Raw genomic sequence first — 72089 nt, 5'->3', positions numbered from 1 at the left:
TTTTTTTCCACTATAGATATGTTTAAACCAAATGTTCATGAACTCGGTTGTGTATAAGAGTTCTTGGACGATCTCAAAAATCAATATCAACGATCAATCTGGTCGTATTCAACAAGAACAAGTATTGTTTTTGATCTCAAATAACAAAGACTTAAATTACCCAAATTGATTACGTACTACTTGTGTTATTCATATTATAAAGATAAAAAAATATAATGCGGAAAAGGAAAAACAAAAGACACCAGAAGTTTTGTTAAGGAGAAAAAATGCTCCACAAGAAAAACTCTGGGACCTCGTCCATCTTTGAAAACCAAACAGTATTAAGCAGGTACAAACATTGGCATACATCAGACTTCGGATTAAATTATTATTGAAACCGAATTAACCCTCTAAGCAATGCAGCTATAGTCGTGCTCCTTACGTCTCTTAAACCTCGCAAGTTTTTGCACTTGATTCCCTTAGGTGACATCCTTTACAGCCTAAGATTTTCTTTAACGTCAGTGAAGACTTTTGACGCCAATCTACCTCAAACAGACAAGCCTATTTGATTTCCCTTTTTATTTTTTGATCTAGGTTTGGAAATCTGTTTGCAGTAGAAAAAATCCATCAAACCACATGAATCTGAAATACTTACACTTAGTTAGATGAGAAGCCTGGATCACAAAGGACCTCTAAATAACAATTTAACCAAATCAAAGAAGAGTTTAGATATATGTCTTGAGGAATCACAAAGTCTGAGACAAAGAGAATCTTGTGATTTCTATATATCCCATTCTTGATATGAGATTACAGAAACCTCAAAGATCAATAAAAACAAGATTTGGATACACGAACTATCAGGTAAAATATAGTTTTTCCAGGCTTCACGAATCCCTAAGTGGAATCTTCAAATTCATAACCTAGGTTATAGAGGACGACTCTAGTTTAGAAAATAGGACATAAGAGTGCTAGAGATTGAGAAATCATGTAACAAGAGTCTCTTTATTTATATATTTTTAATACTACATGTAGATTTCAATTCAAAGTAGTGTTGCTTGGAATTCAAGGTAGTGTTGCTTGGAATTCAAGCAAACACTTTCTCAGCTTAGATGAAATTCTTATTAGGAATCCATGTAAGCATGTGAGAAGTTTACCTTGAAATTACACGGAAGAATATGAGTCGTGGTCCAGGGTTCTGAAATCGTGCACAATGATGGTTTATTGCAAATCAATATCCCTTGAACTTAACTAATCAATGATCCACAAGCACAAAGTTATTTTGTGATTTCAATTGTCTTAAAAGTGTCTATGAGAATTGTAGAAAAATCGAACATAGTCATATGGAGTAGTTACCTTCTGCTAATACTAGAACTTGGCAGGTTTGCAAACCTATGAAAATTCACGAAGTTAGGGAAAAAGGGTTTGCAAACAGGGACAGTTCGCGAAAGTCAGGCCACGAGGGTTTGCAAACCTTTGCAGTTCGTGAAAGTCAGTTGGTAGTGGTTTACAAACTGGGTTTGCGAACCTATATAGTCTGTAGAATTCATACTGACTTTTGGAAAACATACATGTTCGTTTACCTATAGCTAAGCAGTTTTTCTTCTCACAAAATTAATTTAAAATATTCCCAATAGTCGTATACAGTGTGTGTTGTTGCTTGGGCAATTTCCAAATGATGAACTTGAAAAAAAAATTGTGAACAATAAATTTTTCAAACTAAGATTGATAAGGATATAGAACATTCATAGCTTGAATCATATTTCGAAAGTTTAACCAAGACAATCTTGAACCCGAAAAATATTCTTTGCATCATAAAGTCCACTAAAACCATACCACATAGTCTCATAAGATAAAATGGTAAATATCGTGAGTAAATAGGATAGGCCAGTCTTCACATACCTCTTCGTTGATGAAGTTCTCGCAAATGTCTTCGTTTGTTCTTCAGTCTTCAATCTTCGAGGGTTATTTTATGATGTCTAACACTCAACTACCACACTTTAATCCTAGTCTGAGACTTGAATTTCATAGACTGGAAATCAAGATATAGTTTTGTACAATTAACATTGACAACAAGCTTGAGATGGCAAAACTTATGAGTTCGGCCAGCGATGCTCTAACAAAATTTATTATTGAGAGATGTACAACTCTAAGCTTAGGTAAATATTTGGATGCGAGGAGTATGTGAATTATTTTTCTCAAAAGGACGAAGCACATACCATTGTTGACAAAGAAAAACAATTCTGAAAGAGGTTTCCCATGATATGCCACAGTTCAATGGTGAGTCATCAAATCCTGCTAAACTTATTGATGCGGTAATTCCTGATATTGATGAGCTGTCTTTTCCGGAGAGTAATATAGTCATTGTTTAACTTGATACGAAAATGTCCTCCAGTATGTGCCCTGACAGGGGAAATCTTGTTGAATCAACTTGTGAATACCAATATTTTGTGGAGCACGTATCACGATCTTAGTGGCCGCATACAAGATAACTGTGTAGCCCTCGCTATACAGAGCAATCCAAGCGACAAAGGATACCTTTGTAGATCTCTTTATCTTGTCCCAAGAAGGGATACCTCGACGGATAAGATGAAAATAGTAAAAGCCTAGTCTATGAAGAGGCAGCTGGCGAAGGGACAGAGGTAGATGATATATCTAATCAGCATTAAATGCACAAATCTCTTATCTACACGCATAATCAAAGCACATGGAGAGAGATGATGTGGCGGTACCAGATTGGCAGAGGCTGGCGGTGAACGAAGGTACAATCTGTACTAGGGTTGGGAAGTTCCCAATGGAACGTGGGTCAGCTGAGGTAGCAAAGTTCGACTGGAGAAAGCCCGCGGCGAACGAAGATACCATTGGTACGGAAGGTATATCGGGAAACAATGGATCCAAAGACATCAAAGATATACCCGGAGCAGAAGGGGCTATAAATACCAAGCCTCACCAACAAACTAAGGGCATTCAATACCTAGGAGAAGAGATCTATTCTTAAGCTTATACCTCTTTAATGTTTAGAACTTAAGTATTTACTTCAACTTGAGTTCTCTCTATTACTTTGGAAGCATTTAAGATCTTTGTAACCATCATAACATAATACAAAACAATCACTCATTACCCCGTGGACGTAGACTAAAGTCGAACCACGTAATCTCTTGTGTCTCATGATAACTTAGTTCCTTTTACATTATATTTGTGTTCTTTGTTATTATTGCGATCTTGAGTATATTATACTACTGAGCATTATCAATTCAACAGAGGCATCAATACTACGTAGTATCCGATTCTCTGAGTTGTATAAGTTACGTAGACTATGGGAAAACGAGTAGTCACAGTTTGGCGCTAGAAGGTTTTGCTCAACATCTTGAGTTTTTATATTCCATCATTAATTTTACTTACGCATCTTCTTTAACGAAGAGATCTGAGTTCAACAATGATGGATCTCACTTTCTAGTGATTGGTTCGTCCATTGTTTTCGCAAGTTCTTTGAGTTCATAGCCTCTAAAGACTAGCACTCTCACAGATCTATAAAATTTTTCACAAAAACCCACACACAAAACGTTAAAACTTTGGTTTTGTACTAAAACGCCTTTTCCGACAAAGCATCCATTAGATCTGAGTACCTCTGAATGCAGAGGAATCTCAGTGAGATTTTAAGGAAAAAAGATCTTCTAAAGCATTTAATAGCCTTGTTTTTTTTGGGGAGATCTGACATCCCTTTTTAATTGGTTTTCAACGTTTAAGGTTGTTTCTTCCAGGGGTGTCATAAAAATTTAATACCCGTCTTTCAAAACGTCATTTCATTCCTTTTTCTGAAAAAATCTGTTTAGCCGTCTTCTGTGTCAGAGCATTAATTGCTACTTTTGACGAAGGCACCCAAGTAGCAAATTTCTGTCGTTTTTTCTGTGACCGCAGGATAAAAAGAGCCGAAGGCATGCAAAAACCAAGTGATGTACCAACAAGCTCACGACCAGCAATCACGAGAGGAAGATCTCAAATGCAGTCTCAAGCAAACCAAAGAACCGAAGCAGAGGACGGACAAAGTGAAATAGCAAGAAGAACGACTGCTAACAAATCACATATTCCTGCTGAAGGGATGGGGAAAATATCGGGAGATCAACCACTTTACGGCATGCCGTTGCCGGAGCATCCCACCATTACGAAGCCACCTGCGGCCAACGCAGGGTTACCTAGAACCCTAGTTCCTACGGGACGAGGGTTGGGAAACCTAACTCCGATCCAGATAGATCCAGACGCACCGGTTATAGAATAAGGAGTGGATAAATTTGAGGATCCGGCCGACAACACTCCTCAGGGTGGTGGAATCCACAACGAATAACAAATGGCAGCACAAGTAGCAGCTTTGCTACTCCGTAACAAGGAGCATGAGGATGCAATGCATGATATGGCCCAGGAGAACCATAATCTCAAAGACATGCTGGACATACAGATCGAAGGTTCCCAAACTCACCCACCGTTAAAAAGGCGTGAGAACGGAGCTATCTCAGAAAGACGAAGGGTGGATCTTAACCCACCGAAGGATAACCCACCTAAGGGAGCCAGGAGAATGCACCACGATCCAGACGATACAGACTCAACCTACAAGCCCTCTCGATCCTACCATGATGAGGCATTTTCCATAGATGCTCACAATGTGAACATGGTTATGGAGCAAATGGAGAAGATGCAGAAAGAAATACAAGGGCTGAAAACCGGCCATGCAGGCGCAAGACTAGAAGAAGTGCTCCATGAGGCGACAACATTTCCGTTGTCTCTACGCATTTTGAGGGAGCCTATCCCTGCGAAATGCCCAGTACCTGCGTTTCATACCTACAATGGTACCTCTGACCCCGCATCCCACCTACGATACTACACTCGTGTTCTTGCCCATTGGAAAACAAATGAGGTAGTACTTTGTAAGTATTTTCCTGCAAGCTTGACAGGTTCGGCATTAGCGTGGTATGACAATTTACCTGCAAACTCAGTTGACTCCTTTGAGCAATTGTCTACGGTATTCTTGGAGACATACATGTACAACAAATCAACAAAAACAGGGTTAGATAGACAATTTGTTTTAGCTATCGGACCCCAGGAAACATTAATGCAGTACATAGACAGGTGGCAGAAGACGTTCAAAGCAATCGGAAAAGTCAATCCAGAAATTAGCATTAATTGCTAGTACGGACTTGATAGAACCTCAGCTATCTTCGTGGAGCTTCACAACAGAGCCCTTGATTCCAAAGGAGAGCTCAGGGTTGTCCAAGACCGCTACATCATACTTGAAGAAATCCAGAAGGACAACCCTAGGGCATAAGCAAAGACAACAACATCTCCGCAACTAACCAACTCTCAGAAACCAATTCCGGAGATACCTAAGAGGCAAAAAGAGACTGGGGGCAGAACCAGCTCTCGAGACAAAAAATCAAAATACGGAGATGGCAAAGGTAGAGGAAAAGGAAGATACAAGTTCGTAGATAAGACCTACACAAAGCTAAATACCACATTCTCCCACATCCTAAGCAAGGAAGGAGCAAAGTCGGGTTTTCCTTACCCTAACACTAGGGGAAAGCAACCAGATAAAATGAAGGATGCTAAGGAGTACTGCGAGTACCATCAGTACTATGGACATACAACTGATACTTGTTATCACCTAAGGAACACAATTCAGAGATTCATAGATGAAGGCAAATTCATGGAGTACGTACAGATACAACCAGCTGAAACTGAGGTGTCCCCAAAGAAAAGGGTAGAATTACCTCAGGACGGCAAGTACATCAACATGATCACCTTCTCTAGCGAAGGTCAAGAAGAACTGCTCGAAGACATCCTCGAGTTAGCTCGAAACAGAAGAAAGCTGGAAACCCATGAGGTGTTCAAGCTAAGCGGACCATCTACTAGCACTTGGGAAGAATGGATGACCACGCTATTAACATTCTCAACAAAAGACGTCAATCAGGAGGTCGAAATGCACAATGATCCACTTGTGATCACTCTTCCAATCCATGGATGGAACGTTACGAAGGTCCTCATTGACGGGGGAAGTTCATTAAATGTATTGTTTTACGAACCTTACCTACGCATGGGTTTGACAGTGGAGCAAATGGATTCTTCCACTTGCACAATATACGGTTTCAATTGAGCATCCTCTAGACCAAAAAGAGAAATTGTCTTGCAGGTACGTGCAGGACCCTTAGTAACCAGTACAAGGTTCTGCGTGGTGGAAGCTCCTTCGCCCTACAATGTAATCATGGGAAGACTATGGGTCCATAGATTACGAGGAACAACCTCGACATATCATCAGTAGCTTCGATTTTCTACACCCATGGGTGAAATGGAAATCAAAGGTGATCAGAAAGATGCGAGGCTATGCAATCTAGCAGAGGTCGGACTCAACTAAGAAAGAGCTGCTGCTCTACAACACGAAAGAAAAAGATGAAAGGCAAACACCAAAGAAGTTAAGGACATAGCCTTCTTAGTACCCGAAGCTATCTCAGTTCCAGAGACAAGCACATCCGCCACCCCAGAGGCGAATGTCTCTGCCAAATGACAATTACAGAAAAGCACTCCTCAACGTCCTCAGAAACAAACCTTCTCACCAGTGGAACCAACAAAGAAAATCAGCATCGGAACGAAAGCAGAGCCAAAAATGATCAACATCGGAACTTTACTTGAAGAGGAAGAGGAGATGCAACTAAAAAGGCTACTAAGAGACTACGCAGATGTCTTTGCGGGGTCAATGGAAGACATGCTTGGAATTGACCCAAATTTGGTCTCCCACCACCTTCGGCTCAAACCAGAAATACCACCATTCAAGCAACGCATCCGTAAGGTGGCAGACATCTACCAAGAAGCGGTAGAAAAGGAGTTACAAAAGCTACTAACCGCATGGTTCATACGAGAAGTCAAGTATCCCACGTGTATATCTAACATGGTGATTGTTCCAAGAAGAACGGAGGCGTACGCGTTTGCATCGACTTTATCAATCTCAACAAAGCATGCCCCAAAGACAGCTACCCGCTGCCAAACATTGACCAACTAGTCAATGCAACCGAAGGTCACCAGAGGCTATCCTTCATGGATGGATACTCAGGTTACAACCAAATCTCCCTTTCATGATAAGACCAGGAGCATACTGCGTTCTTTACCCCACGAGGCTTGTATTTCTACACAGGGATGCCTTTTGGACTAAAGAACGCGGGGGCAACATACCAGCGATTGTAGACAAAATATTTAAGCCGTGGATAGGCAAGATACTGGAGGTCTACGTGGACGATATTTTCAAAAGCAAAGAGGCGAAAAACCACCTGTCAGACCTAAGGGAAATATTCGAAGCCATGAGAAGATTTCACATGAAGGTAAACCCGGAAAAATGCACGTTCGGAGTAACCTCAGGAAAATTCCTAGGATACTTGGTTACTAAGCGAGGAATAAAAGTAGACCCCGAAAGGGTCAGAGCAGTAATGGAAATGCCATCTCCACAAACACTAAAAGGAGTACAAAAGATAAATGGAATCTTAGCTTCCATGAGAATATTCATAGCAAGATCATCAGATAAATGCAAAGCATTTTTCGATATACTAAGAAAATGAAGCAGGTTCATGTGGACCATGGAGTGCGAGCAAGATTTCAAAAAAATCAAGGAATATCTGACTTCACTACCCATCCTACAAAAGCCGGAGCCAGGTGAAATTCTCACCTTGTACTTAGCAGCAACAAGCTACGCTGTGAGCGCAGTACTGGTACAAGACCAAAGACAAGGAGAAAAGCCCATATACTACATCAGCAAGACACTCAGTTCGGCGGAGCGTAACTACAATAAGGTGGAGCAGCTTATATATGCCTTAGTAGTGGCAACACAAAAAATAAGGATATATTTCGATGCACATACCATCCGAGTCTTTACAAAGGCTCAGATAGGACAAATCGTCGACAACACGGAGAAAATTGGAAGGGTGGAAAAATGGAATGCCATGATCAACCAATTCCACATAATCTTTGAAACAAGGAAGGCTGAGAAATCACAAATCTTAACAGACTTTCTGGCGGACCTACCTTTCAACGACGAAGCGGAGATAGATGACATCCCATGAATGGAGGAAGATAAGCAAGAACCAGAAGATCTCTTGGAACCTCAGACTTCACGGAGGTGGGAGATATTCGTAGATGGATCCTCCAATGGAGAGGGCGAAGGCATATGGATTGTAATAATAACCCCTAACAGAGACCGAATCATCTATGCGTTCAGGTTAGAATTCGAACAATACACTAATAACATCACGGAATACGAGGCGGTCATACATGGTCTACGCTTGGCACAGGAGCTAGGCTTATCAGATGTTCGTTTGACTAGTGACTCACAGTTAGTCATTAAACAAATTGATCTAAAATATAAAACTTTAGATCCAGTACTATCTTCGTACCTAAAGTTATCACAGGAGCATGCGTCAAAGATCAACAATGTTACATTCAGACATGTCTGTCGAAAAGATAACAGACATGCAGATGCCTTAGCATTCATATCATCGATGCTAAGGGACAGAAATACCACCTCCGTGTAAATTGGAAGGATATACGAGCTTTCGGTAGAGGGACCAATCTCAGAAGTTGAGGAGGCTTTGGCCGTTCAGACTCAATCCATGAGAGAAGCTGAGAAAGGAAAAGAAGACAAATAAGAACCAGATGACGAAGTCGAAGAATCTGACAAAGACCAATCTATGCCGGACGAAGACAATGAAGACGAAGCGGAGGATGATTGGAGGATTCCAATTTACCAATACCTTGACAAAGGTACCTTACCAGCAGATGTCAAGGAGGCTCGGAAACTTGAATCAAAAGCAGCAATTTATAACTTGCGTGATGGAATACTGTATAGAAGGTCATTTCTTGGACCTCTGATGCGGTGCCTCTCATGAACCGAAGGCATAAGAATACTCCATGATATACACAGCGGAGATGCCGGAAACCATAGCGGAAGAAGGTCCTTGGCATTCAAATCCAAAATGCAAGGATACTACTGGCTAAGCATGGACGAGGATTCAAATAACGTGGCTAAGCGCTGTGAGAGATGCCAACACTTTTCCAGGAAGATTAAAGCACCAGCAACGGAGCTTAACTCAGTCATCAGCCCTTGGTCATTTGTCAAGTGGGGGGTTGATATTTGTGGGACTTTTGATAGAGGAACCTCGAAGAGAAAATACCTTATTTTGGCTACGGATTACTTCACCAAGTGGGTGGAAGAAAAGGCTTTGGCGAGAATTAGGGACACAAATGTCTTTAAGTTCTTGTTTGAGCAAATCATATGCAGGTTTAGAATACCAGCCGCCATAGTCTCTGACAATGGCAAACAGTTGCAAGGTAAAAACATAGATATGTTGTTCGACACTTTCAACATTCAGAAAAACAAGTCCACTACTATATACCCTAAGAGAAATGGACAAGCGGAGGCGACTAACAAAACAATAGCGATGAACTTGAAGAAAAAGCTATGAGCATACAAGAAGAGATGGCGCGAACAACTGAACAATGTCCTATGGGCCTACCGAACTACAAGAAGGGAAGCTACGGGAGAAACTTCATTATTGCTAACCTACGAAGCCTAAGCAGTCATCCCAACGGAGATAATACTTCCAACAACAAAAACAGAGGCATGGGAGAAGAACCTAACAACGGATTTAATGCTAGAGAATCTCGATGATCTTGAAGAAAGGCGGGAAGTGGCTTTGCAAGAGATGGTAAACTATCAACGAAGGCTAGATCGCGAATACAACAAACGGGTCATCCCTGGAAACTTTGTGGTCGAAGAATACGTGTTGCCTCAGATACTACCATATCAAAGAGATAAGGAGTGGGGAAAGCTATCTCCAACATGGGACGGGCCCTACATCATATACGACATCGCTACAAAAGGGTCATACTACCTAAAGACCCTCAAAGGTGAAGTATTGCAACACCCTTGGAATGCAATGTACCTAAAAAAGTATTACCCGTAAGAGAATGGTGATTACTCAGGAGAAGAAGGGAACGAGAAATATCCCACCATGTTTTATCCCTGATCAAAGGTATTATGAACCTTACTAATCAATGAAAGAAACTTTTTGCTAAGAGAAAGTCAATTTTTGATTAGGTACAAAATTGGGTTAGAATAGACACCCTCCGTCAGGACTGACGATGAGACAAGGCAAGACATAACTGCGCATATGTCAATACTCGGAGTGATGGCTCCATCCATGAGGCAATAAGAAAAAGTAAGATATCCCCTATAGAGATACCTTGTCGAAGTAAAGCAGCCTTCGCGCTGAACGCGTAGGGTTACAGGAAAACTATTTCCCACGTAGGAGCCTTCGCCACCACGGTACCTTCTAGCCAGAGGATACTTAGGTAGGACGATGAATGTTCCACCCAAGGTTAAACATACCTTAGCACCTTGTGATGACCTGAATGTGCAATCATCTAGACACAATACGTCTACAAACAAAATATTCATGCAATAATAAAGGTACGATAATAATGTTACCAAAATATGACTAACACGTCTTAAAAGTTGCAGATAACAAAGGATCAAACCACCACGAAACATTGTTTCAAGGAAATGAGACGATACAAAGGCCCCTCAGCTGGGGGCATAATACAACAAAGAGTTCAGTTAAGACAGACTGGACACGACACGATCACGAGTAAGGAAAACGAGGAAAAACAACTCCTTCAGCCTGACGTTCAGCTTTCGCAAAGGTGTCATTGATATAATCAATAGCAGACTTCTAGAACTGAACCTTCATCTGGGAGGCCCGAGTCACCAAATCAGAGGCCATTTTTGATTAAGTTCACTCACCTGAGCGCTAAGATGATTATTATCTTGCTGGAGCACATCGGCCTTGAACTTAGCAGCACCATCAGATTGGCGGGATATCTCAACGAAGATATTTGACCCTCAAGACGGTTAATCTTGGCATTTGCACCCACTAGCTGTTCCTAGAGACCTGCGAGTACAAAGGGCATAAGCAATAAGAAGAAGCAGTAAAAGACATAAAGGATGTTGCTAGAAAATAAGGACCCTAAGCTACCTCCTGCATCGCTAAGGGATTCTTTTAAACTATGCTGGGCCTCCGAAAGGTCCACCTCAGCTGCTTCGAGATCTTTCACATGGGTATCATGTTCAGTCCGGAGGTCATCCACATCTATCCGGAGCGAAGTATTCTCAGAGGATAGAACTTGGTAAAAATTCTCTAACTCTTCCAACTTCTTAACTAAGGACGCATGGGACATGGAAGATGATGCGGAGCTTGCCTCAACAAGTCTTCTCTTAAGAGAACAGACCTCAGAAGATAAAACATTATGCTCCGCAATAACTTTGGATAATGAAGCACGAGCATCTTCGAAATCTACATGATATTTATTGCGGATGATTTCTTGGGCGGATAAGCGCCTCTCAACTAGGGAAATATCCTCCTTTTGATTTAAAATAAGAAACTCTTTCCATTTAAGGGCTTCATCATGCTCTTTACGGAGCAAGGCCGTCTTCTTTACAAGATCCGCGTTATGAGGAGATTCAAGGGAAAGCTGTGCCTCGTTATGAACAGTCACGTTCATTAACCTATTGGATTTTTTCTGATAATACCAAACATCGGATGTCAACTTGCTTATCTGCTCCCGGAGGTGTCTAAGCTCACTAAAGCCACCAGCTGGCAGACGTAGGTTGTCTCAGGACTATGCAACCAAGCAAAAACAAAAACAAAGTTAAAGGAAAGAAGAAACGAACCTATGGTTTTAGATGACTCAGCAGCCTTACGTACATCCTCAGCAACTTTGGCAGCATTTTTAGCTCTCTCAAGAGTCAACAAACAAGCTTCCAAGGATCTCTGAATCTTCCTCAGGTCGTCCTCCAACAAAGATATCTTAGAAGCAGAAGCAGCATCAATAGGCGAAGGTTGATGTATGCTAACAAGGGCATATTCTTGACGAGCACGCTCCAACAGAGCGCTCAAGTGAGTACACTTAGCCCTATAGAACTTGAACAAGGTACAGCCAACATCTATCTGTTTGCAAAGCTACAAACAAAAGAGTATAAAAACAGATGAAGAATCAAAACAAAAGGCAAAACGGTAAAGTATTAATCACTTACTGAGAACGCGGAGAGACGGGGAAGGAAATCAGCATAGGTGTCAATGAAAGCCTTCATCTCTTGGATACTACCCCTGCGGACTTCACCAAAGATCTGGCTGGAGCGAAGGAAATATGGGTCAAAAAATAGATCCTTAGCCGCACGATATTGAGCAGACAACACATCCAACTGCGAAGCTACTTCAAAATAGCTATCTAGATGATGAAGATCAACCCCAGCAGAAAAATGACCCTTCGAGTCCCGCAGAATATCTTCAAGGGTGGCATCATCAGAACTATCAAGGCTCAAGTTCTCAGGAAGCTTACCCTTGTTAGACTCAGTAACAACTCTAACGATCGCTTGAGAGCGAATATGGGGCACGATTACTGAGCCCTCACCACGACGAAGAGACGACATGGTGGACGAGTTGGGAACCGAAGAAAAAGCTTGAGAACCACCCACGGCGAAGGAATATTGCCAAGTACGGTACAATCTGGTGACGAAGGCGGAGGTCCAACATCTTTGCTAACAGGGGCAGCAAAAACAGACTGAGCGCTCCGTAACGAGGTCGGCGTAGCATTGAAGGAGAAGCTGGCAAGTGAAATCACAACCTTCTTCTTCGGCTGAGAGTCTGAACTGCTAAACCTCACCACTGGGGTAACAAACTTAGAAAACGAACCACTTGATTTAAGCGAAGTAGCAGGGGACGAAGGAAGACTCTTGGAAGCTACAACAGCAGCCTCAGTAGCAGCCGAGACAACATGCAATGCTCCGCCAGGGGCAGAAAACGAAGGCACCTTTGGAAACAAAGTAGGAGCAGGATCTTGGACACTAACAGGGTTGATCAACGGAACATCACTACCTGCTAGGAGATTCTCACCCTCCACTCAGCCAACACGGATAGGACTGGGGTTATCCTTGAAGAATCTTCCTCAATATCATCCAAATGACGGCTGAAGCCAGTATCCTCAACGTCCTCCATATCTTAATCATCCGGAACCCCCTCACCAACCTTGGGGTCCTCATCCAATGCCTCAATATCAATAACAGTCTTCAACTTTCCCTTTCTCTTGGAGGACTGTGGAAAAACACATGTGTCAGCTAAGGATCAGGAGCAAGATACTAAGGAACCTACAAACACAAAGGTATGGCAATGATCCTTACCTCCGCAGGTGTTGGCGCAACTACTTAAGACGAAGCCTTTCTCTTCCTAGTCCTAGTAGCGACGAAATTACCAGCAGAACCCTGAGCAGTCCTAACAGCAGAACCTGGAGCAGTTCCAGCAGAAGAAGCAGGGGCAGACTACAGACCAAAGATATCAGAATATAAAACAAAGATATAAAATCAAAATCCTTCAAGGAAAAACGAAGGTTACCTCATGAGAAGCATCAAGGTTGCAAACCCAAGGCTGATATCCATCATACTTCTCATGCAAATAAAAAGTTGTACGGGGAACATGGGGATCAGTGGTAGTAAAACCGTAGGCCCAAGGACCCACCACACGAAGAGGAGTACGAAACCAACGATCATCATGATCAAGGCGGAGGCGGTCAGACTTAGGAAAAGATAGCCTAGCAGAATAAGGGATAACAGTCAAACCAGTCTTGTCAATATCCTCCAGCAGACAAAGGTTGTTAACCTCCCTGATTTGCTTGGCAGTAACATGGATACGACGAGGTCCAACACTCCAAGGAAAAATATTACTCTTCTGAATAGCATCAGCGTACGTAGCATTGAAGTTGGCAGGGGTATAATCCTCTTGCTTATACCTCCCCTCAGCAAAGGGGTCATAAGACTCCAGAGTTGTCTTACCCTTGCTACGATATCAACACTCGCGAAGGACGCGCCAGAAATTACCAGTATACTGCATGAATCCTCGGACCTGAGTCTTATTCACCGGGTCATCCCTGGTAGACAAAGCGTCACAGTAGAAAGGATCCTTTCTACTAAATAAAGGGAGGAGCATGCATGCGGCCAACTGACCAACACTAATCAAGAGGGTATTCTCATCATAAGGAAAACCCCGGATCATGGATTCAATGAGAAGATCAGGACCATCGACAAAAGAGATATCAAACTTATGGAGGCGAAAAGACTAGGCAATCTCAGCCAAGAAAAAGTGAGCGTAGCTATCCTTGTTGCGAAGTTGAATCCTTTGAATTTCAAAGTGAGGATGAGGAGGTGGAAGATCCTCAACAACAACTTCCTCTACCTCAGGGCCCGCAGCAGCCTCAGAGATCACAACCATCTCAGTACTGGAAGGTACCTCAGGAGGCGGAGATGGCGTAGCATCAGGATGATCCATCCGCGGAGGTGGATCAGTAGACGAATAGTGCCTTCGTTCCTTCTTTGTAGGCTTCTTCGGGAGCCTCATTATCCCTAACACCATCAAGAAGAACATTCCATCAACAATGGCGGAAGGAAATCATAGTCAACGCCAAAATCAAATTAGGGAAAGAAAAAATAAGCATACTATGGGAATGGGTTTAACTAAACCAACAAAGGAAGGCGAATTAAACACATCATAATAAGAAATCAGAGATTATCCACCACCATGTATAAAGTTGCAGACAAAGAATGAGCATGGCAGAATCAACATCAAAATACGAAATGATGACAAGCCCAAACGCTCATACAACATGGGGAACACAATGAAAGCTTTAAATAACGCATGCAGTCATCCAACAAAATCAATAGCGAACAAAGGTATTTAAACCAAATCCGAAGAAAGAACGATCCCAAAAACAAAAATCAAAAAGAGAAGAGAAAAAGCAGAGTGACACGTACTTGTATATGATAATCGAATGATTGAACCAGAGCGTTGGCGAACCAAAAAGAAGAGTAACAGTTGACAGCAGGAGAAAATCTCTGAAAGAGAAAGAGAGCGACAGTTCGAGAGGAAGAAAAAGGAGTTAACGAAAATTTCTCTTCTTTATTCTCTTCTTATAGGCGGCTGGAGAATCCAAAAATTTGGATGTCCCGAAATTCAAGGGGAAGTTGTTACATGAAAAGGAATGTAGGGGCCACCGAATCGGTACGTACAAAAATGGCGGTGTGACGGAAGTTTTCTTTAAATCCTACCAAGCGGTAGAATATGAAAGAAAAGGGGAAAACTGCGGATACCAATATTATGTGGATCACGTGTCACGATCTTAGTGGCAGCATACAAGATAACTGTGTAGCCCTCACTATAAAGAGTAATCCAAGCGACAGAGGATACCTTCATAGATTTGCTTTATCTAGTCCCAAGAAGGGGTACCTCGACGACTAAGATGAAAATAGTAAAAGCCTAGTCTATGAGGAGGCATCTGGCGAAGGGACAGAGGTAGATGACATATCTAATCAACATTAAATGCACAAATCTCTTATCTACACGCATAATCAAATCACATGGAGAGAGATAATGTGGCGGCACCAGATTGGCAGAGGCTGGCTGTGAACGAAGATACAATCTGTACTAAGGTTGGGAAGTTCCCAAAGGAACGTGGGTCATCTAAGGTGGCAAAGTTCGACTGGAGAAAGCATGCGGCGATCGAAGGTACCATTGGTACGAAAGGTATATCAGGAAACGATGGATCCAAAGACAGCAAATATATACCTGGAGCAGAAGGGACTATAAATACCAAGCCTCACCAACAAACTAAGGGCATTCAATACCTAGGAGAGAAGATCTAGTCTTAAGCTTATACCTCTTTAATGTTTAGAACTTAAGTATTTACTTCAACTTGAGTTCTCTCTATTACTTTGGGAAGCATTTAAGATCTTTGTAACCATCATAACATAATACAAAACATTCACTCATTACCCCGTGGACGTAGACTAAAGTCGAACCACGTAATCTCTTGTGTCTCATGGTAACTTAGTTCCTTTTACATTATATTTGTGTTCTTTGTTATTATTGCGATCTTGAGTATATTATACTACTGAGCATTATCAGTTTAATAGAGGCATCAATACTACTTAGTATTCGATTCTCTGAGCTGTATACATTATTTAGACTATGGGAAAACGAGTAGTCACACAACTTATGATCCTTTTCCGGGGTTTCCATCATACCTCATGCTTTTATACGACATATATGTTATTTTTTATGTCATCAATTCATGTGTATGAAGATTATCCTCAACGAGTTACACGTGCAGAACATGATATACCGGCAAGATTCAAGGACGAGTCTTCTCCAACATCGGTAGAACGATGGAGGAACATTTATGGAAAATAAACATATTTAGTTATTATTATTATTTGTATTTTATTGGAAATATTTTAGTATAAATATATTAATTTTTGAATTTATTTATTAAGGTAAATTTAGGATAGCCTATAAGTTTATTTTAAGAGTTTTAATAAGTTAAGAAAGCTGAAATAAGTTCTTTATATTTTTGTGAAGTTTAGGGTTTTTTTAAGAGGAGTTATCTAAGAGCTCCATAAACAAAAATTGGGACATGTTTTGATTAGTAAAATTTATTTTATTTAACTTGTTCAATTTTAATCATGGTATTAATCTATAGTCAGGAAACCGAAGTCTAAATGATTATCACTGTTCGCAATAGTTATTCGTAAGAATAATATGAGGTCTGAACAAGTTATCTCTTTTATCTATTACAATTTTATTATCATTTCAACGTTTTCTTCTTGCATCTTATGTAAAAGAAGATTAATTGTAGTTAACTATTGTAACAAAGAAGAACTTGGAAGACCCATATATGAAGAGTCTCAAAAAAAAAATCAATGAAGTATACGAAAATGGGGCTAAGGCATGTGAAAGAAGGTTTATCGCCTTAACAAAAACACAACCTATGTTTTAAAAAAGATAAATAAGGTTCAGAGGGTACCAAATCTTCACATTTATAGTTAGTGTTGCGGTTCTGCAAGAATAAGGATTGTGTTAATACTTTATAAGTCTATTAGTTTTTACAGGTGTCTCGCATAAACGTCTTAAGAAACTTACTTATATGAGTATGCAAATCAGGTCGTTTCCAAAATGAATAAAAACTGCTCTCTAAAGAAAACTCATGAATCCAGGATATGAGCACATGGAAATTAACGTGCTAAGTTGTAGAACACATTATTTTCTAAAATCAATATATGTGGAGATTACGGCTTTATCACGAAGGATATTTGGTTCAAGACTGGTTTCAACGTAGAATCTAGATAAGGCCTTGGATTTCTAACACTAAGTGAAGGTTCAAATCTAAAAGATATCTATCATTTATGTATTGGTTTCTTCATGAACATAAGAAGTTAGAATTGCAGGGTAGCAACATTTATCAATTAATTACGAATATTAGCACGGATAACTTCTAATGGTCTTAAATCGAAAATACCGTCAGTATTAATCTCGATTATCAGTCTCACATTAGAGGCAATCAAATTCCTAAGAGGGTCAAGTTTGGGATAAACCGATAGGAAAGTCCGGGAGTTAAGGTTTAGAATCTTTGGAAGATATTATGCAAATATCTCAATCCAAGGAATAACTGAACAAGAGGTTATTGTTTTAAGAGTTTTCTGGTTTTTGATATCCCTATAAAACTTTTCCCCGTTACGACTTACTTACCGCTGCAAGTTACAACTATGTTGTGGTTAGTTGTTCATTCTTTTGTTAAAAAAATAAAGAAAATAAAACATATTTTACATTGTAGCAGTCTACGAGTAACTAACCTCTGTGTTTTTTATGCATGGGTGAGGTGGAAACTTTGACGCTTCCTCTGGTGATCTATTGTGTTATTCACATAATCTTATTTTTTTGCGCTCTTATATTTAATTGGTTAACCTTTTGGTTGAGTACTGGTTCTTTTAGCAATAACTATACTCATCCTTCTCTCAACTACATTGTTGCTCTAGTGTGGTTCATTTAGTAATATAAATACCAAATTATTTTTGTTAAGAAACGAGAATTGCTAAGAATTGTCTTTTGTTTTCATTAAACGTGTTATCTCCATGTATATATTTGTTAAAATATAGCCCTATTATCTTTGTGTACGATACTTGGGTGCCTTTATCTTTTCTCTTTTTATCTCAGTTACTAGTAGTTGTCTGGTAGATTTCTCTATGTTAGGTTTTTGTTAATCTTAACCTTGGTATGTGTTATAAATGCTCAGGGGTTTTTCTTGTAAGGGGTGCGCAATCATAACCATTTAATGAGATAAACTCTTTCATGGTATCAGATTTTTAGGTTTTGATTCTATCAACAGCCGCCACCCTCACTATAACAGCCAAAAACAATGGCGTCTTCATTTGATGATGAAACCATACAACAACTAGAGTTGTTCATGGTCGGTTTTGGTTCGGTTTCTAGCCAAACCAAAACCGAAACCAATACTATTGGTTTCTAAAAATCTAAACCAAACCAATCCATTAACCATTGGTTCGGTTTCCAAATGGTTCCCGTTGGTTTCGGTTTGTCCCAGTGGTTTTTGGTTAACCAATAATTTTGTAAAACCAAAAAAAAACACAAATTTACAGATATAAAAATCATAGTTGCCGATAGTACTGGTTTACACAAATTTACAGATAAAAAAAAATTTAAAAAATATCAAGAATAGTTAAAGTTTACTCCAATTCTAGAGAACAAAAGAAGATATATAATATATCTTAATTTAGTTATTGACAAATAAAAAAGAAGGAAAACGGGAAGAAAAAAGTCGAGTAGCAGCGGCTGTAGTTGGGGGTGGAGAAGGGAGGCGACTGAGAGAAGGAGAAAGAGAAAGAGGGAGAGTATCATAATGAAATATTAGATTTAGGGTTTCTATTTATCCTCTAAATCAATGGGTAGAATCTAATACTTGTAAATCAACGGTAGAAATTAAGTTTAAAAATTAATCGGTTTTCCAATGGTTTTTGGTTCGGTTTTAGAGGTCAAACCAAACCAAAACCAACACTATCGGTTTTCCACTTTCTACGCCGTAACCAATCCATTAGGAAATGGTTCGGTTTGGTTTCTTTCTAATTGGTCTGGTTTGGTCCGGTTCCAGCGGAAAACCGAAACCATGTTCATCCCTAACAACAACCACACAACACAAATCAACCACAAAATTCAACTTACAAATACAATTTCCCCCAATCTATACCTTTTACAAACATCTCAAACTATGTTTCTGAGAAATCGGATGATTCAAACTACTTAGTATGGAAGTTCAAATGAAATCTATTCTTATCAGTACAGATCTACTTGGTTATTGATGGTTCCATCCTTTTACCTCCTTCTACAATCACCACTGCTACTGGTACTACACCAAATCCAGATTATGCTCTTTGGAGAAAGTTGGATCGTTTTGTTATCAGCTGTCTTAATGGAACTTTTACATCCTTTGTTTCTAAGGACATTCTGGGATCTACTACTTCTAGATAAGTATGGGAATATCTTGCTACTTCCTTCTCCAATCACTTTTTAGCTAGGAAGTCTAAGTTGAGAAATCAGTTGTTCAATATGAAACGGGGTGCTAACTTAGTTACGATCGGTTGGCAAAAGATTAAAGATATCTTTGACTCACTATCATCTATTGGTGAACGATTTTGTGACTCAGACCTTGTTATGCATGTGTTGCATGGGTTGGGTCGTGAGTTTGACTCGTTTGTTATCTCGATTCAAAATAGAGATGTATCTCTGAAATTTAATGAACTCAAATCTCGTCTCTTACAACATGAGCAGTGGTTACAAAACCAATTTCATGAAACAACTTTGGATGTTGATAATCTCACGTCTTTCGCATTCTTTACCAGAAAAACTTTAATACCTACAATTTAGGTTCATCATCTTCTAATGTCAAATCTGATTACAGTGATTGTGTGAAAAAGCGGGGGTCTAACAACTACACCCAATATTTCGCTTAACAATCTGTATGGACTAACTCCAATATACTTTCAAGAGAATCAACTAGATAGTCAGACTCAATCTTAAAAAAAGTGTATCAAAGAGTTATATCTCTATTTCTCAATTCAATCTGCAATCAAACAAATATGAATTTGCGAGCCCGATTGAATATAAGAAATAACTTGGACGACATCAAAAACCAATATCCAAGTGTTAATCAATTTAATCAACAACCAAAGGTTGGATTCATATTTTTTTGAACTTACGCACAACCTGGGATATTTCAATTATATAGAAAATATAATGCCGAACATAAATAACACAGACACTAGAAATTTCGTTAACGAGGAAACCGCAAATGCAGAAAAACCCCGAGACCTAGTCCAGATTTGAACACCACACTGTATTAAGCCGCTACAGAAACTAGCCTACTCCAAGTTAACTTAGGACTGGAATGTAGTTGAGCCCAAACAAATCTCACACTGATCAAGGTAGAATCGCGTTCCTTACGCCTCTAGAACCACGTCGGATTTCGCGTACTTGATTCCTTTAGCTGATCTCACCCACAACTAAGAGTTGCTACGACCCAAAGTCGAAGACTTGATAAACCAATCTATCTCACACAGAAAAGTCTATTGAATAGATAAATCTGTCTCCTACAGATATACCTATGAGTTTTGTTCCGTCTTTTGATAAATCAAGGTGAACATGAACCAATTGATATACCGGACTTATATTCCCGAAGAACAACCTAGAGATATCAATCACCTCACAATAATCTTAATCGTATGGTAGCGAAACAAGATATTGTGGAATCACAAACGATGAGATGAAGATGTTTGTGACTACTTTTTATCTTGCCTATCGGAGATTAAATCTCGAGCAAATCTTAGAGAAGATAGTACTCAATCATGATAGAAAACATCAATATCAGAATACGCAACTATAGAGAAAATAGTTGGGTCTGGCTTCACAATCCCAATGAAGTCTTCAAGTCGTTAACCTATTGGGTTTTAGAAAAACCTAAGGTTAAAGGAGAATCGACTCTAGTCGCAACTAGTATCACACAGGAGGTGTGGGGATTAGGTTTCCCAGTTGCTAGAGTTCTCCTTTATATAGTCTTCAAATCAGGGTTTGAAATCAATGTTACCTTGGTAACAAAGCATTCAATAATCATCGTTAGATGAAAAACCTGATTAAACTCAAGCTAATATCTTTCAACCGTTAGATCGAACTTAGATTGTTACACACAAATGCAGAGTGACTTTATTTAGATATGAATAACCCTACCTAAACGTGTGGACCTTTGTTGACTCAATAATAGTTAACCAAAGTTAGCCATATAAACACTTTCATATCAACCTTATTCATCTTAACCATAACTAGTTCAAATGACTCTAATGAAACTAGTTCTATAGTTGTTCAATTGTTTATATTCTCATAGAAGTATACAAGACACAATTGAAGCAAAATAGATTTTGATTCACTCGAATCAATTCATGAACATTATGGCCACGGTTTGCAAAAGATCGCATTCCTTATTATATAAATGTATTAGTTCATAAACAAACCGATTTCAGAACATAACCTACTCAAGTATGCAAACGGGTACGCATACCTAAGTAGTCGGACTTGGACCGTGTTCGCCAGCATGCAAACGGGTACGCATATTGTCGTACACTTCCAAACTTCAGTCAGATACAATACGCATACAGGTACGCATACTATACTACCCGGACTTTACCTGACCTAGCCACTACGCATACGGGTATGCATACTGCATTCCGGTCTTGGATCAACACATATGCAAGTATGCATACTGTGCTTAAATCCAATTATGGTTAAATGTTCTAAACTCCCATTTCAATGATTGAAACATTCTTAGAAGACTACAATAGCTGTCTCACACAAATTATTAGCTTCGAAGCAATTTTCAAGTGATTGAATGATCAATACGAAACATTCCGAGTCTACATGAAATGACTGTCTCACACAAATCATGTAATATGTTACCAGGTGATTTTCACATGATCATCTTTTGACTTTCGTCAATTATATAAGATGAACTTGGTTAAAGCGAAAGCTTACCCAACACATATTTCGATAAATATGTAAGCGAGTTAAACTCAACTCGAAATATCAAATGTGTATAATCGAAGTCTATATAGCTATACGACTTTTGTCTCAAATAGGAGATAGAGTAGATAGACTTTTGAGTGATAGATGAGTTCAAGTCTCCACATACCTTTTGTTGATGAAGTTCCATAAGCTCTCCTTAGTAGCTCTTTGTTTTTAATCGATGAACTTCGTGAAGTCTAATGCTCAACTACACTTTCTATCCTAATCCGAGACTTATCTATAAGTAGACTAGAAATCAAGACTTATAGTTTTTGCAACTAAACTTGAAAACAAGCTTGAGATAGCCATGCTTGCGAGTTCGACCGAGTAGTGCTCTAACACTGTGTTTGTCAGATCTGCAAAAAGGAAGGATACTCTGCTTATAGATGTCCTTATCGGTATGCGAAACCAAATGGCCCTAAACACCATGCCAACCATACAATTCAAGTACCATAACCTTCATCTATATATTCACCACCCATCCAATGTCTCTTTGATTCAACAACTACAAGCCACATGACAAACTCTGCTACAATTCTGCAAAATCCAATTCCTTACTCTGGGTAAGAACAAGTTTTAGCGGGTGATGTAAGTTGTTACCAATCAAAATGGTGGGTGACTCTGTTCTTGATTCAATTGACTCTACTATTTCTCTTAAAGATGTATTATATGTTCCAGACTTATAGCAGAATCTTGTGTCAGTTGGCAAGCTTATAAGTGATAATTACTTCTCAGTTGAGTTTACTCGTTGGGGGTCTACCATTAAGGAATGGGAAACTTGGGAAAATGCCCCATATTTGGATGCCCCGTCGGTAAAATACCCCACATCTTAAAATTTATAGGAAAATTCCCCACCTGTTACGTTTTCCGTCCAAAATGGTTAAGTGGTCAAACTAGCACACATGTGATATTACGTGTGCAAAAAAAGACACCCTCCATGCGTCATCTTCTTCAATTAACATGAAAGAAATTTTAATTCTTCATTTTCATCTTCAATCAGTAAATCAACTACGATTATTTCATCCCATGGTGATAAACACATTGAACAACAAAAACCCAATTGTTTTTCAAGCCTAGAAATCAAAATTAATAAAATTTCAGACATTCCCTCACACTTATTTCAGCCATTAAATAGCCTATTAACATATGAACTTCCCCAAATAAGTAAACCCTAATATCAATTGGAACAAAATTAATAAAAATCAAATTGAAATTTCAGCAAAATAGCCTAAACTAAAAATGGGTTTCATTGATTAACTGCTTACTTCAATTGTTCTTTAAGTCCTTCGAATTTTGGACGACAAAAATCGTCTACTTGTTTTCCACACACATCAACTAGAACTAATCAACAAAAGGTAAACAACCACCATCAAAATTCGCTCTGCAACTGGTTTTAGACTTATCTAGTTTTTGGATGTGTTTTAATGTCACGGAAAGAATAGAAAAAATGAAGTGGTGATCTGATTTATCTTTCAGATGAAAACATAGGTGGTGCATTATAAGCGGTCCATAGTCACGATGATTTTAATGTGGTAGGATGTAAAACGTGGCTAATTTACAGCCGTTTAATCTTATTAAAATGGTCACTCCATAATCCGACGACATCTCATGCGACGAGATATTGACTGGTCAAGCCACGAGTTTGATCACTTAACCAGTTTGGATGGAAAATGTAACGGGTGGGGAATTTTCCCATAAATTTTCCCGACGGGGCATCCAAATATGGGGCATTTTCCCAATTTTCTCTTAAGGAATTAAACACTCAGCAAATCATTTATAAATGACCCAAGGATGGTAATCTATATCCTGTATTTTCTTTTCATTGTGCTTCTCCTCGGGCTCATGTAGATACTAAGTGCACCTCCAACATCTGGAATCAAAGACTTGGTCATCCAGCCAACTCCATCCTTCAGAAACTAGCATCAGAGTCTCTTATACAAGTCATTATTGATGCCTCCAACTCCAGTTGTCAGTCATGTCGGATTGGCAAGAGAAAGAGACTCTCATTTCTACCTTCAAACAGAGTATCCACTGCACCACTTCAACTTGTTCACTGTGATATTTGGGGGACATCCCCTGTGACATCTACTCTAGGGTTCAGGTATTACATTTTGTTCCTTGATGATTTTAGCAAGAATACATGGATATATCCTAAGAAGACTAGGGATGAGAGTTTTATGTGTTTTAATTATATCAAAGCATCTACTGAAAATTTATTATCTTGCACTTTCAAAACTTTTCAATGTGATGGAGCTCGTGGGTTGGTAAAGGGTCCCTTGAAGATGTTTCTTGATGAGTCGGCCATTATTGCGTGTTCTTCTTGTTCAAGTACTCCTCAGTAGAATGAAGCTACAGATAAGAAGGTTAAACACATCACTGAAATGGGTAATACATTTTCCTTTGCTGCTTGTATGACAAAGAGATCCTGGTTAGATGCTTTCCTCACTGTCACCTTCCTTATAAACATCATCATCCAAGTTAGTTGCTTACAAGACACCATTTGAGATACTCTTTACTAAGCTACCAGATTTATCTTTTCCGAAGGTTTATGGATGTGCTTGCTTCAGTTTCCTTGGTCACTCTAGGAAGGATAAGTTGAGCCATATGTCCACACAATGTATTTTTGTTGGATATAGTCAACTTCACAAGGGATGCAAGTTTTGTGATAACTCTAGCAAGAAGATCTACATCTCAAGGCATGTGATTTTTGATGAGAAAGTATTTCCTTTATGCAGTTGCACCTCATCTGACACTGTCCTTCATGTATCAACTGTGATAACTCCATCCCTATAACCTTTAGTGACACTACATCTTCCTATTTAGTCATTATTGAGGAACTTGAACCATATTACCCAGTTCACTCTTCACTCACTATTCACAATGACACTCCATCAAGCATCCATCCTGATCCAACTACTAATGTCATTGTTCCATCAAACACTATGACTACCAAATCACATCATGGTATTCATAAACCAAGTACTTTCCAAACTATGTCACTTACTTTACAAATGACTTTTTTCACATTAGTTCTTTGTCCTCAAGAACCAAAAACATACAAAACAGCAACCAAGAATCCAATTTGGGTGACTACAATGAGGTTTGAACATCAAGCACTAAAGGACAACAACACTTGGACTAAGGTACCATATGAACCATTTGTGAATGTGTTAGGCTGTAAGTGGGTTTACAAGGTAAAAATCAGATCAGATGGCACCATTGAGAGGTACAAAGCACGCTTGGTTGTTAAGGGGTACCATCAACTATATGGTATTGATCACACTGAGACTTTCAGCATGTTGTCAAATTAAACATTATAAGAGCTGAAAAAGTGGGGGTCTAACAACCACACCCAACAATTCGTTGGAATTCTGAGAGGACTTACTCCAATACACTTTCTAGAGAATCAACTAGACAGTCAGACTCAATCTAGATAAAAGTATATCAAAGAGTTTAATATCTCTAACTCTTAATTAAATCATCAAATATAAATCTGCGAGCCCGATTGAATATAAGAGGAGTTAACTTGAACGGTACCAAAGACCAATGTTCAAGTGTCAATCAATGTAAATCAACAACCAAAGGTTGGATATTCTAATTGATTGATCTTAACGCACAACCTGTGATATTTCAATTATATAACAAAATATAATTCGGAAAAGAAATAACACAAACACCGGAATTTTGTTAACGAGAAAACCGCAAATGCAGAAAAACCCCGGGACCTAGTCCAGATTGAACACCACACTGTATTAAGCCGCTAAAGACACTACCCTACTACCAATGAACTTCGGATTGGACTGTAGTTGAACCCTAATCAATCTCACACTGATTCAAGGTACAATTGCGCTCCTTACGTCTTTGATCCAAGTAGGATACTACGCACTTGATTCCCTTAGTTGATCTCACCCACAACCAAGAGTTAGTACGACCCAAAGTTTAAGACATGATAAACAAATCTGTCTCACACATAAAAGTCTATAGGATTGAATAACACAGAAATACCCAAGAGTTTTTGTTCCGTCTTTTGATAAATCAAGGTGAACAAGAACCAATTGATAAACCAGACTTATATTCTCGAAGAACAACTTAGTATTATCAATCACCTCACAATAATCTAAATCATATGATTGAGAAACTAGATATTGTGGAATCACAAATGATGAGACGAAGATGTTTGTGGTCACGTTTTATCTTGCCTATCGGAGAAATTAATCTCGAGCAAATCTTAGAGAACATAGTACTCAAGCGATAAAATCGGGCAAGATCAAAACACGCAAATACAAGAGAAATAGTTGGGTCTGGCTTCACAATCCCAATGAAGTCTTTCAAGTCGTTAAACTACAAGGTTTAGGAAAACCTAAGGTTAAAGGAGAGTCGACTCTAGCTTATGCAACTAGTAACACACAGGAGGTGTGGGGATTATGTTTCCCAGTTGCTAGAGTTATCCTTTATATAGTTTTCAAATCAGGGTTTGTAATCCAAGTTACCTTGGTAACAAAGCATTCAATATTCAAGGTTATATGAAAAACCTTATTCAACCAAGCTAATATCTTTCAACCGTTAGATTGAACTTAGCTTGTTAAACACAAATGAAATGTACCCTCATTTAGGTTTATGAATCGTACCCAAACGTGTACACCCATGTTGGCTCAATAACGGTCAACCGAAGTTATCCATATGATAACTCTCATATCAACCATATTCATCTTATCCATAACCAGTTCAAATGACTCAAATGAAACTAGCTAAAGAGTCGTTCAATTGCTATATTCTCATAGAAGTATACAAGAACACAATCGAAACAAAATCGATTTGATTCACTCGAATCAATTCATGAACATTATAGCCATGGTTTGCAAAGATTGCATTCCTTACTATATAAATGTTTAGGTTCATGTACACAACCGATTTTAGAAAGTAACCCACTCAAGTACGCAAACGGGTACACATACTTGAGTATCCGGACTTGAGTTTGGTTACGCCAGTACGCGTATGGGTGCACATACTTCAACACATTCCAAACTCCAGCAGATTTTCACAGATGTGAACTTTTCGTCGGTATGCGTACGAATACGCATACTTGGCCACACATCAGTAACCACCAGTACGCGTACAGGTACGCATACTTCAGGTTCCCGGTTTTGGACTTGTACACTAATGTGATTAACACACTATGCTTATATACAAACATGGTTACATGATTTTAAACTCGTTATTTCAATCATTGAAACTTTTTTAGAGGACGTTATATAGTTGTTGTTCACAAACTATTTTTCGTTAAAGCGATTTTCAAGTTATTGAAATTATCATAATGAAACATTCCAAGACAACACCAAATGATTGTATCACACAAACCATGTAAGATGTGACACGACAATTTTCATATAATCTTATTCGGACTTTCGTCACGAATGTAAGATGAATTCGGCCGAAGCGAAAGCTTGCCAACACATATTCCGAGAAATATATAAGCGAGATAAACTCAACTCGAAATCTCAAATGTGTATAATAGAAAACTATATTGTAACACGACTTATGTCTCATGAATATAGGAGATAGATTAGAAATAGACTTTCTAAGTGATATATATAAGTTTCAGTCTCCACATACCTTTTGTCGATGAAGTTCCACAAGCTCCCCTTAGTAGTTCTTCGTCTTCAAGAGATGAATGCCGTGAAGTATAAAGCTCAACTACACAATCTATGTCCTAGTTTTGAGACATCTAAATAGGCTAGAAATCAAGACTCATAGTTTTGATCACTAACATTGACAAACATGCTTGATATAGCAACACATGCGAGTTTGACCGAGCAATGCTCTAACAAGAGCTATTTTGAAAATTGATCTCTCTAATGGATGGACAATGAGGTAGTTGGATGTCTCAAATGCTTTCTTCCATGGTAATTTTTAAGATACTGTGTACATGGAACAACCCAAGGGGTTTATAGATCTAGACCACCCTACTCATGTCTGTAAGCTCAACAAGTCACTTCGTGGCATGATGCAAGCACCTCATGCGTGGTTTCACAAGATTAGTAGTTTCCTCATCAACCATGGGTTCATCATGTCATAACCTGATCATTCTCTTTTTATTTACTTCTCTGGGTCAGAGGTATTGCCACTACTCCTTTGTGTGGATGACATCTAACTCATTCGCAGATCTTCATCTCTCTTGTCATATTTCTTTAAGAGACTCAATACATCCTTTGTCAATGAAAGACTTGGGTGACTTACACTATTTTTTGGAAATGATACTTCCACAAACTCTCTGCTTCTCACCCAGTCCAAGTATACTTTGGAACTACTTCAGCGTACTAGTATGATTGATTGTAAACCATGTAATAGCCCTGTCGCACATGGTCAAAGAGATTCAGTGAGTGATGGGGAGCTTCTTCCTGAGCCTAAGGAATACTGCAACATTTTTGGTGCCCTATAATACCTCACCCTCACTCGTACTGACATTACCGTTGGAGTCAACTACACCTCTCAATTTATGCATGCTCCTAGGACGACTCACATGCTTTTAGTGAAGAGAATTTTACGTTACCTGAAGTATTCTCTTCGGTTTGGTACTACACTTTATGTTGGTGATATCTCTTCACTGTCAGGTTACTCTGATTCAGATTGGGCTGGATGGACACTAGAAAATCCACAGCTGGTTACTGCATGTTTCTTGGTGATTCTCTCATCTCCTGGAAATCTAAGAAACATCCAACTGTCTCTAAATCAAGCACTGAAACAGAGTATAAAGATGTTTCAATCCTAGCTGCTGAGGTAATGTGGCTCTCCACACTTCTAACTGAACTTCATATTTCACTAAAGACTCATTTTACTCTCTACTGTGACAATGATGGAGCTAGAGCCCTTGATGCAAATCCCGTGTTCCATGCTCGGACTAAACACATTGAAGTCGACTATCACTTTGTTCATGATATGCTTGAAGCTGACTTTGTGTCTTTCACTTACATACCTTCATCTGAACAGTTATCAGACATTCTCACCAAAGGGTTAACCTATCCTATCTTTTCCAGTTTAGGCAACAATCTGATGTATTTTACTACCCTTGTATCAGATTGGGTGTGTGTGTGTGTGTGTCATTAGATAGCTTTATTATACTTGTGTACGGCACTTGGGTTCCTTTATCTTTTCTCCTTTATCTCAGTTGTTGTTAGTTGTCTGGTATTTTTTCTCTGTTAGGTTTCTATAAATGCTCAAGGGTTTCTCTTGTAAGAGATGCGCAATCATAACCATTTTATGAGATAAATTCTTTTAATATTACCCTTGCCGATAACTCTGTTAACGAACTTGACTTGTTATGAATCTTTACTCTTTTTAGAGATTCTTGATACCCTCCCTCCCTGGGATGAATTTCCATCACTACTAACTGTAGTTGGATCCCATGGTCCTCTTTTTCAGTCGGAGTTCCTCGGTGAGATTATCCTCTCAAATTCACTTATGTAACAATCATTAACATCTCTAATGTCTATTATCCATAGTTAGGAGAATGTATTGCATAAAATAAAGCTTGCTCTTGCTAAAGCGATGGATTTAAATCTTAGTCAACTGGTGCTAGAGAGTGATGTTCATGTGCTAAATGAAAATATCAATTTGCGAAGTTTTGATGATTTTGCTGCTACTACTACTGATGTTTGGTGGAAAGATGTGCAACTTTATGTTTATAGTATACAAATTTCAAGTGTAATTTTTTTTCTCCCAAAGGGATATTGTGATTTGAGTGCACATCACTTAGCCACTTGGATTAGGAAAAATAATTGTAATACATTTTGGACCTCACCTCTTCTACGATTGTCTAGCTTATTTGAAAAGTAAGATAATTTAATCGAAGTTTTAGTTCGCTTAAGGAAAACAAGATAACCGAACTAACCATGTAAGGGCAAGTGGCCACATATGTAGGACTGTACATGGTACAATTTGGTACAGTTTTGGACAAAACCAAGGGTGACGACGTTTAAGTTTTTGAAACCGTACCAAGCCTTTCATAGACAGTTTGGTACAAAACTGAACCGAGACGGTTCCATGTAAAACCGTTAACAAAAAAATATATTGGTTCCGAGTATAAGATAATTCATTTCTCTAAGAATAAACCTGTTGTAACAATAACCAATTTATAACTTGTTTGAACATGTAATTCTTTTAACTTCAAACACACCAAAAGCTCCCACATATATATGGGATACGAGTCATACGAGACACTAATACAAACATCCAGAGTTACAGTTATGCCCAAATTTAACGGACGAAAAAGAAATGACTTTTATTAATCGTTTAAACCAATATAATTCGGTTCGATTTGATTTGGATTAATAATTTAATCAGAATCATGAACATCCCTACGTCCAGTACATTACTCCCCTCATCAAACCTAACAAGCTGGACTAGCCCTACTTTCAGCTCCATCCATAGAGAAAATTGGTGAAAATGTGAAATCCAACCTTTGGTGCTGCCTCTCGGCCGCACCATGGACAAATAGGGGTCTTTTACCACCATAGTATGCAGTTGTTGGCAATTTTAATCTCTACTGCTAATCAGTAGCTAGTAGTTGTTTATAAGTAGTTTTTATTTTTACCGCATGCGAGTTAGAAAAGGGGAAGAAAATCCTTTCGGAGTTTTACTTTGACAACAACCGAGTCGGACAAGAAGAACGTACAGCAACAAAATACCAGCAACACACAGACACCTCCAGCCCAAAATCTCTCTCTCTCTTTATACCACCGATCACAGGAGGCGAGGGAGGTCGTTGAATTGCTTCTTCTCCTCTCGCTCTCTCACTCAATCTCCAAAAATGAACGGCGGTCCATCTGGTTTCCGTAAGTATTTTGTCATTTCCAACCTAACGATGCCCTAATTTGCAGATCTCTCCTTGTTTGTATTTTTTGACGAAATCTCTTGATTTTTCTTTTGAAGAGAATGCTCCTGTCTCAAGAGCCTTCGTTCTTGCTTCTGGAGTCCTTACAATTTACTTTGGGATTCAAGGTCGTTCATCCACACTTGGACTATCATATCAGGTATCTTTCCGATTTTTGTATTGGTTTTGTTCTTCTCATACCTAACTTAATATAGGTATTTGTTAAGTTTTTTATTGTTTTGCTATTGGGGTCGTGAGTATTGCTTAATTTGACATTGAAGCTGTTTAATATACCCTAACACGTTATCTGCTACTCAATGGGTTTAGATTTTTTCTAAATTTAGTTTTACTGAGCAGTGCACTGTGTTATGTCCCAATTGCGACCATTTGTTGGCGGAACTGTAGTTTATAGTGAAATTATAGTGAAAGAAGGATATATTAATGCCTTTGATGAAACTCCTAACCTTGAATCTAACCTAAGTACCAAAATAATAATGTATATCTTATGTTTGCTCTTCATGATCGACTGCGAAGCTATAAATTATATCCTGGACTTTGGATTTCGTCAATCGTGTCATCATGTCATCCTAGGGTTGACTATATATAAAATATGGAAGTTAATCATATGATTCTAGCTTATGTCAAAGCATTCAGTGATATTCTTGATCTGATTAATGTGTCTCAACTTTGGGTGTTGCTACTTTCCTGTTGTATCGTCTGAAAAGGTAGGATCTCCTTTCTATATTATCCACCCGCCGTCGTTCTTTGCATCAGATAATGAGAGACAGCATTTCCATTGTCTCTCTATCATGTCAAATGGAAAATGTAAAACTTGGTTATTACATCAACAATCATGTTATTTGCTCAAACGTTGAAGTTGCAGTACAGCATATAGTTTAAACTTTAAACTCCAGATAACCAACCTTTTCAGTCATGAGTTTACCTTCATATCGAAACATGTGTTGTCTGTGTTACATAGAAGAAGCCCAGTGCTACAAGCACCGGTAATCTAAGTCCTTACCCATTCTTGACTAAATCCCTTCATTGTTTCTTTTTTTGAGAAAAAGTGAATCATATTTGTGATTATGATGATTTCCCTGTGCAGATTGAAAAATTCGAGCAGTATGACCAAATGTGTTTCATTTTTTCTTACAGGATAGTTTCAAAAAGCTTAAAATCTGGAAGCTAATTGCATCAGTCTTTGCGTTTTCATCCACCCCGGAACTGATGTTCGGATTGTACTTATTGTACTACTTCAGGGTATTCGAGAGACAGATAGGCTCCAATAAATACTCGGTTAGTAAGGACTGACAGTTCTAGCTTCTCTTGCTGGCCATCAGTTGAAGAATTTTTCAGAATCTTTTGCTAGCTTGTCCTGCAGATATTGAGTTCCACCATTAGGCCATGCATCCAAGTGATTTCACATTTGAAGTTCAAGACTGAACACACACTAAGCCAGCATATAACACTTAGTCATTCCGAGTGACCATTTTGCACAGTTCAAAATGGCTGAAATTCTCACAGCAAAAGATTCACTAATATTTTACACCCATAGACTGAAGTAATATTGATAGTCTGTAGTTCGTTTGTCCTCATGTGCAGTGGGTACTGGATTGGTTTCTTACAGAATACTTCTATTGTGTTGTGCAGGTTTTTATCTTGTTCTCTGTGATCGTTTCATCAGTGTTCGAGGTGCTTGCGTTGACGCTCCTTAAAGGTACACTCCTTTATAAAAACTTCAAATGTTGCTCTTTTGATTCATATTGGCATATTGCGTTGAATTACTGTATAAGTTTTTCGGTGTCATAGGTTCTAAAGATTTACAAATGGAAGTCCTAGAAACCTCGTTTCCAGCTTATGCACTAATAGATACCCCAATCCCCGTAAATTGGAATATAGGTTGAAGTGCTTCATATTAACTGATAGTAAGCAGTTGACCTCCTGACATACAAAGTACTGACAATCATTTGTGCCCTTCCATATGATACAGCAAGCAAGGGTAGAGGATGGCAACATAGATACTTAGTGCAGTAAACATTTACAATCTTAACTACTTACAGGCTGCCTATATCAAGCAGGGTTGAGGAGTTTATAATTTAGCAGTTCACTTCTAATCATTTTATTTATTTTTTTCATCTTGTGGCACACTTGTTATATGGAAGAATTTCTTGTGTGTATTCTGTTTTCGCCCATTCATGCTGCAATGATCATCATGAGACTTGACTAATAACCTCTATAGTAAAGAGCTATGTTAATCTGCTTTCTGCTGCCTCCTTACCCAATCAGCATATCCCTCTTAAGGAAATAACCGAGGATTAATTTTGCTCCTTTTTGTTTGCAGATGCCACCTTGAATATATTAACCTCAGGACCCTATGGTCTTATATTTTCGTCATTCGTACCATTCTACTTTGACATTCCAGTTTCAACACGGTTTCGCATATTTGGTGTTAGCATCTCTGACAAGTCTTTCATATATTTAGCCTGTCTACAGGTAACCTTTTTGTTTTTTAACTTAATGGTTTGGTTTTCTTCTATGGTGTGTGGGACTTCGACCGTATGAATCCAACTCTGTTTCAATTTTACAGCTTCTGTTTTCATCCTGGAAAAGGTCTATCCTTCCAGGTATATGTGGTATTCTTGCTGGTTCCTTGTATCGCCTCAACATTCTTCGCATCCGCAAGATAAAGGTTACTTTCTGATTATTTTTTTTTAGTCTAACTAATCAAAATAATCAGTAAAGTCCAATAAGATAATGTGTCGAGCCAAACTCAAAAGCAATAGTTACTTTTAAAGAAATAAGTATATTATTTGTCTATGAACGCCTTCCGTGGGATTCCTGTGGAAAACATAAGGCGTTCCCTATAATTAAAAGTTCGAGTTATGACAGTTTGATTTTAAATTAGTCTCTAATTCTGCAAATCCAAGCATGTTGTTCTTGAAATGCAATTGTGATTTTTTTTTCAGTTCCCGGCATTCATCGCCTCATTCTTCTCACGGCTCTCTTTGCCTTCTCCTGGGATTACACCCCCTACAACATCAAGCAGGAATGTCATTGGAAACGTACCTTCTTTCACAGGTCGTGAAGTGCAGGCAAGTATCTTAACTAGTTTTATATTAGTCTTACTCCTAAAGCAGTTAAGATTTTGTATCTTTAAAACCATTCCACTGAAAGACATAATGATTTTGGGTGTCTATGTTCTGAAGGGTTGAGTAAACTAAAATAGTAGTAGAAGATTTGTCTTTAAGGCATCATTGTCCTCTTTTTAGCACTTACCCACGTATCTTCTTCATCCAATGTATGATTTGCGTATCAAATTTGTTCATAATATGAACAGTAACCTAGTGCAGGGAGTCCATATGTCGTCCAATTTGAATCATGATACAACTACTACATCATTTTATTCCACATTGGGTCTGTGTGACGTGTTCAGTTATCAGCCTGTTGTTAATGTGAATATTGCCACGCTAGTTCACCTAGAGAAGTCTATGTCGTGAAATACTTATTTTTTCTGATGCGGCACTCGTGGGATACTCTTTAGGCCCACTATCTCATGTATCAGTGAAATAGTAAATATATTACGATTTCATTAGCTATTTCTTTAAATTGTCCCTTATTCTCTTGAAACACTCCATAGTTATTTGCCAGAACTCGGTTTGTGGTTTACAACCATCAACTGATAATGTGTCGGGCAGCAGGTGTAAGATAATTATGCAAATAAAGCATTTCTTGATTGGGGTTTCCCTCTCCTATTTGTATCATATGCTTTATAGAACTGAGGTTTATACACCTTGACCTCACCTCGCGGCATACATACCATGGGTAGACTAAACCATGGTAATTTTTAATTTTGCGTCTTTCTTCTGCAGGAAATTCCTTATGCTTGTACCTTTTGGACTTGATCATTATCATTTCTTTCGACTTATCTTCTTTTTTTCTTCTTTTTTTCCTGTGTGTGTGTGTTTTAGAGAAATAATCCGATTGCTCCACCTGTTTTCACCGCGGAGCCACCTGAGGAATCCATTACTACATTGGTGTCGATGGGGTTCGATAGAAACACTGCAAGGCAGGCACTGATACATGCAAGAAATGACATCAACATGGCTACAAACATTCTCCTTGAGTCTCAATCCAACTGATAAAATCATCAATATCTTTTTGCTATAAGGAGGCGAGTATAGATTGTTTAAATTCTTCGAAAGGGATACAGCCATTGGAGAAAGATCTTACCAGTCCAAAGTAGTGTAATTGATCTGCTGTGCTGTTTGGGAACCATGTAAGGTTTTCATGGTATCATCGTTGTCATTTTTCTGTTTCTAGGGTTGTCCATTATGAAGAAAGTTATACCGTGACTACTAATGAAACCTCTTCACACTAGGCCTCACTGTATAAAAGCTCTTTTTTTTGGATATTAAAATCTGTATGCAGGCTCTTTAGTTCAATTGGTTTCTACATTTTATGGTTCAATCTTTTCCGCAGGTTTTACTGTTTTAGTTTTAATAATTCATATTCTTTTCCATATTTCTTGCACTAGTTTAATTGGGACCATTTACAAAGGCAACATTGACAAGTTGAGTGCTGGATGTGTCTTGGATCAATATCAGTTGTAGAACCAATCTTTTACAATTTTTATTTTAAAGCAACAGCAGTAGTCCTTAGATGACATCTTCCACAATTATTGTTATTGTTCTTTTTTCCAAAGATGCAGCGGGTGGGATGGTGGAGAACCATTCTATGGATGAATACTCATCAATACAAAAGATCAGTAGTCCTCATTAACAGTAATCAGGGGACAAGGTTGTAGTTTACAGTTTATATATCAATTGAAAGAAAGAAACAGAATTACATGCATACAAACACCACTCTGCCAAAAACAAAAAACTCTCATCAACCCAAACTAGGGTCGTGGATCTATCTCAACCTTCATGTCAATGAACACCAACTAGACAATTACAACTTAAAGCTCGCTCAATGCAGAAATCGACCACTAGAAATTAAAATAAATGAATATAAATTTGAATATGTATAATTGCTGAAAGATAACAACAACAAAAAATCATGATAAAGAAGTGTTAAATTCTGACAAGAAATATGCTTAATTCAGGTCCACTATTACCATCAGGATTCATCATATAAAAAGTCTCTGAATCTTTGGATCCAGTAACACGTTCAAAATGCGCTCTCATGTAAGTCATTTCACCCTCGGTCACATTTTCATTTTCTGATCTTTCGGTAGGAAGAACACCAGCACCCATGGAAACAGCATGGAGTAACTGCATGACATTCAAATCATCTTGACTTGGGTCTCTCTTCACACCATACCCCAATTTCTTCCCGTTACAGAACATAGTCCAAAGTGGTTCTTCGAGAAGCTTAACTTTCTCACTTGGATGCTTTTTATCACATTCCAATGCTATTCTTACTAACCCTGACCCCATCTCTTGTAATAACTTGGCTGTTGGTATTGCTAATTCAAGAACAAGCATTGGAAGACATTTAGGATTTTGTTGAATAGCAAGGCTAATACGAGACCGCCGGAAACCAAACAACGTACCCGTCATTCGGATTCCTCCGTGCATGTGGTTGTTATCGGTACTGCTTCCGACACTCATAGTCGGCATTTTGCAAGGTACGGGTGCTATAATGGGCAGTGAACGAAAAACTGATCGAAACCGGCGAAGTAATTTATTGGGTTTGGATTTTTTTGTGTTTGCAGAATTAGGATTTTGAAGGGAGAATCCTGGGCGAGATGGGGATGGAGGTGAAGAAGTTGTTGGTGTAACTGAATTGCTTGGTGATCGAAACAGTGGGTATAAAGCCATTTGAGGTTCAGGAAGTGGTAGTGGTGGTGCCATGAAAAAATGAGAAATAAAATCTATAGAGAGATTGAGAGACGGACAGAAACAGGGGGAGAAGTAGAAATTTTAGCTACTTCTTGTGTATGACAAATGATGAGCTATAAATATATAAAAGTCGTTTGATTTTTGCTGTAATGGGTGCTTGTCCTGTGTTGTGTTCACTTGAAATGGAACTAAATTCTTCTTTTTTTCTTGTTTGGAAAACTGAATTAAGTTGTTTGCACGTACATTAATTTGTTTAATTAATCTAATTTTAATTAAGTATTATTCCAGAACTTATGTGATTAATCATGTCACAGTGAAAATAAGAAATGGCATTAGAGGAGACCGTAAAAGGAGCTACTACAAACCAATTTTGCTGCTGACTTCATAACTAAGATTGATTGAGATCAGAGGTTTGAATTTCTACGCTTGCAGGAAAAAAGTTCCTTTGAAGGTATTGGAAGACTTCTTTTTTTTTTTTTTTTTGATCGAAGGGTATTGGAAGTTGCCTCTGGGGAAGTGTTACTTTTCTGTGGTAACTCTGGTTTTACTGTAACTATGGATTTTAGGGTCGTCAACTGTTAGCACACTAGATGCTAGCACATCCTATTCCTGCATACCCAGACTTATTCAAGATGAGCATTTTTAAATCCATTAATTAATCAAAAACGATAATTAAATATTTTAATTCTGGACTGTTTCCAGTTTGTAGTCTGCAATAATAAAATATTTTTTGGATCAAAAGTAATAATAAACAGGTGTTTTCTTTTAATATTGTATATCTAACTGGTTCTGCATAAACACCAGAAAAAATATCAGCAAAGCACTAAGCCCCTGAATGGTTTGGTAACAAATAATGTAGGTGCAGATCAACAACAGTTAATTCGAAATCCAAATAACCTGATTACCTGACATCATTTGTTTTAGTTGTTGGCCCTCGGTACAAGGACCCAAATGCCTACCTAAGAATACATCAGCTACTGATGGAAAGCTGAACAAATGACAATATCGAGTTCATTTAAGAGAATGACAAAATTATACTAGCCATTTAGATACAAAATCTTTGCTTAACTAAGCACCAGAATAGAAGCATTCAGCCAAGTTAAGGAGCCTTTCCTGATGATGAATGTATATCCAAAAACCAAATTTGGAACTGTAACTAAAGAGTGAAAACTACATAAATTGTCATGTCACAATTTAGCTCTCTTTGCTTGTAGTTACAAATAAATGACGGTGGAACAGAAATGATTCCCCTCTCCATCTGATTCTACTTCTTAAGCCTACTAGATTCACCGGCCATGTTATAGTGGGGTCGCAAATCCTGTTACAAGCAACGAAAAAGAGCAGATCAGGTCTCGTTTCGTACTGTATCAACTACCAAAAAGTCAATGATATAGAAAGATCATTCAACATAACGCATTCTCATCTTTCCGGACTACCTCATCTTTCAGCCACAAACAAAAACATCTGATAACCCATTTTATGGAAGATGGCCATCAATGGAAAATAAAATCCTTCAACAAACTAAAGAGGGTTCTTCAATAGGCTGTGCAATGTCATGAAAAGATTTATTCTCTAATAAGCCATATCGACAACCACAGATTTACCACCCTACTACATGCACAAACATAACTACAACTTCTCCTAAGTCCTAACCACTGACAATTGTTTTTCACAGCTTAAGAATTTTTTTGTGAAAATGAAAATAGAAAGAAAGAAAAAAGATCAGGCAAGCAAATATCAAGAACCACCTGAGACCATATCTGCCACCTTGGAAAGGAAGCTTATCAAGAATAGTCATCCACCTACGTAATATCGAGGGAACTCCCTGTCAAAATTTCAGGAAGACAATACATGAAAAAGAGGGTTGGGAAGGTGGAAAACCTTTCGTTACCATACGTCTACTAGTCACACAATCACAGCCCAGAAAGATTTTACGAGAATGCCTATAACAACATAATACCATTTTCAGGCTAGACTTATTGGAATACATCCCCAAGACCCAATTTCTCCAAATTATGCTTAATAATTTAAGCCTTAAAAGAAGTAAGCATTGCTCTCTTAATGCAACAGCTTGAAACGGTATCTCCTCCTTTCTTAACTTACTGGCTACAGTCACTCTCCCTACGCAGTAACGTGTTAACAAAGAGGAAAAAAAGGTTTGCCTCCCAAAGGTTACTACATGCACTTTAAGCTACTGCAGGATACTTTTTAAAGGAGTGGATGCACACACCCATATGACACACGTTCCGTCAAGACAGACACCAGGAGTTAGAGTATTTGAACCTAAGAATTCCCTAATAGTAAACGACGGCAGTGGGAAGAAAACAAATCACAACATCCTATATTGAGCAGAGAAGACAAGTTGAGAAGTAATTATGATAAACAACTAACAGACTCACAAGGTCATTAGACACACAAACAAGACATGACATCAACCATTGGATCTCTTTATTCATTTAGTTATTATTGAATTCCAGAAGAATATTGCCCCTTTCTTTCAAAATGTTCAGTAGGGTGCCCAATGAATGAACTATTAGATCCAGGGTTTTTGATGTTTGGTATCAAGATGGTAAGTGATGGGCCTGATGGCACTTGACTCTTCAAAAATAAACAATGTAATACTTATTTGCGACAGGGTAGAATGCTACTTCATACTTTAATCAGACAAAGAATGAATTCACAGATTTCTTCTGTTAATTGTACATTAAACAACCAAACACGGTAAATTTGCTGATTATAAACTAGACAAGTGTGAGACTTAAAATTCAAAATGAGAAAAGAAAAAAGAACAAAGAAAGAAAAATGAAAGGGACACGCACCTTCTGAAAGCCAAGCCCAATTTCCTGCCTTCAAAGAGAGCTTTGAAGTAAGCAACGCAGATGCAGTAACACTGTGCAATGGCATCAACGACTGTGCGCAACCCAACACGGGAAGCCTAAAAAACATTCAGATTCGTCATAATCGACGAACAATAAGATTGCAAAAATATCTTTTCTGATTTAAATATTCAACGAAAAGAACCCTTATCGAAATTATAAAATAGGGATTTAAGGGGAAAAGATACCTTGAAAAAAGTGGAGATTTTAGAAAATGAGATGCAGAAGTTGGTTTAGCAGTAGAAGTAAATCCACCAAACTTAGCAGCACCAGAAGCAAATGATGATGACTTTGCAAAGCTTTGAAAAGCTCTTCTTGCACAATTAGCAGACATGGTTCACTTTCTCATAAACCCTAGAAAACCAAGAGTGGTAGATCAGAGGAGAAGAATTGATTTGATTAGATGAACTTCCTGATTATATCGAGTGATCGATTACAAAGAAAGATAGAAAAATATTCTTTTGAAATGAGTTTAGGGCTAGGAGTTTAAGGGACGTGTTTGGATAACGATGTTTTTTCTCTAATTGTTGCCTGAGTTGGTCAGGTGCCCGTGAACCAAATAACCGGAAGAGCAACTATACACACTGAGTAGACAAGTTCATGTTCCAATTGATTTGGCATGCCAGGTGGCTACTGCATTGGCCTCACAGCCCAATGCAACATTGTAATTTTGCCAACCTGCCAGTTTTTTTGGTAAGGCATCTCACTTGTTTATTTCATTAATGCATTTCTTTTGATAAGAAAAAAAACTAAAACTACAAAATGTTAAATCCTTTAATGAAACCCATTGATATAATCAATAGAATAAAAGGCTTCTAATCCTATCCTATCAACGATAAAACAGAAATCATTCACATTGAGGTTTACTGAGACCATCTCTAGAGTAATTATTTTTCTCTTCAAAAATGTGATAAATACTGAATTGAGGATCCCATTTCTACGATGCTTTTAGAGTATGCAAAACCTAATTCAATAGTACTGTAGTCATATCTATTGAAGATTCAATGGTGAATGAGGGATTCGCTCGAGCTAAGCTTAACTGAATCAGACTTTAACTAAACAACATCCAGAAACATGTCCAGTAATTTGATTATTCTACAAAATGAGATTTTTCTAACTACGATAAGATTATCTACACAGAAGATTCCATTTCTTCCAAAACAAATAAGAAATACAAACCCTAGAAATCAATAAAAAGATTGACATCAGTAACAAAAACCAATTTCTCACTAACAAAATGCAATCAGGAACCCCAAACCCTTACCTTTATGATCTCGCTGTTGATGCGCAAAACCCCTAACCCCAGTTAGAGAATAAAAGAAGACCTTTTTTTTACCTCTCTAAATACACCCCCAGAACTTATAATATAATGACCGTTTTGCCCTTGTGAGCAGCTTTATAAATCAAAAGAAGTCTCCGTAGACCTCCAGTTTGTGTACTCTAATTGCTTTTAACTCCGCGTCTACTTCTTTGTTATTGTTCATGGCGTCTGGCGGAGGAAATGCAGTGGTGGAATGGCACCAGAGACCATCAAATCCTAAGAACCCTATTGTCTTCTTTGACATCACTATTGGAACCATAGCTGCTGGAAGAATCAAGATGGAGCTCTTCGCTGATATCGCTCCCAAAACCGCGGAAAATTTCAGGTTTTTCTTCTTCTTGTATCCCATGAATACTCGCTCATGAATTCAGGGTCACCTCTAAAACATACCCATTGAGTACCCTAATTTAATTTCTTGTTTCAGCTGTTTTCTCACCACAGATTCATTATTATTGTAGTTTCAAGTATGTTTTTGGATACATAAATTTGTGTTTCTTAATTGGTTTTAGTTTTTCTCTTCTTATTAGTGTAGAAACAAATTGATTGTGGATGAAACAGGGAAAATATTGTGTTAGTGCTAACCAAAGTTTTGAACACTTTAATTCTTGGACAAAGGTTTATGTGAGGGTTTATGTCTTTCAGAACTGATATTTTGTTTCTGTTTTCTTTGCCAGGCAGTTCTGCACTGGAGAATACAGGTAATTTTTGAAATTTTAAGTCATAGAGTTCACTTTGTTGATATGCTGTTGGCACGACCTTGAGCCAGTACTGCTGTCTGTGATAGTCGTAGTCTAGGGTAATATTAATGACTTGCATTATTGTTTTGAAAATATTTCAGAAAAGCAGGATTACCAGTTGGGTACAAAGGGTGTCACTTCCATAGGGTGATTAAGGATTTCATGATTCAAGCTGGTGATTTTCTCAAGGTACGTCTGTAACATGCCCTAAAAATACGATTATCTTCACAACTATTTTCAATTACGAATGAGAGACTGGCTTTACATCTCTGTTTTTCCTTCTCTTTTTTTGTTGCATTCTGGACTGATCTTGGTTACACGCCATTTTGTTGAATAATTCCTCTGTATGACATGTGGATGTGTTAGATAGGTCAAGATTCTAATTTTTACTAAGGGGAAGGATAACTGTAGTATTCGTCTCAGTCAATTCAGTGAATTCTATTCAGCAATTAAACCGTGTTGAAAAGAAAAATCTATTCAGCAATTAAACTGTGTTGAAAAGAAAAATTAACATAGATATTTGTTAAGTATGACAATGAGAGTGTTTCATTAGCATGTACACTTATATCAGCAAGAGCATTGCACTTAGTATGACAATGAGAGTGTTTTGAATAAATTACGTTTATTCGTCAACGTCGCAGGGTACACTTAGTTTATGTAGAGCTTGCATCAGCTTCCCTCTAGGCAAAAGAACATTGCACTTGGGTAGTTTCATTCTGTAGATCTATCTTACTACCAGATCCTAAAGGAAATACTTTTTTTTCCTTTAGTTGTATAATGTTCATCCATTTTTTTGGCATGTTTTATGTATATAGCAAAACTTCATGCTTACCTTGGCTACAATATTTACAATTGATGCAAAATCTCTTTGTTAACTTGCCTGTTTTTTGAAGTAAATACTTTTTTTTCAGGGTGACGGTAGTGGATGTGTATCGATCTATGGAAGTAAATTTGACGATGAAAATTTCATCGCTAAGCATACTGGCCCGGGACTGCTGTCAATGGTATGAGATTTTGCACCCCATATAAAAGCCAGTCGTTTCTAATTAAGAACTGTTCTTTTAGGTCAATGAATTAGAAACTCTCACCATCTTCTCATAAAAAGGTTTAATTTGTTTGTTTTTTATAACAAAAATACCAGTAACACTTAGATTTTCATTATCTAATGAAATGTCTTTATTCAAATATTCCAAAGGGCTGAATCAGAGTCATGTTTGTGAAATTAGGATTACTTTATTATGGGCCTGATTTTCAGTGTCTAGACCCTAAATTATCAATTATGATAGGAGAGTGGTCATCAAAGTGGAAAAGGATATAATATAAACTGAAATACTAGAGACTGGCTGAGGAACCCTCGAGTTTCTTGGCTTTCTTGTAGTTTAGGGTTAGCCGAGAGAGCGCCGAATCCATCCCCGAACCCTACTACCAAGATATATTAGTACTTTTTTATTTCTTGAGGATGGCAGTTTATGCATTTTGGTTCGGTAGTTTGTGCAAATTCTCAAAAAATCAACTTAAGCATTCCAGTTTTAGGGGATATGCAATTGGTAAGAAACACTACAATAAGACAGGGTTCTTTCTGTTAAAAACCATCGTATCAATTTGATTTATCTTGATTGTCTAGTTTGTTGTTTGAGAAAGTTATTCACAGTTGATGTGTGCAGATCTATTATTATTATTTTAAGAGAGAAACTAATTAAGATGCTTGTTGTTGATTTCTGAGCAGGCAAATAGTGGAGCCAATACCAATGGATGTCAGGTAAAAATCCTTTCAAATTCATCTACAATGTTAAAATATTATGTATTGTCAATGTAATTTTCAGAATAAAAATGATTTCCATTCACAAGATGAGAAATGTCTGCAATTATAGAAGGAATTGCTATGCTTTCTTGTTGTTAAGCTTAATCGCATGATAATTTTTATAAACAGATGATCAATTAAGGTATAAGTTATGACCTGGCAAGTTCGAAACACTTCGCTGCAGTTTCAAAAATGTGTATATACCCAAAAATGGGAAAACATATTCTCAATATATTGACTCTTACTATTTGAACATTTTTAGTTTTGATGAAACCCATTTTCTATGTTATCTATGTTACTGCGTTATTATTAACTTTATTTTTGCAGTATAATAACCATCTGTTTGTGTTGAATTACAGTTCTTTCTCACATGCTCCAAGTGTGACTGGCTTGACAATAAGCATGTAGTCTTTGGGGTGAGTCCTGCATTACTGATTGTATTTATATACCGACGGTATCATCTTCCAAAGGTTTTAAAAAAAGAGATAACTTGATTGATGAACTCATGTACCGCCTTTTAATGAATTTTGCTGTTTCTTACAGAGGGTGCTTGGAGATGGTCTTTTGGTTCTCAGAAAGATAGAGAATGTGGCGACTGGACCTAACAACAAACCTAAACTTGCTTGTGTCATCGCAGAATGCGGGGAAATGTAGATTGAAACCTGTATGATGTATTATGCTCCAGTAACTTCTCGGGTATAGATATTTAGAACACTAATTTGGGGGTTATTCTGGTCTACGAAATCCTTTTTTTTTATCTTTGATTTCCTGTGTTGGAAGGTCAAAAAAACTGCATGGAAACAGATACCCTAATAAAAAAAATGAAAGTATATGGTTAAGCACGGCAAATTATTTTCTTATGACGCACCTCCAATTATTGGACACTATTTAGAAATGAACCATGGCGACTCTATGTATGCTATTGGTATGAACCCACCCAAAGTAGCTTCCATAAAAAAGAACTCGAGCACAGTGCTGACGATTTTTCCCTTTCATGGCTTGAACGTGATCATCTCACTATACAGTTATCCATTCCGTAGCTAATACTAGTTGTGTTGGTTCAGCCCCGGCTGGTGCAAGAGGTTCTTTTCACCCCCAATTTGGACACCCCGCATGTTGCTTTTTTACTGGTCGGGCAATGGTGGATCATCAAGGGAAACAAAATCAGTCCTCAACTACGTTGAGTTGTTGCTAAACAAAGAAACAGTAGTAGAACCGCCATGCTAAAAAAACACGGGACAGACCACTTATCCTCCTTACTTACGGTTCCCTACTACCGCACAAAAAGATGCACATACTACTATCAAACTAAGCAGGAGTCGGTCACAATTGGCAGCCAATTAACACTGAGGAGTTCTGGTTCAAACATCGAGAGAACAAAAATGAATTTGAGGGAACAAAAATGAGTTCCTCAAAAATTCTTCTTTCAAAACAACTACTAGCATAAATAATGCCGAATTACAAAACTTTCGTTCAGAACTGTAAGCTACCACAAATTCTTACAAAACAAACTTCTTAGTGCTTGGCGCGAGAGTAATGATTGTCATTAGGATTCCTTTTTCCACTAAACACAGCTAAAGCTTTTCTAACTGGTGGCTGTAGAGGAGCTCTTTTGTCAGAGCTGTTGCGGAAGATATCATCCGAAATGAAAATATCATCTCCCTGTGATGGAAAAGGATTATTTGTTAAATGGCAAAATACATTGTTATTTCTACCACTGGAGATGCCATGCAAACACCAAAGCCAGAGATGACAACTTATAAAAGAAAAAACCAAATTCTCGACAAAAGAAAAAACATACCAGCATGTTTGATTTCTTTTTAGTTTTGGGGTATAAGACTTTGTGAGGTAGTTGATCTTCACGTAATATGAGATTCTTGGTAATGGCATCTCTTCCCCCTTGAGGTAAAGGAAGTGAAAACTGTTCATAGAAAAATGTTTATCAACAAAGTGAAGTATAATAAAATAGAACAAATATCCTAGCACTTCAAACAAGAAAAATTAATGTTATTATTAACCAATAATGATAAGTACTAAAAACACTTATAAGATTCGTCAAAGCTAACAAAAATCCTAACCAAAACAAAGATCTATCGTGTCAGTTTAGTAGACATTTTGCAGAACTAACATATATAGTTGGGGATTTCAATTCTAATTAACAGAATGCCTGATCTTAGCAAAGGTTTCTAGGTCGAACAGATAAATTTCTGCCCTATAAGCTTGCCAAACCTTGGGAACTACAACATACAAACTATCCTGAAAGAATCTTTCAGCGGTGAACAAGGAAACTGGATACCCATTGTGCTATATCCATATTATATCATAGGCCAGGATGACAGGGTCAAAGCAATAACTAGTAAATAGATTACATGGGTTGGGTATTTGAGTGTACAACATCAGATGCCAACACTCACCAAAGAGTTCTAGTAGGCAATAGAGATCTTATTATAGTTTAAATTAAAAAAAATGTTAAATGATGATCATATTATTTCCATTAAAAGAGTGTGTGGGAAGATCAAATTAAATACTTACTTTTGTGCCACGTAGGGTTATACGTGGCTTACGAGATGCTAAAACAACTCCATTTTCACCAACAGTCGCTGCTACCTTGCGTAAGGTGCCCCCATTCCCACATTTTGGACAGAAGATCCTCCCAATCTCAGTAGTCACTTTGTTACAGGCGTGACACTTCAATATCCACCTGGCTCAAAAAAGAAACCATCTCAAATTAGATAACTAAGCCTTTCCAAACAGCATGTTGCATTTTTTCCACAATCCACACCCTTTACGGGTGCGGACAAACAGCATCTAATATGACATGAACTCCAGTAATCAAGAACATGATGCACAAATCATATAACAGCAATTTCACCTTAGGATATCATTCATACATCATAAATTAATCTCAATCTTCTTTTTTCTCTTCTGTCGTTAGGTAGATAAAATTCGTTCGAAGAGGAGGGCAGAAGGGGGTTTGATATATCAGGGACCCAATGAACGAAATACAAATGAGACATACCTGTGTAGTTCACGAATCTGCATACCACCTGGTGCCAGAAGACGCAATCCAATTTGAAGAATAACATTTTGCATTGCGAAATCACCCGTTACACAGGCTACACTTGATTCGGACAAGGAGCGTAATGCCCAACTCTGCTCGCTGCTACCATCATCCACAAATGATGTGTCAACACTGTCATTCGTCTCACTTGAAATATCCAACTGATCATATTCTTCATTGCATGTTGCACCCAAAACACTACCTGATAAACCAGGTTCTAATCTCATTTGCTCGAGTATTACAGTCAGATCACCATCATCATTTTTCTCCCCAACAGTTTTTTCTTCATCTTCTATATTATTGTTTACAACTTCCAACCTCTCCCTGGTCCCATCTAACTTCTGATTAGGGCCTTGAGTGTCCTCGATATCACCGTCAGTGCTTTCCTCTCCATCTGGATGAACATTACTTTCTGATAATGCCTCGGACAGTTCGCGTCTGGCTTTTCTTCTGAGAAATCTTCTATGAGTACTTCGACATACAGCAGGAAGCCAGTCAATGGAATTGTCATCTTGACCCTGTGAAGCATCAACTCCGTCAGCTACCATCTTACCTTCAGTATTTATCTCTTTCTTTACGGGAGCATATCTCCTTGGTTTCCTATAGCTGCGACCAACATCCTCTGAATGAGTCTCACTACGAGTTTCACTAACATCTTCAGTTAAACCATTTTGAGAATCTCCATTACCATCTACAGGTAAGAGATTAAGGTTTAAGTCTTTCAAAGGAAGGATCCTGGATTCTGAGTTGGACCCTTGATCGACTGCATGTTCTAAAGCTTCCCACTCATCCAAATTAGGTACATTGGAACCCCAGCCAGGCATATCCTTTTCAGCCAACCTTTTCACATTAACAACATGGATTGGAGGAGGAGTATCTCGGAGATGGTTAGTCCCATGGATTTGGCTTTCCAACATATACGTCAGCGCAACAAGTTTAAGATCAACATCTGAGAGGACTTGTAAATCACCAGTTGCTCGTGCAAAGCTGATAACTGAACACCGATATAATGTCAATAATAAACTCACCAAAAATTAATAATAAATCGCGATATGGAGCATACAACAATGTTCACAACTGACGCAAATTAGATGAATAAGTTATTCAAAGCAATCCAAAAACATATACATGTTCTACAAATGTATTACTTTATACAATTCTTGCATTTGTAAGCAATATCCCTATTGTTGTCATGTTCTCTAAGCAAAACAACTACAGCAAACTATCAATGGCATTCAGAATTAAAACTAACTAATATTCAACACCTGAGGAAGACAATAACCTTTATTAAGGGATTCCGCGGAGGGTTCCATGGTCTCTACAGTGAAAGGAAGGAGTTCAAGCTTCTGACGAGAAACAGGATCTTTTATCTCCTCCAAAACTTCAGAAACAGAAACAAACTTATCGGCAACATTATTGAGATTAATTCCACCTTGAATAATGGCATTAGCATCAACAACAGCAACTGAGATTCCTTTACTTGATTTACAACTTCCCTCAAAGACTCGATTGGTTGGGTAATTAGCTGGTTTTGGTTTTGGAGGAGCCTCTTTCTGAACAATTTTGCTCCAGCAAGAAGTTGGTAATGCAGTCGTTGTTGGTGGTGGTTGTGCTGATGGAGTCATCTCATCCATTGTAGTACGAGTAGAACGTCAAATTCTGAAACCCTACAAATCCATTTCAGCGAATCATAAAATTGGAGAATTAATAAGTTTAGACAATAAAATGAACACTTGATGAGAGGGAATCTTACCAGTTCTGCTCCTGCAAGAATTATCTAGAATTTAGTTTAGAACTTTAGAGATGGAGAGGGTTATTAGGGTTTATGGCAGTCTTTTTTTTTTGGTTGTTGGTTTTTTAACGAAGGAGTTCGCTTTCCTAGGCGTTTGATTTACTTTGACTACAAAGATATCAACGGTGAGGGATTGAGGGTAATTTGGGTATTAAACATAATATGTATGGATCCGTGATTTATCGACAGTAGCGGGAGTCCGGTTTTGTACTTCCTCTCCGAGTTGGTGCACACTGTTCGGCTGTGTATTTGACATTTTAATTTCGACAGCTGATTTGTAATCTTCCTCACTTGCAAAGTCAAATCGATGACTTTTTTATGACCTTAGTAATGTGTCATTTTACTTCGATTTATAATACTCCTTCCATTTCTGGAAAACAGATGTTTTCATTTTTTTAATTTAACATATTTTTAGGCTAAAATTAAAAACTAAAAGTATTTATTTTCCAGAAACCGATGTAATATAATGCTTTTTCTATATTATAGTTTCCAGAGTTGCCTTGATTTCATTTCAAGCTTATTATAGCGGCGGCATGGTTTATTAGAGGGGCGGCATTGTGATAGTAATGTCCCTTTAGTTGGTTAGGGGCTGTCCTAAAGAGGATGTAACTTGACTAGATTATCCTTTTCTCCTTAAATCAACCAAAATCAAATCAATTTTTTTTAAACCTAATGAATCAAAAAAAATCAAATCAGTTTTTTTTTGCATCTTCTTCTTTATCTTTTCTCCTCCATCAACGTGTAACCTCCATTAAAACTGAAAATTTCATCGTCTTCGATTAATTGGCAATTTGAAAAATGTTTGGAAAAATCCAGTTAAGGTTTAGTTTATCGTGTTGGATTTAAGTTAATTTTGTATCAAAAATTAAGGTTTTGTATGAAAATTGAAATTGAAATTTCTGGTTGCATGTGAGTTACGGTTGGTAATAACTCAATACGAACCGTAACTGTAGATTGGGTTGATGTTACGGTTGGTTTTAACTCAAATACCAATCGTAAGTTCTTAGCTTTGAGAAATATGTTCAGTTACGGTTTGTATTTGCATCATATTTATCAACTGTAATTGAGTTACGGTTTGTTACTCGAACAACCATACGAACCGTAAATAATCCTGCGTCTTAAGAATTTATCAAATAATGATTTACGGTTCAAAAGTTAAGTTGACACACCAACCGTAAGGTAGTTACGTTGGTCTCGATTCATTAGTTACCAACCATAATTTAGTTACGGTTGTTGTCCAAATTTAATTACTAACCGTAACTGGTTTTACGATTGGATCTTCCCCAAATTTAACCAATTACGGTTGGTATTGGATAACTTACGAACCGTAACTAAGAGTTACGGTTGGTCACGAGCAAAATTGCAACCGTAAGTTCTTATGAAAATTTAAAAGTTTTGACTTTGTTACGTACTTTAGATAATTTTGGCGAGAAAAAGCTAATGGGAACTAATTTAGAAGTATACCGGGTCACTGGAATCACTCATTTTGGTTGAGTGAATCAAAATCTAGGATTTCACAAATATCACAAAAGTTTTTCTTTTTCTTCTCCTCTGAATTTTTTTTTTAACTCTAAAAATCTGATTTTGAGTTAATATAAGTGAAATTAATCATTAACACTAGACTTGATTATCATCACTAAACTAGGTTATCAATAATGAGGGTTAATTTGTCATTTCCGGTTTTTTTGATAAGGGACACCTTGAATGATCATGTAATTACCCTTTTTGTCCTATTAGAATGTCGCCCCTCTAATAAACCATGTCGCCCCTATAATAAGCTTGTTTCATTTATATTGTAAACTTGAATATTTGTAGCCCTTTACATCCCAGTTTAGATGAAGGTTTTAGCCTTTTTACAAATCTCATCCTACTTGGAAAAAAAATCCGAAAAGTTTTCTGATTTATCCCTACTTTGGAATCGTATACAAATTTATAATATAATATAATATAAGATCAACTTCTCAAATGAAATATCCACCACATTCCAAATTCATCCTAGTTATCTGACATTTTACTTCGATTTATATAATATCGTTTTTCTATATTATAGTTTTCAGAGTTACCTTGATTTCATTTGTATTGTAAACTTGAATATTCGTAGCCCTTTACATCCCAGTTTAGATGAAGGTTTTAGACTTTTTACAAATCCCATACTACTTGATTTTTCTTTTCCAAAAGTTTTCTGATTTTATCCCTGCTTTGGAATCATATGCAAATTTATAATATAAGATCAACTTCTCAAATGAAACATCCACCACATTCCAAATTCATCCTAGTTATCTGACATTTTACTTCGATTTATATAATATAGTTTTTTTCTATATTATAGTTTCCAGAGCTACCTTTATTTCATTTGCATTGTAAACTTGAATATTCGTAGCCCTTTACATCCCAGTTTAGATTAAGTTTTTAGACTTTTTACAAATCCCATACTACTTGATTTTTTTTCCCAAAAGTTTCCTGATTTTATCCCTGCTTTGGAATCATATGCAAATTTATAATATAAGATCAACTTCTCAAATGAAATATCCACCACATTCCAAATTCACACTAGTATTTAGGAATTAAATACAAAAAACTTAAATACTTTAAGAAGCATTAAGAAGAATAATTTAGAAAATTTATAATCTCTTTTCTTTTCCTTAATCTGTGTGAAACCATATAAACTTTCATCTAAACTGGTGTTGATGGTTGATTTTTGACGAAGGTTATATTCGTAAAATCACATCGGAAATTGGGGTTTCGAACCTAATGTTCTGTCTAGCAAGATTTTGAATAGGTTCAAACACCAATATTATTTATGTTGATCCAACAATCAATATTTTAATTAATAGTTTAATGTTCGGTTAGCTACTAATATTCTATTGATTCAACTATCAATTGCTCTGTAAATCAATATTTCTCATGTTAATTCATCTATCAACATTCCAGAATTTCATACTGATCCAACTATTAGTATTTTGTTGATTTTGGTTCGTCAGTCGAGCATTATTTTAATATTATATTCTATCCTTATTATTCGACTGACTCATGACACATGGATCGAGATGAACTTTCTATGTTCATTCAGTAATGATTATTTTCATACGACTTCATTTCAAGTGCTCAACGCACCAACATGACAGTTTATGATCGATCCAGCAATCTCATTAGCCTATGCTCGTTAATCCAAGTCATTTAACTATCATTACTGCTTCAGCTAGCATAATGATATGTCACGGTCATAATTGACCTAACTCAAGGTCCATGGTCCACAAAGCATGTTGTTTTTCCAGTAAACACTTCATGCTTCATCTATCAAGACCTTAAAGCATGACTTTTCAGTTCATCTATTAAGACTCATAGTCTTAGGTCAAGGATTGACCACTGGTAGTCTCAAAAACCTACAATGAAATACTTCAAGTGCACAGTGCCTAACTAGTAAACAATGGCAAGTACAAGTCGTTCCTATGAGGAGTGTGAAAATACTACTATTGTCTACTATCAAGAATTCAAAAATCAAATAAACAATGTTTTAAAAAAAATAGAAATTCGCAACAAAATGAAATAATAATAATTATAACAATGAACAAAATGGGAATGGGTTATTAGGATTTTCGATTTCCACCAATTAATTATGCAAACTCTACTAATCTCTAAAAACATATTCCTTGCATTTTCAAATATTGTTTCTCCGCTGTAATTTTCTTCGCTTTATGGGTAGTGATTCTAAAGCCTTACTTATCAATCATAAAGCATATCACGTCAAAAAACTTAACAAAAGCACGCCATATCAATTGAAAAGCATAAGTAATCAACAAAATCACATGAACGATTAAATACCAAGCTATATAAAGAGAAACTACTAATCAATCAAATCATCATTAAGCATATCAATGTAGAGTTTTTACAACTAATTGGTTTCTACCTAAACCCTAACAATTTAGCAAACCATGGAGAAAAGGAGATAAAAACAACAAAACACTATTCTCCGTAAACGGCTCCGTAGCCGCGCCTCCCCTTCTTTCTTTTTTTATCTGTCTCTGTTCATTTTTATATATGTGTTGCTGCGAAGAAATTTCATTGAGACCTAGAAAATAATTGCCCGACCCAGTCCATTACCCGACGTCCAACTTCAGCTCCTTCCCATACTCACCTTCTCGGCTTCTAATTGCCATCTCTACTAAGCGCCATCTCTACTAATCTCCAACAACACCACTTCTCATATCCAGACTATCCACCAGCTGCAATTATCTATACCCTTCGATAAACCAAACCCCAAAATCCATTATTGTTATTCATTTTCTTCATTGACAATTTTCACTTAAACCCATCACTGCCTGCAATCACCCATCGAGGCGCTACAACTTCATCGCATCTTTGTCTTGGTCTCTAAAACATTATCACTGCCTTTCGTTCTATTCTTCCACCTTCGCTACTGCAATATGCAAAATAATTTAACCACAACCCACTTTATTGAATCAAGTCTGAACCACACCATCCAACAAACGCTTCTCAATCACACTGTTAGAGCACTGCTCGGTCGAACTCGCAAGCGTTGTTATCTCAAGCTTGTTTGTCAAGTTTAGGTGGTCAAAACAATAAGTCTTGATTTCTAGTCTACTTATAGTTATGTCTCAGATTAGGATAAAATATGTAGTTGAGCTTTAAACTTCACGGTGTTCATCGATTGGAGACGAAGATCTACTGAGGAGAACTTGGAGGAACATCATCAACAAAAGGTATGTTGTTAGAGCATAACTCGGTTGAACCCACCAAGTGTTGGTATGTCAAGTTTGGTTGTTATATTTTAGTGAACCAAAACTCATTTAAAGAGTCGCTTGATCATTTACTAGAGTCAACTTCGTATAGGTTAGCTTGAAATTATTAGGATATGGGACATTACAAGTATTACGTGAAGACTTGAAGAATGTGAAGAAGTAAGGAGCTACAACGACGACATCATCCTTCCACTTGAGGTTAGTAATATTTGACTTGAATTGTTTCATTATCTAACGTATCTTTCAAGACATGCATATTGAAAACATAATTGCGAAGCTGTGAATGATTATACTCTAGTTAGACATAGTATTAAGGATTACAATACGAAGTACAACGCTTATCTTTTGAGCTTCGTATATAAGATATTGACATAATCGTATGAATGATATTGTAATTATGTATGGGTATGGGTGAAGATTTCGTCCTAGAAAACAATTTTTTACATTGTTTAAAGGAAGTACAATTCATAAACTTGTTTTATGAATTGAAAGGGAAATCGCTAGGCTTATTGGTATTGTTATTCATTGCAAATATTTGGATTACCAATATGCGTGTTTAGTACAACCGCTCATGGCTTGCTTATGTTCTTGGTAAAACTATTCACAAGGCCTGACTTATGTATTGGTATGACTTTTATTAGTGAAACCGATCTTAAATAATCACCTGAGATGGTATGATCGATTTGTTGTAATTGGTATGACCAACTCTAGACATTGGGGGACCGATCCTAGTAAGAGGTGCAACCGATCACAAAAGGGGAATCGATCCTTGTAAGAGGTGCAACAAGTTTTTAGTTATTGGGAATCGATCCTATGAACATGTGCAACACGTTTTTAGTTATCGGGAACCGATTCTATGAACATGTGCAACAAATACAAGTTAGATACCATATATATGTGGGAACCGATCCTAGTACCTAGTCAACCAAGTTTTGGTAACTAGCGTGACTAATTCTAGTACCCACATGAAAGTAGAACCGTGAAACCCATGATTTGTGATTTGATGGGATAATCAATCACATAGTTCTTGGAAGTTAGATGAACCAATTCTAAACTTGTTTGGAAGTGTGGCAAATCGATTCCAAGATTGTAAATATGAAAAATGATTTACAAAGCAAAGATGTCGACATACTTTGAACATGTGCAGTAACTCTTATCATTTATTGTTTAAAGATATTCCTTAATAGCTAAAGGAGAATCCCGGATCGAAATAAATTGAGAATCTTTTAATTAAGGTTTTTAGTTTTATATGCTTTTAATTTCCAGCAATTAAAATGCGTATCTTTAGAAGATAAAAATTAGTAATGTGCATTTACTAGTTGGAGATTTTCTACTGAGATTTCGGTCATTAATTGGACAGAGCATTTCCAGGAATTATGAAAACTGAATTGGTGTTTATTGCATATCTTTGAGAATATTCGGTTTTGGAAATTCCTTGGTGTCCGAACTTCCTTGGTCTATAAATATTGAAGTTTGCATTTCAAGCAAACTAATTCTCAGATCCAGCAAAACTACCTAGTTGTGTTGTTACTGGTGGATCCGCCTATTCGGAGAGGAAAGTAACGTAATTAGGCGAAATCTCTTACGCTCGGTTTAAAGACTTCTTTGGGATTGAGAAGCTCTATTAGTACCATTGGTGGGAAACTAGATAATTGTAGTTTCGATTGATTTGATTGACTAACGGTTGTTGAAATTTGATTGCACCTAGTTTTTTTATGCTTGAGAATCTTCTCTTCTGATATAAGATTCACTCAAACTAGATGGAAGTTTCGACGGGGATCTTTAGACTGTTTGTAGTTCTAGAGACGTCTTGTGATAATCCATTGTTAACAGACTCTGTTTTGTGTATGATTGATCATAAGAGATTCAAGTTGATTGTGTGCAGGTGTTTATTGAAGATCAAAGAAAATTTGAAGACGAAGAAGATTTCTGATTTGGGTTCATAATCTTTGGTATGCACAATACTTGTTTCGGCTAGATAAGGATCCACCTATAATAGGTTTATCTTTGTGATAGATTTTATTGATTAGTTTATTAGATCGACATCAATACAATTCTTTGTGATTCAAAGTATTGATTGCAAAATCTTGACAATTACTTTGGTAATTGTTATTGGATATATCTAAGGACCCGACAAAGGAGTTATTGGGATAAACGAAAGAGCCTTTTGTCAAACTCATATCACTTGGTTGAAAAGAGTTGTTACCGAACATATTTGTTGTTCCTTTACTGTTTGGAATACGAACCAAATGAATTGTTCCAAGTGCGTGACTTATTGCAAGTTGGAGGCGCAGGGATACAGACAGAACTAGGTGAACTATAGGTTTAGTTGCTTGGTCTCAACTATACGAAGTTGGTTTTGATTTTGTATAGCAGCTTAATCCTGAGAGTGTTCAATTTTGGACAAGTTCCCGAGGTTTTTCTGCATTTGCGGTTTCCTCGTTAACAAAATCTTGCTGTGTCTTTTACTTTTCTATTTTCGCAATTATAATTGTTTTATTATAATTAGAAGTAAAATACACAAACGTTAATTCCTATTTACTTGATAGCAATCATATTGTGTTTGGTTAAGTCTGAACCTTTTATCAAGTAAACACACTTCGTTGTTGTATTGTTTCGATCTTGTATCCATAGTCAATCATACAAGTTATCTTGTTGTCGTATTGTCTCGATCTCGTATCCATAGACGATCACACGAAGTGTGAACCGATTAGTTGTATTGTCTCGACTCAGTCCATAGACAATCACTTTCAGGGAAAGGACTTATAGGTAGAAAAGTTTTAGATTGAGGTATATTTGGGTACCCTCGTCTTTTCAATTGGTATCAGAGCAAGCAAATACGAAAAAGATATAACAATCTGTGTTTGGTGCGATCCAACCTATAAGAAAATGAATCTTATGAATGATTCAGTTAACGTACCACCAAGATTTAATGGGATGAATTACCCATTTTGGAAATCTGCTATGAGAACCTTTCTTCAATCCCGAGATTTTAATACTTGGCTATTAATCGAAGACGGATATGAAAGACCAAGAGTAGAATATCCAGAAGCAGAGTTTAAACGCTTAGCATTCCACACTTTTGAATAAAGAGTTGTTGCAAAACAGAACTCTGATGGTCTGAATGCCACCATACACGCAGTAAGTAATGATCTTCATCATCATGTTTTATCTTGTGAAACTTCTAAGGAGGCATGGGATACTCTTGAGACCGTATTCGAAGGTAATAATACCGAAAAACAAGCGCGACTTCTGTCCCTTTCATCTGAATGGGGATACCTTAAAATGGATGATAACGATAACTTTGAGAAGTTTAACACTAAACTTTCTGAGATTGTCAATACTTCTTTCTTACGAGGAAAGTCTATACCTGAAAAGGAAATAGTAAGCAAAATTCTCAGATCGTTACCATCCAGATACGAGTCTAAGAAACATGTCATAATATAAGCAAATGATCTTTCTACACTTTCTCGAAGCTCTCTTATAGGAAAGTTAAAGATCTTTGATAGAGAAATTATGTTGAAGAATCAAACTGAGAAACGTTGCCAAGAGGACAAGGTACTTGTTGAAAAATAGCTTAACTCAACTATTGTGCTTCTAGCTCAACGAATTAAGGACATCTTATCTGATGATAAATGTGATCCTGGTTCATTATCGTTTTGTCATAAAAAGGGTAATGAATAAGTACAATGCTTCAAGTGTCGTAAATTCGGAAATATGGCAAAACATTTTCCCAGCAGAAGAACTCAGAAGAGCAACAAGGTGTATGTCTCCACTCTTGATGATATTCCGGAGGAAGAATCCAATGAAGAAATATCTAATTGTAATGCACTTCTTTCCAACTCTAACAGTGATGAATCATGTGAGTCTAATCAACTCCTAGAAAAACTTGAGTTGGGAATTAAGGAAAATAAAAGGTTAAGCCTGGTACTTGAAAACCTTCTGAAATTCCTATCAGATAAAACCTGTAAGGTAAAATCTGAACAAGAAAAATTGGGTGAAAAACCAAAAGAATCAGAAACTAGTTATCTGATAACATGATAGGTTCTTCATGTGGAAAAAATAACCACACTGCAGTCTCCCTTGGAATTAGATTTATCAAGGCACTTCACAAGGGTATTAAGATTTTGAAGGATGGTAAGTTTATGAGATCTCAAAAGGAAATTGCAAACTCTTGCAATTACAATAGAAAGAAAGAACGAAAGGAAACACGGTGTATTGTGTTTACAAGTCATCCTAAGGATGTCTTTATTACCTATGGTGACAATAATTCTCATCTTAACACACACTGATTGTGTTGAAAAATGCATCCTCACTTGTTGCCCAAAATTCTGATTGTGAGGAAGCATAAATCTGGGCAGGTTGTTCATATTTGTTTCTTAAGTGAAAAATAATAGATATCTTTTACTTTTGGGAAGAATATATTAGGTTTCCATAAACCAAATTATCCCTTGATTTTTTCCCATCTTATATACCTTCTTCTTGTCTGAAAGAAGACTATTTTCAATGGAGAAATCGGTAAAAGAAGAGTAATCTCTTAATGATTTAGCACTTTGTGCATCAGTTATGACTGAAACTCATGATGCATCTCTTCATGATAATTCTCAAGATTCTCTAAGAAAACAGATTCTTACTGTTAAAGGTTGTATTAGATATCATGAGCTGATGATAAAGGATTCAAAAGAAGTACTAGCTAATCTTCTTTCTCAAACTGTTTGAGATGAACAAATTGTCTACTGAAAAAGGTAGTGCTCAGAAGAATTTGAATCCAGTTTTTGAAAGCAATCTTCACAAGAATTGAGAAAGAGAATAGACATGATTTTTTTTTCAATAATTGTATAAGGTCTATTTTGAATAAAACTATCTTATTATGAATAAAATTATCATTTTATAATTTTTCTTGTGATAGTTTTCGTTTACATAGCATGTGCTTGAATGCTTTATCTTATTGCTATATATGTTTATGGGATGTCTGATTTCGGTTTTCATGACCTTAATATTCGATTTCATATGGTGTGAACTCTTATGGTTTGGGTGACTTTTTGATTTAGCGGGATTGAGTTCTAGCCCATGTTGGTAGGCTTTATCAAAGGATCACGAGAGGTTCCGGTTGAAACAATATGTGAAAAAGTCACAATATGTTGAATCATTTGGTTTAGCATAAAAGAATATGTGTTTTGGGGTTTCAACTTTTGCATTGCAATAGTTAAAACCGGTTTTCAACCTTTCTTTGGTAAAGGATGCTCTTTGTTGTTGTTCTTTAGTTCTGCGAGAGGATGACAACATAACGGGGGGAGTTCTAATATGAACTTGCGCTTAATGACATATCTTTTGGGGGTGAAGAGGATGCATAACTTGAGGTAATGAATATGTTAGTTAATCATTTTCTTGTTTAAGAAAAGCCTGATTTTATTGCATATATTTATTGCTTTTGCTTAACAAAATTTCGGTACAATTGTTTTATTCCATTGTTTATGGATGTGTGTGATTCAATTATTCCCGATTAAGAGAAACTATTGTTATCTTGCTTTATTGTTTGGTATCAATCGTTTAGACTTACGAAATTACGGTGCAATTGTGGTACTTTAATGTCTATGTTGTTTCAATTGCTTCCGGTTGAGGTAAATAATTATGCAAGTTGATTTATTTGGTTTGTATGAATTGTTTATGGCTTAACAAAAGAAAAGGTTTTCGGGATGAATTGTTTAATGCAATTCGATTCCGGATAAGAGAAACTAAGTTAATTCTGATTTTAGTTAGACTTATCAAAGTGGAGGTTTTGGTTATTCAAGTCTAATCGAATGCCTTAACAAGAAATGCTAGCTAACTAACCTAGTACTTGTCTGGTTTAAAAGTGAAAGGTATAAGTTATTGATGAGAATAACTGGAGCCTAATGAGAAAAATAGAGTTATTTCTGATCTTTATTTTGGTCTTATCGAACAAGCAATTGTATTTGTACAATCGGTTTAGCAAAGAAACTAAGGTGCTTAGTCAATTTTTGGTTTGCTAAACTATTAGGGAAAATTGCTTCGGGCAATTGTTTCCTTGGTAACATATCAAAACAAAATTACTTTGTAATTTCGGTTTTTATATTGTTTATCAAAAATGGTGTGTGGAATCCTCGTGTTTAACTCTTATAGGTTACAAGTCTCTTTGTAAGATTTGTAAGATCCTTTCGGTTTGTTATTTTATTTCCTCGCACCTTTGTCATTTTGTGACAAAAAGGGGGAGAAATATATGGAGTAAACAAGTGATACTGATCTTGATTTGGTATCACTAAGGAAAGGACAGTGGTGCTTAAAAGTTATATCTAACGAAAAGAGTAAAGCGTACACTAAGGGGGAATAACATATCATATGATCATGGAAATAACAAAGACGTGCGGATTGAAAATCTACCTATCTCACCTTTAGGGGGAGTATTAGCTTTGTTATTATAATGTCAACAACGGAATTTATGAATTGAATGTATACAGGTTATTGTGCTATTGAATTTGGGAATCAAGCGTATGTGTAATGAATTCTTGTAATTTGTTTATCCATATGATGTAAGAGTTTTGTCACTAATATTGACAAAGAGGGAGATTGTCAGAGCATAGCTCGGTTGAACCCACCAAGTGTTAGTATGTCAAGTTTGGTTGTCATATTTTAGTGAACCAAAACTCATTTAAAGAGTCGCTTGTCAAGTTTGGTTGTCATAACTGCGAAGTTGTAGATGATTATACTCTAGTTAGACATAAGATTAAGGATTACAATACGAAGTATAACGCTTATCTTTTGAACTTCGTATATAAGACATTGACATAATCATATTAAAGCTATTGTGATTATGTATGGGTATGGGTGAAGATTTTGTCCTAGGAAAGAATATTTTACATTCGTTTAAAGGAAGTACAATTCATAAACTTGTTTTATGAATCGAAAGGGAAATCGCTAGGTTTATTGGTATTGTTATTCATTGCAAATCTTTGGATTACCAATATGTGTGTTTAATATAACCGCTCATGACTTGCTTATGTTCCTGGTAAAACTATTCAAAAGGCCCGACCTATGTATTGGTATGACTTTTACTAGTGAAACCGATCTTAAGTAATCACCTGAGATGGTATGATCGATTTGTTGTAATTGGTATGACCAGCTCTAGACATTGGGTGATTGATCCTAGTAAGAGGTGCAACCGATCACAAAAGGGGAATCGATCCTTGTAAGAGGTGCAACAAGTTTTTAGTTATTGGGAACCGATCCCATGAACATGTGCAACGCGTTTTTAGTTATTGGGAACCGATCCTATGAACATGTGCAACAAATACAAGTTAGATACCATATATATGTGGGAACCGATCATAGTACCTAGTCAACCAAGTTTTGGTAACTAGCGTGACTAATTTTAGTACCCACATGGAGGTAGAACCGAAACTTGTTTTGGTAGAACCGTGAAACCCATGATTTGTGATTTGTTGGGATAATCAATCACATAGTTATTGGAAGTTAGATGAACCAATTCTAAAATTGTTTGGAAGTGTGCCAAATCGATTCCAAGATTGTAAATATGAAAACGGATTTACAAAGTAAAGATGTCGACATACTTTGAACATGTGCAGTAACTCTTATCATTTATTGTTCAAAGATATTCCTTAATAGCTAAAGGAGAATCTCGGATCGAAATAAATTGAAAATCTTTTAATTAAGGTTTTTAGTTTTATATGCTTTAAATTTAAAATGCATATCGTTAGAAAATAAAAATTAGTAATGTGCATTTACTAGTTGGAGATTTTCTACTGAGATTTCGCTCATTAATTGGACAGAGTATTTCCAGGAATTATGAAAACCGATTTGGTGTTTATTGCATATCTTTGAGAATATTCGGTTATGGAAATTCCTTGGTGTCCAACCTTCCTTGGTCTATAAATATTGAAGTTTTCATTTCAAGCAAACTAAGCCTCAGTGCCAGCAAGATTACCTAGTCGTGTTGTTACTGGTATAGCCACCTATTCGGAGAGGAAAGTAACCTAATTAGGTGAAATCTCTTACGGCCGCTCAGTGTTTATAAATACGCAAACGTTAATTCCTATTTACTTGATAGCAATCCTATTGTGTTTGGTTAAGTCCGAACCTTTTATCAAGTAAACATACTTCGTTGTTGTATTGTCTCGATCTTGTATCCATAGTCAATCACACAAGTTATCTTGTTGTCGTATAGTCAATCACACAAGTTATCTTGTTGTCGTATTGTCTCGATATCGTATCCATAGACGATCACACGAAGTGTGAACCGATTAGTTTATTGTCTCAACTCAGTCCATAGACAATCATTTTCGGATAAAGGACCTATAGGTGGAAAAGTTTTAGATTTAGGTATATTTGGGTACCCTCATCTTTTCATATATGGAGACTAAAACTTATTTATCACTCAGAAGTCTATTCTATTTTATCTCCTAATGAGACTAAGTCGTATAGCTGTATAGACTTTTATATTATACACATTTGATATTTCGAGCCGAGTTTATCTCGCATATCTTTTATAGCTATATAGACTTTTATATTACCACATGTATCACAAATATTTTAAATATCACATATAAATCTAGAATACATAACACAGTTTGGACAAGTTAGCCTAGATAAAGAGTGGTCAGGATTTGTCTAGGGAAAAGAGAAATATACGGTAATGCTTTGATCGACATAAATGTTATCATTTTCCTTAATTGGTGTCTCATTAATTATGAATGATTTATTATATTTTCATTTCCCTTAATTAATCTAATAAATACATAATAAATAATAAATAATTTTACAAAAAACTATATCAATAAAAACTATCAATGGTTGTTTCTCACAAGTGATTGGATTAGAAATGCATCTAACAGCCGATATTTCCTCATCATATCACTAAACTCTCATTATTTTGTTAAAATATATATTTTATCATGTAATAAAATTATTATTTTAAAAATTATAATAAATAAATTACTCTATTAATAATGATAGTATTATTAACTAACGTGTAGGTTTGCTAAAACTTATATAAGTGGAGTTGTGGTTGTGGTGGAGTTGGTGAGTAGTGGAGATGGCAAAAACATTATGGCATTATGGACAGTAGTGGCGGAAGCTGTTTCTGTAGCAAGAGTGGTGATGGTAACTATTGGCGAACAATGGTGGCCAGTGAAAAATAAAATGCACTCAAGTCCTTCAACCATAATAACAGGTATTTGATTAATCGGTATCACTTTTTTGCTTGATCGGGTCATTTTTGCTTACTTTTCTTATTTTTATATGAATTTCAATATCAATGAGAACAAATGACTAAAAAAGAAAATTATGGTTATTTCATCGAACATGGTATGATTTATTTTAGATGTTCCTAGGGGATTTCTACAAGCACAATTGGTATATGATGGCTTTGTCTCAATTCTTTAAGGGATTATGTTATCTTTATGAAGTTCACTTCCCCAAATATTATTATCCTTGGTTATCTATCGTATTTTTTTTTTAATTTTTTTTGTTCGTTTAGCTTTGAAAAATTGGAACCCATTAAATTTTTTTTTTTTTTAGTGTGATTGTTTTTCTTTTTTCTTTTTACTCATATTCTCTTGCATTAGTGATTATAATTATTTTCTCCATATTGTTTTCCCATCTTCATTTTTCAGATTACTCGAAACATAGTTCCTTAATGCTGGTGGAATTAAATATTGAGAATCTGTATCCTATATCAAATGAGCAACTCATCTTAAGGTTAACCACCTACGCATTTTGTTTTTTATATAATTTATAATGTGTTGTATGTTTTGCAAATCATCCATTTCATTAGTGCTATGTCAATGTTCCTGTGTTCCTAAAAGCGTTTAATGTAGGGAAAGCAACAACGAACACTATAACACTTTAAGATGCTTTATTCTTTTGTCCTACCAATCATATAGGGGACTCATCATCTTTGGATAACTAATTTGTTAAATCTACCCTGTGAGCTTCCTCCTCGGTATCGAACATATGATGTTAATTTAATTCGTTGCGTCCAAAAGATTTTACCAAAACAAAAAAAAAACTTCCAATATTCCTGTGTTTAGAAACATCTCTTTCTTCATTTGAATATGTATAATTTAGATGTCTTAATAGTTCAGTTTTATACTCACCTGTTAAGTTACATGGCTTGGTCAAATAACCACCCTGATATAATCTATGGCTCATAATTTTTCTTTCTATTTGATTTCATTTCACCATGAAAATCACAAGTTAACCTTCTCATACTTAGTCTCTATCCTATTACTAATTGTTATACTTGAATCAGTTGTGCTTTATTCGTTATATTCTCAAACTTTGATCACACTGCTAAATATTTTATCTCAACTTTGTTGTCATGGATTTTTAGAATTTTAGTCTTTTGTGGATCAGTGGCAACGATATTGTGGTTTTAAAACAGTACTATTATAAATATAACCTATATTTATTTTTCACACATGTTTACCACTATAAGATAGTGCAAAGAAGATATTGATAACGTACACATGTTTACCGCTATAATTTTGTCATCGAGACTGTTTTCCTACCTTATTAAGAGTTTTTCTTGGGCACGCTTGTATGATTTCAAATTTTCAGGTAACAAACGCAAAAATAATACCAATTGATGAGTCATAATATTATAGTCAACAGAAGTTAAGAGCTAACAAAATTTGATTGTATATGAGTTATTGCATCCAAGATATTCCATAAGGCATTTCACGCAAAAAATACTCCTTACTAAATGTTTTAACATCATTTTTACTCAATGATGGATAACTGAGTCTACTGTTATCAGGTTAAGTGGTTAACAATTTAACTTACTAGCTAACCATGATTTCATCATTTTTATGCAGCGAAGAACCACACATAAATTTGGAAGGACAATGTCCTAGAATGTGTAGGATTTTTGATGTACTAGAGATCTTATCGTGTTATTGAATTTGTATGAACATAAAAAGTGATATTTATTGTTGAGTCCATACTGAGTTTTAATCTTTTTGGACTATTCTTAAAGGGAAAAAAGTCAACAAGGATCTGGACATTTTTAAGGCCTAGCCAACTATCCAGGACGAATGAACTCAGATGACATAATTATTTAATAACTAACATAGTTCAATGTTTTGGTTTTGCACGATCACCAAAATAGGGATTCAGAAGTGCAATATCATTTCAAAAGACCCATAAGATACCTTTACGAATTATAAAACACTATAAAAAAAAATTCTTAATTGGGAAAGAGAGTACGAAAATTAATTATGATAATTCGTGGCTTGAGGATACAACTCTAACATATTTGTGACGAGGTGAAAGTTTCAAACATAGAAATGAATCATACATGGGTATATGAGAAACGATTTGTAGACCGAAGGCCGGAAATATCAATCAAATTTTTCTTCACTTTTAATATGGAGAGTAACACGACAGATAATAAGTTTTTTTTTTTTTTGATGAAAAATCAGATCACATTTCATTCAATCCAAAAAGGTGAATACATGATTGTTCACAAGAAAGAGAACATCAAAATACAAGAAAAATGAAATCCAAATACAAAAAGATACCAATCACATATAAAGAGAAAGAGCAAAATACTGCAAAGGAACCCACTTTTTGTTTGAATTGGGTACAAATAAAAATAATAAAATATTATATCTAATATCCAAACCCCGGTAAATGCACATTAAATAAAAATTATGCATGTGCCGTAACGGCACGGGTTAAGCCCTAGTATCACATATAAAGTAAGATGATATATTTTACTAACACACATATTTATACGAGAATATTACATAAAAAAATTTAGGTAAACCAATTTGTAGAAAGATTCATACAAATACGTAACAACTAAAAAAAAATCAAATCAACTGGTATTTTTATATCATCCTGGTAATAATCCCCAAATTAATTAAGAATTTTTGTAAGTAAATTTTTCCACGAATTTAGTATAATCTTTACAAAAGAATTAGTCGACCTAGCTATGCTCATCTCAGATATTATGTTTGAATTAGTCACGTAGTCTTCTTTTTTCTTTTTTATGACTATGATTACATTAATTGAACGTAATGGAAAATTCTACTTTTTTTTTTCAAATGATGAAATTTGGGGGAAACTGGATTTTTATATAATAATTATATAAATCTTAGATATTTTTCTTGTTAAAATCCATAGCTAAATCTTAATGTAGAACTAGTATTATGGGATATAGCACGCTGCAAAACTGGGCAAAATACAAATACACAAATAATTTATTAACTTGGGCATGAGTTTAAGCGTTTTCGTAGTTAATGTCGTTTAATTGTTATAATATTTAATAGTATAGTTTGTTAATAGAAGAAGTCATTTACCATATCAGGATACCAATAATAGGCCTATTCATTTTTCGAAAATAGGCCTTTGGATAGCATATGTGAAACTTTTAACTGTACTTTTTTATTATTATTAGAAGTATTGCTGCCATCAACTATCCTCCATGGAGGATGATAGGTGTCGTAAACACCTTGATATTTATCTATTGTTTATGCTTTCTTTGCTACTTTTCTTGTAAATTATGTATCTTATGATTACTTTTGAGTTTTTAGGTACTTTCGAGTCATTTGGAGCAAAAGAAGGAAAACTTACTCATTTTAAGCAAAAAGGGAAATTTGGTTCTTTCATAGGACATGTGATAATGGGAGTCCAACTAAGATTAAAGGGATGTCACTATCCAGTTGACTTGGTGCCATCAGTCAATTCCCTTATTACCAAACCATAAATTTGGAAGGGTGTTATTTCTCAATCATTTTCTTTTCAAATTTAGAGAAGAGGGAGAAAATGGTTGCGGCTGTCAGGAAAATTGAAAAATGATTTGGTTTTGTTGTTGTACAATTGAACAACGTAGAGAGACTGCTATTGTGTCCTGATACCGGAGAAAGCAGGCAGAAAAGAAAATTAGGAAGGAGATGTTAATTGTTGATGTCGAGTTTAAGATTAAGAAGGACATAAGGGTTTTATCGAATCGGAAGAAGTAACTCAAGCTGTTGGTGTTGGAAATGAAGCAGATCGATAAGAGAAAGGGGTTTTGAAATTAGGGTTCATTTCTCTATTCTTTTCAGGGATACACAAATTTGTAATGTGCTGATGAGATTAAGGAATTAGAGAATGAATTAGTGAATTGGGATGATAGATAACACATAATTGTGTTTGAATCGTACGATTTGGGAGAATAGATGGGTTTGTGTTGATTCTAGGTTACAGGTTAGTGTTTTTGATGATAGAGAGATAAAATTGCAATTCTAATCATATATTAAAGTATATGTTTAAGATTGAAGATGAATTCCTTTTCCAGTATTCTCAACTCTTGATTACATTTTACTATTTGCGTTGTTTTTTATTTAGCTCTTGTTACTTTTATATAATCTGAAAACTCCCCCTTGGTTGCTTAAGCAATTGAAAATATAATAACAACAATTGCTTCTCGTGGAACAAACTCTTTCTTGTCATATATTTAATCTATATTTTGTTGAGTGAGAAAGTGAATTTATTTTTGACGCATACGACGGGATCAAATTTTGGCGTCGCTGTCCGGGAGGCAGCGGATTGCTATTTTTTTTTTTTTTTTAGTTTTTCTTATTTTCTGGTTCTTGACTGATTTTTGAGAATCTTGTTTCAGGTACCAATTTCTATGGAAGGAGCATATTGGAACAATCAATACGGTTTCGGCAACCTCAACAACAGTCCAACCTCGATAAATGAATGTTCGATAAATGAAGAACCTCGCCGAATGAATAATTTTCTTCGCTCCCGACTTGGGCCAAGGTGATAAATAAATAACCTCGCTTAATGCATTAATGAATAAATAAAAAAATTCCTTAAAGGCCCTATGGAAATATAAACGAATAGTCACTAAATTATATATAAAAATTATATACAAGAATAAACCAAAATACATAATCAGTAAATCTTACATAAAAATATATGTAGAAATAAACTCAAAAAAATTCATTTATGGTTGATTGTATTTTTCTTCCACCCAAACCAAAATGCACCGCATCCTTAATTCTATGCAATGCTTGCACAATTTCTGGAATATTTTGCTTGTGTTGTAGCGAGTAATTTTTTTAAAGTGACCATCGCTTGAAGGCATCTTTATATGACACATTTGGTAAAATTATACTATCATATAGTTCAGCATCATTCTCATCATTCATTACTGGCTCAATAATTTCTTCGTATATTGGAGATTCCATAACTGCATCATTCTCGTTAGGATAGTTTAAAAGATGTTTGACGTCCAACACATTTCTATAACGTAAATCTGAAATGACACCAGTTAATCCTTTGATATCTTATTTTAATTGAACGTTTTCTGGTTCAGGAACATCTATATCTTCAGATCGAATCTTACAATGACGTAAACAATTCGCAATTGTTTTTTCCATCACATCAAATCTGCAAGCCATAGTAACAAAATTAATAGCATCCAAAATGTTAATATTTTCAAGATTTGGTGGGTCAACTTCAAGGCTTTACAAGATGCTAGAATAAAAACGATGTCGATAATGAACTTTGCATGCTGGAATAATCTCACCATCACATGGTTGAATTTTGGATGTTGTGTTAGGGGGAATTGTTTTTGACCAATACCCGCTAAGTACATTTGTATATCTTCTCTTATACATTTTAACTTCTTAATTAAGAAAATATTGTCTAAATGAATAAATATGCGTTTATCGATGAATGAATAAAATATTCATTTACCGTTAAATAAATAACCCCGTTGAACGAATATTTTTTCGTGCTCCCGAGGGCATTCATTTATCGAGGTTAGACAAAATATGACAACTACCAACCATACTTAGGATATAATCAAAACCAATTTATTGACTATGATCAGTATCATACGAAACTTTATGGTTATTCACACCAACAAGGATGGGAGGATAGTTATGCTTATAATATTTCATCTTGTATTTCAGATTCCACTTTTACCTTACCGGACGAGCTTTACCAACAAATGGAACACTATACAGAATTTGGATGGATCGTTCCAAGAGCTTCAAAAAGGTGTTTCCAAGTTAAGACAAGGCATTGAAGAATACAAAGAGAACATGGCCAATTCTGAAAAAGATTAACCTTTGGGCAGTTTCAGTGGTGATTATGTAGTTAACTCAACTCTTGATCTTAATAATAATTATTCACCTATTCAAAAGGATGAGTTTGAGATTTACAACACTAAATGCGTTTGAAAAGATAAAAGGTTGGCAAAAGAAAGTACGAGCTTAAAATAAAGCTTGACTCTCAGTGGTAGCTCAGATAAATTAACCTTAATGTTAGGAGCATGTAGAAATCATTATGATACGTGAGGATTGGGATATGAAGGCATAAACGTTTCTAGTACTTGTAAAGAGGTGAAAATTTTCAAGTCTAGAGATTCTTCTCAACTAATACCTCTCACTGACGACAAAAGTGAAGTATCTCCACCCCCTATTAATGACGAAAAGAGAAAATTATATCAAGCTCCAAAGCAAGCACATATACATCCAGGTAAATAATATAAGCATCACTTTTCTCATTCTACGAAAAATTACTTTTATTGTGGATAACCAGGTCAAAGGGGATGCAGATTTCACAAAAGAGATAAATCCATATATGCTTTTGTTTATAAGATGACAAGATCTGACGCTTCCAACTGGATAAAAACTGAGTTACATAATATCAATTTCTCCATTATTCCCCCAAGGAAGTTAAAACAACATTGGTGAGAAAAAGAAACCCGTTGCTCGTAAAGCCACTTAGAAATGTGTACCTAAAAATATCAGTAAAGAAACAAGTGTCAATAAGAAGAATCTCTCAAAAAAGAGCACGACATGGGTCAACATCTTAATAAGGTACGAAAAAGTCGTTGAATGTTTCAATGAAGTTGTAAAATTCCCAGAGACCTTATGTGACTTTGTTTCAAATACTTATGGTGAACTAAATGGTGTTCACCGCAACACAACTTGATTGTGTTGAAAGTGCATCCTCACCAAAGAAACACCATAGTATGAAACATGGTGAGGAAAGCTCCAAGAACTAGGGAGCACATCTTTTGTTGGGTATGATGTTGAATATCTGGTAAAACCGTAGGATTCATGATTGGATTCTTCTAAAAAGGTATGTCTATAAACTTGAGCAAGTTTTATGTTATATGCTTGATGTCATGATCTATTAATACCAAAAACACTCTTGTTTTTGAGCTCTTATGTTCGCTGAGTGATTTGGTGGAACTCTGAGTATCATCATGATTAATTGTTTTAACACATACTTGAAGTTAAATACCCAGTGTTTTTGAAAACAACATTTTTTATCTTTATCTTGTTGTGCCATTGCTCCAAAAAGATGAATCCATGTTAAGAGGTTAAATAACCTTTCAATTGTATGGTTTTATGACTATGAAATCCCAGTGTGGTTGTTATTATTGTCTTTTATGCACCTTTAAATAATAAAGTGTAAGTTTCTTGCCGACTTTTGTGCTACCACATCGCTAATACTGAGTCCAATATGTAGTGACTCAGTGTGGGTATCAACACTTCTTATGCGCTTATGTATGATTTTCAATGCCTATTTGACTCCTAAGCAAGAGACGAAAACAAGATACATGGGAATAACTACATAACAAGTTAAGAAGGATATGCTCTTAGATAATATATCTAATCACAATGTTGATATATTTAAACTTAGGCTACCCTTTATGGGTAGAACTCTTTGGAAACGATAATCATACAGAATACGGGTACATCATTCACCATTAGTTAGGAGATAATAGATCAAAGGTGAAGTACTTATGATAGACAAACCAATGCGGCTAATGATTCATATACCTTGAGTATGATTCTTTTATTTTTAACCTAAATTGTTTTTTTTTAATTAAATTCTTAAATATACACATTAGAAGAAGCAAACAAAGTTGATGACATTTGGCTCATGGTTTCTACTACAAATAAGAAATTTTGAGTCAAGCTTGTCTTGTTAAAACTCTCAAAATGAGATTCAAGCAATGGATGTTCATAGATCCTTCACAATCTTGGTTAAGAACAATTTATTGCCCAAGAACTATTTTAGTTTCAAGTTGATCATTTCGAAATTTCCCAAGCAATGATATTTGTTATGTATGGTAATTGAGAATGTTTCAGAACATCAAAAGAGAGATTCTAAAACTACTGAAATATGGACACAGGGTAGGTACACATACCCAGTACGTGTACCCTAGATATATGAAGTTTCAGAACGTAGGTAGCTACGCATACCTAATATGCGTTCCATGAATAGTGGAGGTACGCATACCCAATACGCTTACCTCAAGGGCCTGAGTTTGTGAATAACCTAAGGGTGCGCATACCTACCCAGTACTGAATCTTGCAAATGCTCATAAACTATTTTTATAAATATGTTTGACATTGTTATACTCTCGTAGACACTTCTAAGACAAATATGAAGTTGAGTACAAGGATAATTGCTTAACTTTTATAGGTTGTTGTACTCAACTATATTGAGTAATTTTAGTGAGTATCAGACATAAAGTGATTTGTTTGAGATAACCCTTGCACCAATAGAATCAAGTTGGTCTTGCAAGTCTTTTTTCTCACTACAAAGTCTGTCATATTGAGCTTTATTACAAAATAAAGAGATTTCAGTTTCACAAATTTTCTGATAACATTATTTACGAAGTTTATTAGCAGCCGGGTCTTCATGAAACATTTCTTCGTCAGAGTTATATGAACTATAACATTTTATACTTCCACTAAAACCACCACCGATAACACCATAACACAACTCAAGAACTTTAGGTCTTTGATTTTCCTAACAACCCTAATTTTATTTCCAATTCAACAAATTAACACAACAATCGAAATCCGTAATATTTCAATTCTTTCTCAAAACAGCTCCATAACATCTAGTTAACCCCAACCCTTTCCTCAATCAACTAAACCCAGACTTCAATCTTTCTTGTACGTAATTAAAATTGAACCTTAAAACAATTCTCTGAGAAACCTTAGCTCTTCAGTTTTGAGTTATTCTTCTTCTCGGAACCAATCTTCGTATTAGCACCATGATATTCTTCTCATGCTCTTAAAATCTATCTTCAATTGTTAACTCAAATAAATCCTTTATTAATTTAATATAATCCCTAACTTATTCTCTATGAATTATCTTTTTTTGTAAATTTGAATCAACTAATTGAATTGGTAATACCATCATCACTCATCCCCTGAGTATTATTCATTTCTCATAATTTCAAAACGTCATTTTTATCTCTCGATTCAAAAGCAATAGAAGAAAACAAGAAAAAAAAGGGGGAGAAGAAATGGAAAATATGTTTTCACTCGATTCGATTTTGGGGATAAAACCAAAACAAATTGCCAAGGCACCCACAAGATTGGATAAGGGCATCTAGGGAGGTTTGAACTATAGTTTGTGACCGGGGTTGCCCAGAACGAAATGTCGATTTCCTTAACAACATTTGTCTGTGAATGATTAATTTACCCTCCACACCATTCAGTTGATTTCTTCTTCGTCTGGTATCTGAATGGCACGTTCGAGCAGTCTATTTAGCATAACTCTTCGAGATCTATCCAATGATATTAATTTCATCTCCAGATTATTGTTTGATTATTTTCTACTCTCTACATCCCACTATTATATGACCTATTTCAAGTTTGCACAATTCTTAAGGCAAGAAAGGGAAAGGAATATTTTTATGTATTTTTTGTTACAATTATACCCTTATGGATAATAACTAGAAATGATTTATCTCTCAAACTATAACACGGATATTCATAAACTTTCTATCAAAGCATTTTAAAACACCTACGTAATGAATATAAACATGGATATCAAACTATACATATTTCTTATACTAACGATTGATCAATCAAAGGGTAGTTTTAAAAATATCCCCTTGTTTAATGAGATAGGTTAACTATTAGTGGATAATCCACCAACCTGGTTCACGAACCGTGGTCATCTGAAATTGGTGAAAGGATAACGGTTGGCGAACCCAGTTCATGAAC

General features: G+C 36.3%; 5 protein-coding genes across 7 annotated transcripts; 2 read left to right on the top strand and 3 right to left on the bottom strand.

The window, feature by feature from the left end:
* Positions 1-30642: 30642 nt before the first annotated feature.
* On the top strand, positions 30643-35343 carry LOC113323392 (rhomboid-like protein 20). Its single transcript, XM_026571691.1, has 8 exons — positions 30643-30838; positions 30936-31036; positions 32032-32172; positions 32527-32593; positions 33218-33369; positions 33464-33565; positions 33843-33968; positions 34845-35343. Exons 1-8 carry the CDS (start codon positions 30814-30816, stop codon positions 35013-35015), a joined length of 885 nt encoding a protein of 294 aa, XP_026427476.1. The 5' UTR covers positions 30643-30813; the 3' UTR covers positions 35016-35343.
* A 605-nt stretch (positions 35344-35948) lies between these two features.
* Positions 35949-36703, bottom strand: LOC113323393 (protein MIZU-KUSSEI 1-like). Its single transcript, XM_026571692.1, has one exon. It carries the CDS (start codon positions 36696-36698, stop codon positions 35949-35951), a length of 750 nt encoding a protein of 249 aa, XP_026427477.1. The 5' UTR covers positions 36699-36703.
* A 1011-nt stretch (positions 36704-37714) lies between these two features.
* LOC113322867 (protein NUCLEAR FUSION DEFECTIVE 6, chloroplastic/mitochondrial-like) lies at positions 37715-40949 on the bottom strand. Of its 2 annotated transcripts, XR_003347311.1 has the most exons (5): positions 40860-40949; positions 39784-39949; positions 39539-39654; positions 38468-38544; positions 37715-38037 (listed from the first exon to the last, which is right to left on the bottom strand). XR_003347311.1 is itself a non-coding variant. In XM_026571041.1 (4 exons), exons 2-4 carry the CDS (start codon positions 39927-39929, stop codon positions 38018-38020), a joined length of 282 nt encoding a protein of 93 aa, XP_026426826.1. In that variant the 5' UTR covers positions 39930-39949; positions 40860-40946; the 3' UTR covers positions 37723-38017. The 2 variants fall into 2 exon arrangements, 1 of the variants encoding a protein (XP_026426826.1); XM_026571041.1 differs by lacking the exon at positions 38468-38544 and having other exon boundaries at positions 37723-38037; positions 40860-40946.
* Positions 40950-41015: 66 nt separating this feature from the next.
* Positions 41016-44314, top strand: LOC113322866 (peptidyl-prolyl cis-trans isomerase CYP22-like). Its single transcript, XM_026571040.1, has 7 exons — positions 41016-41241; positions 41591-41614; positions 41755-41842; positions 42565-42657; positions 43380-43412; positions 43814-43870; positions 43998-44314. The coding sequence occupies exons 1-7, from the start codon at positions 41078-41080 to the stop codon at positions 44106-44108; spliced, it is 570 nt and encodes a 189-aa protein (XP_026426825.1). The 5' UTR covers positions 41016-41077; the 3' UTR covers positions 44109-44314.
* Positions 44315-44775: 461 nt separating this feature from the next.
* On the bottom strand, positions 44776-48354 carry LOC113322868 (RNA-binding protein NOB1-like). Of its 2 annotated transcripts, none has more exons than XM_026571043.1 (6): positions 48269-48354; positions 47798-48182; positions 46474-47509; positions 45987-46155; positions 45256-45375; positions 44776-45116 (listed from the first exon to the last, which is right to left on the bottom strand). In XM_026571043.1, exons 2-6 carry the CDS (start codon positions 48147-48149, stop codon positions 44970-44972), a joined length of 1824 nt encoding a protein of 607 aa, XP_026426828.1. In that variant the 5' UTR covers positions 48150-48182; positions 48269-48354; the 3' UTR covers positions 44776-44969. The 2 variants fall into 2 exon arrangements, with proteins under 2 accessions (XP_026426828.1, XP_026426829.1); XM_026571044.1 differs by having other exon boundaries at positions 47798-48174; positions 48269-48341.
* Between the last annotated feature and the right edge of the window lie 23735 nt (positions 48355-72089).

This window comes from Papaver somniferum, chromosome 11, assembly GCF_003573695.1.
Source record: "Papaver somniferum cultivar HN1 chromosome 11, ASM357369v1, whole genome shotgun sequence".
Classification (NCBI taxonomy): domain Eukaryota; kingdom Viridiplantae; phylum Streptophyta; class Magnoliopsida; order Ranunculales; family Papaveraceae; genus Papaver; species Papaver somniferum.
This window is presented reverse-complemented; position numbering and strand designations above follow the sequence as displayed.

Bases quoted from the DNA above. Each gene is read 5' to 3' on its own strand.
- LOC113323392 (XM_026571691.1), top strand. From the start codon at position 30,814: ATGAACGGCGGTCCATCTGGTTTCC. The intron at 30,839-30,935 runs GTAAGTATTTTG...TTTCTTTTGAAG, and splicing joins CGGCGGTCCATCTGGTTTCC to AGAATGCTCCTGTCTCAAGA. The intron at 32,173-32,526 runs GTTAGTAAGGAC...TGTGTTGTGCAG, and splicing joins TAGGCTCCAATAAATACTCG to GTTTTTATCTTGTTCTCTGT.
- LOC113323393 (XM_026571692.1), bottom strand. From the start codon at position 36,698: ATGGCTTTATACCCACTGTTTCGATCACCAAGCAATTCAGTTACACCA.
- LOC113322867 (XM_026571041.1), bottom strand. From the start codon at position 39,929: ATGTCTGCTAATTGTGCAAGAAGAGCTTTTCAAAGCTTTGCAAAGTCA. The intron at 39,655-39,783 runs GTATCTTTTCCC...AATGTTTTTTAG, and splicing joins AAATCTCCACTTTTTTCAAG to GCTTCCCGTGTTGGGTTGCG. The intron at 38,038-39,538 runs GTGCGTGTCCCT...TGCTTGTAACAG, and splicing joins TTGGGCTTGGCTTTCAGAAG to GATTTGCGACCCCACTATAA.
- LOC113322866 (XM_026571040.1), top strand. From the start codon at position 41,078: ATGGCGTCTGGCGGAGGAAATGCAGTGGTGGAATGGCACCAGAGACCA. The intron at 41,843-42,564 runs GTACGTCTGTAA...CTTTTTTTTCAG, and splicing joins AAGCTGGTGATTTTCTCAAG to GGTGACGGTAGTGGATGTGT. The intron at 43,413-43,813 runs GTAAAAATCCTT...GTTGAATTACAG, and splicing joins CCAATACCAATGGATGTCAG to TTCTTTCTCACATGCTCCAA.
- LOC113322868 (XM_026571043.1), bottom strand. From the start codon at position 48,149: ATGGATGAGATGACTCCATCAGCACAACCACCACCAACAACGACTGCA. The intron at 47,510-47,797 runs GTTATTGTCTTC...ATCGGTGTTCAG, and splicing joins CGCGGAATCCCTTAATAAAG to TTATCAGCTTTGCACGAGCA. The intron at 46,156-46,473 runs GTATGTCTCATT...TTTTTGAGCCAG, and splicing joins CAGATTCGTGAACTACACAG to GTGGATATTGAAGTGTCACG.